The sequence below is a fragment of the Macrotis lagotis genome, chromosome 1, assembly GCF_037893015.1.
Source record: "Macrotis lagotis isolate mMagLag1 chromosome 1, bilby.v1.9.chrom.fasta, whole genome shotgun sequence".
Taxonomy (NCBI): Eukaryota; Metazoa; Chordata; class Mammalia; order Peramelemorphia; family Peramelidae; genus Macrotis; species Macrotis lagotis.
The window spans coordinates 651,119,805-651,191,893 of NC_133658.1; positions in this window are offsets into that span (position 1 = coordinate 651,119,805).

A 72,089-nucleotide genomic window follows, 5' to 3' on the forward strand; every position below is an offset into this window, starting at 1 on the left:
ACAATCTCTGCTGGGAAAATCTTTGCTCTAATTATTCTTGTCAGCTGGCAGTACAGGCTGGAGGTGAGATGTAGGGTTGCAAGAAAATGATAGCCCTTAATTCTCAATTTTTCCATTCTTGTGCAAATCAAAGCTTACTTTAAGGGTGAACTTAACACTGTATTTCTGAATCTAGACACCCCCCAAAACTGCTAGGAATAAATATTAGGATATCCTTGAACCAGTCAGATGTTGAGGACTAACACCAGAACATCTGCTAAAATACATTGACCCATTACTTGTTCATCTATAAGAGGGAAAGTTATCAAATACTTGGGGGGGGGGGGGGGGGAATGATGGATTTTATTATCAAAGAAAGTTATCTGACAGATATACTTGCTTTTTTTCCAATCAATTTAATTACTTTTCTTTGCCTACAAGGGAGGTTTGTGTGCTATACACATCAATCATTTATAAAAAAAAAATTTTTACAGAAAAAAAGATGAATTAACTGCTGAAATAATTGTCCTAAAATATAGGTTTTGATCACATTATTTCCTTGTTTAAGTATATTCTGTGGTTCCCTTTTGCCCCTAGAATACATTACAAAACTCCTTGGTCCTTAAAATCTTTCACTACTTTTCCAGATTGATTTCCTGGTTACTCCCCTCCTCACCCTTTCCATTCCACTCATTTCTCTGGACTTGGTATCCTCTACCCCACCCATGTGCCTTTGCAGAGGCTATTGCCCACGCCTAGAATGAACTCCCTTTTCTGGAATTCAGAATTTTTACTTAGGGTTTGGTGGGTGGTGCCATGAATCAATCAATAAATATTTATTAATCCAGGCATTATGCTAGGAGTACTGGACCTGGAGTCAGTAGGAACTGAATTCAAATAAGGTCTTGAACACTTCTTAGATATGTGGCCCAAATGTCATTTAACCTTTGTCTAACTTTCCTTATCAGTAAAAGAGGCCATAGAAAGGGCAGCTACCTCCCAGTATTATTGAGAGGGTCAAAAGAATTGTAAAGAGCTTACTTAGCACAGTGCCTTACCTATAATAAGCTCTATTTAAATGTTAATTGTAATTATTATTATTATTATTAATTATTTTATTATTATTATCTTCCTTCAAGGTTCAGTCTCAGTATCTTCTCCTAGGAGAAGCCTTTTCTGATTCTCATCCTTGTTAGTACTCTCTACCCCCTTAAATGATCCTGTTTTTACTCATCAATTGAATGTTTCATTCCTCCAGGGTGGTGGAAATTTTATTTTTTTAGGTTTTGTTTTTTGCCAGGCAAATGGGGTTAAGTGGCTTGTCCAAGGCCACACAGCTAGGTAATTATTAAGTGTCTGAGGCTGGATTTGAACTCAGGTATTCCTGACTCCAGGCCGGTGCTCTATCCACTGTGCCACCTAACCACCGCTTGTGGAAGCTTCTTGAGGGCAGAACAACTTGGTAAATTTCTTTGTTGTTTTTATTATTATTTTTATTTATTATTATTATTATTTCTAGATCTTCTAATTCTGTCTTATGCTGAATGAACAAATTATTTTGAATGAATAAATGAATTACTCTCATGCCTCCTTTCCCAGCTCTACAAAATCAGTTTGAGAACAATCTACTCTACAGTATATGAAAAAGCATCCTTAATCAAGGGGTATAGTAGGATTCTAACCAATGGGAGCCCTGTCCTGATGAGTAAACCTCCAGGAGTGTGTGGTGATATACAGGGAAGGAAGTCTGGCTCTCTATCTACAGGTGTCCTCAAAATCTTAGTGAAGCTTTAAGTTAGTAAAGCTGTTCCAGCTTAAAGCTGCACTGAAGCTTTTCAGATGCCCTATATTTCACAGCATGTGCATGTATTCTTTACCTTGTTTCCTGTCTATTTATCATGTTTTGAAGAAAAAAGGCCTTTGGGTTGATTGATGAACTGGAACTGGGAAAGCACACAAAAGACCCCAATGGAGAAACTCAGTCTCTCTCTCTCTCTCTCTCTCTCTCTCTCTCTCCTTCCTCCTTGCTGGTCAGAAGTTGTAAGGACATATCTGAACTTCAGAAAGCTGACGCCGGGGATTCAATAAATCTGTCCAGAAATGCAGGCTGGAGGCAGATAATGAAGAGCTTTAAAAGTCAAATAGAAGAGCTTCTATTTTATCTTAGACTAAGGCAATAGAAAGCCACTGGAACTTCTTGAGTTAGGGAATGAAGTAGTCAGACCTGGAACTCAGGAATATCAGTTTGGAGGATGAATTTGAAAGGTCAGAAACTTTTGTGAAGGAAACCAATTAAGGGGTCTTTGTAACAGTAGAGGTGAAAGGTGATGATACTTTTAATTAGAATCATGGTCAATCCTAGGGTTTTGGGGGGAAAGAAGGGAATGTATATTAGATATTTTATGGAGATAGATCAATGATAATTGGAGACATTAAATATGGGGGCAATAGAGAAGATGCAAGTCTGTGTCTGAAGTCCAAAATCTTGATGTCTGGAAGGATATGGTTCTGGTGAGAGGAAAAGAAAGAAAGGCTGATCATATAATGTGAAGCATCACTGAGGGTCAGCTCAGTTGATCCATTGATACTCATGTGAGATCAGAAAATTCACAGGAAAGGGGAGGCTAGGTGGTGTAGTGCATAAAGCACCGGCTCTGTAGTTAGGAGTACTTGGGTTCAAATCCAGTCTCAAACACTTAATATTTACCTAGCTGTGTGGCCTTGGGCAAGCCACTTAACCCCATTTGCCTTGCAAAAAAAACCTAAAAAAAAAAAAAAGAAAATTCACAGGATGTCTCCTAGCTTATTGGTGAGTCCCTAGTGGAAAATTTCTAGGGAGACATGAAGATGGGGATATGTTATAATTTGCACCAATAGCAGGAGCTCTTTCATGGAAGGGATCATAGAAGTATGGAAGTAAATATTCTCTAGATATATTCCAACAATTGCATTATTTATTCAAAAAGTTAACCAACAGTCAAAGTTTAAGATTCAGTACTTTCTATGTGCCAGACATTGGGCTTAAAAATTCTGTTTACTTTAAAAAATTTTGCAGTCCAGATAGCTCTCTAAAAATACCCCCCCATCCACAATTTGCAGTTCTACCAGCAGGGTATGAGTATGCCTATCCCCCCCCCCCCCCACACACACACACTCTGTCTTAGTGTGGTACTTTAAAGAGATGGTATTTTTCATTTCTTTGATTTAGGTGATCTTTTTTTTTTGGTAAACTATTTGCTCATATCCTTTCATCATTTAATCATTAGGGTTAAATATTGCCCTTGAAAAAAATTTATATTGTGAATACCTGGTCCAGGATCAGTGCCATCAAAAGAACTAAACTAGACAGGGTAGCACAAGAAGAAATGTGGTCTAGGAACAGAGGCTGGTCAGTATATAGCATGGGCTACCAGGGATGTAGTTATTAGCATATGAGAAATCAGGCAGCGGGTATCAGAGATCCGGGCGGAGAACCAAGTAAAGATAGAGAGATAGGAATCTAGACATAGAGGGTCCACAGGTATACCTGTGGTTGGAGACAACTCATTTAGAAAGAGCCACAGAATAAATGGGCAGTGGTAGGATAGATCTCAGCTGGCCAAACTTCATAGGAAATATAGTGAAGGGGTGTGTGTGTGTGTGTGTGTGTTTGTGTGTGTGTGTGTGTGTGTGTGTGTGTATGAGTGTATGCATGTGTGTGTGTGTGTGTGTGTGTGTGTGAGTACCATGAACAACTCTGATATGAGTCAAATTATTTTGAAGCAGGGACTCAAGACTCAGGTTTAGTGTGTTGGTGGGATCATTCCCAAAGGTAAGTGGTAGCAAGCAGGTAATCTTGGAAGAGAAGGGTAAAGCTACAAGGAATGAGGGGAAGCATTGTGTAGTGGTTAGAGCACTGGATCTGGAATCTGTAAGAATTGATTTTAAACCCTGCTTCATACTCATATGAGGTTGGACTTTGAGTATATCATTTAACCTTTCTTTTCCTTTGTCTTCTTATCTGTAAAATGCAACAACTGAATTTGATAGCCTCTAAGGTCCTGCTCTACTCTAAATCTTTGAACCAAGAAGTTCTGTAATTTTACTCTGGTCAAATGTCTACTTTTAACTGAAAATGTTTAATTTCATGCTGAAGCATGAAATTAAAATACCCTTTACTTGTTTGTGGTCATGCAACTATATCTAAATGCTTTCATATTAATAGCCAACATTTATCTAGGCTTTAAGGTTGACAAAGCACTTTGTATGATTTATCTCATCTGATTCTCACAACAACCCAGGAATGAATTTCTGAGTGTTTTAGAATAGGGTCCATCAGTTGAGGAAACTCTTTATCCTATCTGCACCTTGTCAGAGAAACTCTCTGGGATATTCTGACATTAAGTACCTTGCTCATGGTCACAGAGCCAATCTATATTCATCAGGACTGGAATTCAGGTCTTCCTGGCCTGGAAGCTGGCTCTCAATACATTATACCTGGTAATTTTTTTTCTATCCTATGTTACAATTTCCATTTTACAGATAAGAAAACTGAAACTTAGAGGGATTAAATAATTTGTTCATAGTCTCATAGCTAGTGTCAGAAGTGAGATTCAAAACCTGATCTCTCACACAGGTCAAAGATCTAGATTCAGAAGGAACCTTAGAGATCATAAAATTCAATTCCATCACCTCCCTGATGTCATGATCTTCTTTGAAATTTTTTCTTTCATTTCTTCCTTCTTTTCTTCCTTCTTTCCTTTTTTCCTTTTCTCTTTCCTTCCTTCTTTTCTTCTTTCTTTTCTTCCTTTTCCCTTTCTTCTTTCTTTTTTTCTTTTTCTTCCTTCCTTCCTCCCTCCTTTCTCCCTTCCTCCTTCCCTTCTTCCCTCCCTCCCTCCTTCCCTCCCTCCCTTCCTTCCTTTCTTCCTCCTTTCCTTCTTTCCTACCTCCTTTTCTTTCTTTCCTTCTTTCCTTCTTTTTTCCTTCCTTCCTTTGGTCCTTCTTTCTCTCCTTCCTTCCTACCTTCCTTTCTTCTTCCCCCCCCTCTCTCTCTTCCTTCCTTCCTTCCTTCCTTCCTTCCTTCTTTCAAAAAGAGGCTCTTTGCATTTTTTCCTTTTCACTTGCCTTAATGACTGGGATGCCCTCCAAGTACTCTCTCTCTCTCTCTCTCTCTCTCTCTCTCTCTCTCTCTCTCTCTCTCTCTCCTTGAAATTGTCATTCTTGGCTTCTTTGCCTCATCTCTCTTTTACTTAATCTTAATGACTAATTAGACATTTAGACATTTCCTCAGTCAAACTGTGACCTGGGAAAGACCTCAGGCCATCCCCAATTCTCCTGATCCATATCTAGCTGTGGGACCCATATGACTCTGGAGGAAAAAGTGAAGCTGGTGACTTTGCATAGTATCCTCCCACTTAAATCTATCTCACTTGCATGTCCTGGTATCACCTCCTGGATGTCATAATCTTCTTCAGGAACAAAGGACAAACAACAACATCTGAAGAAACTGTGACACAGGTTAAGTGTGATAAGTCCACATGGAGTAATGAGACTCTTAAGGATCTTAAATAAGGTGACCTTTTCAATATTCCACTTTCTTTTTTATCATTATTTTTTCATTTATTACCTAAATATTCAAGTTAAGTGGTTGTTTAATATATGGTCTGCTTTAGTCAAGTGAAAAGTATTTGACTGGTAGAAAGAAATACCAGAAACCTATTAAACAATGAATGTATGGGACAATATATTAACATAATTATCAGGTAAATAGGAATGAAAAAAGTAATATTCCTTTGTCAATGTAACTGATAAAAAGAGAAACTGATAAAAGAAAACAACTTTCATATGGATGGATTAAAAAGGGTAAATACTGTTTTTTTTCTGTTTACAGTTCTTCATCGTTTGTAGTAAGGTAATGTGATGTATTAGTTGAAATGCTGGATTTGAGTCATGAAATCCCAAATTCATGTCTCCCTCTCTGCTTCCTTGCCCCTGTGCTACCATTCAAACCCTCTGAGCCTCAGTTTCTTAAACTGTCAAATGGAAATCATACTACCTTCTTATAGGGGCTATAAGGATGAATTAAGACAATGCTTGTAAAGTACTACAAGGATGATAGTCTTTAGTAAACAAAGATGATATCTGCATTAGCAAGGGTGGGGATTTTTTCTCTAGTCTTCTGGATGGTTGGCATCATGGAGATGCAGTCAAAGCCAAAGACTAAAACATCAGCAATTTCTTATTGAGCATACATTACATATTTAACTCCTTCAAAAAGGAAGGAGGAAATGATTGGTAATAGTCATCAAAGGAAATAAGTTTAGTAATTCACACAAAAGAAAAAAAAAGTAAACAGCCAAAAAAGAAATAGAAAGTCGGCCAAGTCAGGAAGGGAAGGGAAACAGCTGTTCTTCTAAATATAATTACAGCAGTTAAAGATATCACTTTATTGTTATTGCATTGATTCGAACCATACTTACATGTATTCTGAGTCATGTGGTCATTCCCACTCACTTATTCTCTCCATTTCTCTTTATTACTCCTTCCTTGCCAGGGTCTATTGAAGCACAAGGGCTGTAGCTATTCAAAAGGATTTTATTCTATAATTCCTCCAAATTGAGGTGGGGAGGGAGAAGAATGTTGTTCCCCTCATATCTTTTCCCCAAATCACATTGATTCAGAGTCTCTGTGGGGCCAAGGAAGAAGTTATATAGAGAGTTATTATCCATCCTTGTTACATTTTTCTTCTCCTGCCTTCTAAACATAGAAAAGCACATAGGTTCATAAAGTTAGGGGAGCAAAGATCATCTACTTCATTCCTTTTCATTTTATAAATAATAGACTAGGGCCCAGAGAAAAGGAAGAACAAGGCAGTAAATATTAAGGAGGGTAATTTGAACGTAGGTCTTCTGACTCTACACCCTGCATTCTCTTCTTTATATCATGTGGTGCCTCCTGCTTTCTCCCTTTCCCCATCAAGGAAAGGAGTAGGAATTAATGGAAGGCATTGAATTGGTTCTTGGTGTGAATTATAGGAGGCCAAGTGAGTGATTCAGTCTTTCAAGAAAGGGAGTACAACTTGTAAGCCACATCCCAATTATCTCTAAGATTTTTTACCTTGTCCAAAAACTCTGCAACTCAGGGTTTATTCAATAGCATCTTTGTGGTTGAGTGACATTTTGAATATTCAGAATACCAAACCTCAGTTCTGATCCTCATTGACTCTCACCTTGTTGCAATAGCTGCTTAACTGGTCTCCTCTTCCCAGTTTCTGTATTTCCAGATTGGCCTTCCTAAGGCACAGCTTTAATCATATCATACTATGCTCTTGTTCAACAATCTATAGTTTTCCAATTGCCCTTGAATAGTGTCCAAATGTCTAAATGTCCAAATGTCCACAATTGCATCCTAACCTGTCTCTAGGTTCATCTGCTATTACTTCCTATTCACGTCCCCCCAAATTTACTTTTTCTACTTCTTTGTCTCAGCTTATACTTTTCATTATTTCTTGAACATTTTCTCTCATCTAACTTTAGGTATGGATCAAGGGAAAGAAATTGGACCAATAGTTAGCTAGGATATGGAATGTAAGGTTTGAACCTTGTCTTGGCAGCTTCCTATCTAGAGGAAGTAGATAAGTTACTTCTCTCTGAACCTGAATACCCTCATCTATAAATTCAAGATAAATTTATTTACCCACCTTGGAAGGTTGTTGAGTAAACTTAACTGTAGTTTTATTTTAAGTAAGATTTTTATGTCCTATATACATGTGAATAATTATTTTTCCCTCTCTAAACACTGAGCTCCACTTAAAGATCTGATTATGAAGCCTTTCTTGATATCTCAACCTTCAGAGTACCATATTTCTCCATGCATAAGATGCATGGGTCTAAAAACTGGGAGCATCTTATACAATGGTTACAGATTTTTTACTTGCATTTTCCACTTTTTTGCTCTTGTTGTTTTTATGCTTATTGTTTCGCATTTGTTACTGGTATATTAGGTTACATTTTGTCACATTCTGCCCAGAAATGGCTCAAAATTCATACAGTTTGCAAAAGTGAATGGAAATCATGCTCTTAACATTGGTTTGGTCCTCTTCCAACTGAGAAAATAATTGGAAACTGTCTACAGGAAGAAACCCTACTAAAAACACCTTGGAAGAAGAAGTCCATGAGAGACAAGTCAGTCAAATAGGCTGATTTAGAGAGGGAATTGAAGAGATGGATTGAAGAGCAAAGTGCAAGTGGAATTCCTATGTCCACCTAGATGGTTCAGCATGAGGCTAGAATTGCTGATGAAAAAGGAGTGACTGATTTCAAAAGAGGACACAATTGATGCTTCAGGTTCATGAAACAGAATGGACTAAGCATGCTTCTGTGCACCAGACTTGCCAAAAGATACCTGAAAGCCATGAGCAGAAGGTTCTTGAATTTCATCATTTTGTCATTTAATGTCAGAAGACACCTCAGTTTGAGGTGGGACAGATTACAAATATGGACAAAAGCCCCCTTTCAATTTGATGTCCCAAGCAACAGAACTGTTGATAAGAAGGGGATGAAAATGGTAATTGTGAAGACAAGTGGACAGGGAAAAGAGCCATTATATGGTTATTCTCGCTTGTTGTGCCAAGAGAACCAAGCTGTCTCCTATGCTGATTTTCAAACACAAAATAATGCCAAAAGAAGACATTCCTCAAGGAGTGATTGTCCATGTTCATGACAAGGGTTGGATGGATCAGGATGGTCTGAAGATCTGATCTGAGAAAGTTTGGAGCAGGAGACCAGGTGGGCTCTTATGCAAACCTGACCTATTGGTGCTTGATCAGTTCAGGGCACACATAACAACAAACACAAAGAAGATTGCTGCAGAGATAAATACAAAACTTGCCACCATACCTGGAGGCTTGACATCCCACCTTCAACCACTTGATGTCAGCATTAACAAACCCTTCAAAGATGCCATGAGAGATGAATGGAACCAATGGATGAGATCTTCTGGGGACAATTTGACACCAGCAGGAAGAGTGAACAAACCAGCTATGGGAGAAGTTTGCATCTAGGTGAAAAGATCCTGGGATCATATCAAGATTAAGATTGTTGTCAAGTCATTTAATAAGTGTGGGATTTCAAATACCATGGATGGAACTGAGGATGAGGCAATATATGAAGACAGTGATTAGTCATCAAACACAGATGAGGATAAGCTAATGGATAGGAGTTTTGACAGTGATGAGGTGTTGTATGAATTTTATGATGAATAAAATTTGAGTTCAATAACTTTATGAATACAATTTTTTTTGAAATTTTGGGCCCCCAAAATAAGGTATGTCTTATTCATGGGGAAATACAGTAGATCTACTTATCCTATCATACTCTTACTTCATAGTATAGTTATAGCATCTACTTTGTCCCCAAACTTCCACTTGGGTGATTGGAGACCAGAACTCACATATTTTGGTCTCCCTGTGACCCATTATTTCCAGATGTAATATGATTAATCTCTGAAAAGGCAAGGAGAACTGGAAGGGACAGTCTTAGGAGTGACTACCTAGAAAGTGAAGGAGTCATTTGCAGGGTGGAGTCCAGATGATGTGGCACTAAAATGCTCCTAGAGCTTTTCCCTACCAAAGATAAATGAAGCCTCTACTCTGACATTCAACCTAAAGATCCCACCAGGAAAAAGAGAAGATTCAAAGAAGTGTTCAACAGAGGACATCATGGAAATCTTCACTGAAGTTTTGTCTCTTTGGGGGAAAAGGGAAAGTAAAGCCCAGGAGGAGGGATAGTGGGAAAGACAGTAGGAGGCTGTTAGCCACAGTGCAATACAGATCCTGACAACCTGACAATAGCAAAGGTCTTGGAAGCTAGATAGCAAGCCATCAGGGAGGCTGAACAAAGTGTGAACCCAAGGAACATCAGGGTAAAAGACAGGATTGGGTCAAGAAGAAACTACTGCTAAGTCAGAACCTAGACATAAAGGAGGAAACAAATTTCTGCAAAGTTAAGGCCTGGACTGCATAGGCAACATTTTGACTAACAAAAGGTCAGGGATCTGACCTCAATCCCAGCAAAAAAGGGGTAGATCTATACTCTCTATACCTCAAGAGCAGAGCTATAACAACAAAGATGAGCAAAAAAGCTAAAAGGGCATTCATTATAGAAAACTACTTTACAGACAAAGATGAAAACAATGTTATGTCTGAAGAAGAAATCAGTGAAAAATCACTCACAGGGGAAGTCTCAAAACAGTCTATGAACTAGATTCAAATCCAAAATTTCATCAAAGAGCTTAAAAAGAATTCAAAACCAAAAAAGAAAGGAAGAAGAAAAATAGGGAAAAAAAGAAATGAGAGTCATGAAGGAAAATTACGAAAAACTGACCAAAGAATTTAACATCTTTAAAAAGGAAACTCAAAAAGTAATTGAAGAAAATGGAACCCTAAAAATTAGAATTGAACAAATAGAAACTAATGAATCTATGAGAATACAAGATTTTATCAAACAGAATTAAAAGGTTGAAAAAACTGAAGAAAATGTAAAGTACATTTAGGGAAAATAAATGACATAGAAAATAGATCCAGAAGAGACAATCTATGAATCATCGTACTACTAGAAAGCTTAGATCAAAAAAAGAACCTGGAAAACATCACACAGGAAATTATTGGGGAAAACTGACCAAATATGCTAGAACAAGATAACATATAACCATTGAAAGAGTACAAAGAACATCTCCAGAAAGAAGGCTGTTATAGTCAAATTTCAGAACTCTCAAATAAAGGAGAGAATGCAAGCAGCAAAAAGAAAACAATTCAAATATAAAGGAAACACAATCAGACTCACTCAGGACCCATCATCCTCAACAATGAAGGATCAAAGACCTGGAATACCATATATATTGGAGGACAAAGGACCTGGGATTACAACCCAGAATGTACTACCCTGAAAAATTCAGCATAGGCTGTCAGGGGCAAAGATGGATGCTCAATGTAATAGAGGAATTCCAGAATTTCCTGCCACAAAGACCAGAACTGAACAGAGAATCCAATCACCTAATGCACAACTCAAGAGTTGCATAAAAAGGTAAATGAATAAAAGATAAAAAAGGTAAAAAAAGGAGGGAAAAAACAAAACAAAAACAAATGTTAATCAAGATCATCAAATTGTATACAACCCTAAAAGGGAAGATATAACACTTCTAATTCTTTAGAACTTTATTTTCCTTAGGATTATTAAAGGGTTGAATACAATTGAAGAGATTGAACTTAAAGGATATGGGTATAGTTGAGTCTTGTCTCTCAATTGAAGAGGTCCAAGATGATTTCACTATGTTTGAGACAAATAGCCCTAATGAAAAGCAGGGGGTGTTAACTCTAAAGAAGCATCCCATTAATCCACTTTAGTTCTGCTGTACTGACGAAGATTAGCAGTTTTTCTGATGAGGGCATCATAACCTGGGGGGTTCTGAGTCAGTGTCTCTGTAACTTACAATAATTTTTTTTAGGTTTCTGCAAGGCAATGGGATTAAGTGGCTTGCCCAAGGCCTCACAGCTAGGTAATTATTAAGTGTCTAAGGCCAGATTTGAACTCATGTACTCCTGACTCCAGGGCCAGTGCTCTATCCACTGTACCACCTAGCTGCCCCCCATTTACAATCATTTGCAAAGTTCTGAGGTGAGACCTTCAGAGCTTCCCAGTAGTTAGAGCCCTTTAAGATTGCTGTAGCTAATTAAACCAGGGTTTGACTGAATCCTTGCTTCACTTAACAAGAGGTTAAGTAACCCGGTGGGGGGTGTGTGTGGAGTAAAATATGAGAGAAAATAGGCCTAATTGGGGTACAAATAGTTCAAGAAATGATTTGACTTTGGAGGATACTTTGGATCTTTAGGAGGATTGAGTGTCCTTGGAGGGTACTTAAAAAGGGAGTAAGGTTGAAAAAACGATTATAATTATAATTTGATGTAATGTGAGACAATGTTGTTTATCAAGCAATCAAGCAAGCAATCTGTGGTGATACCTTGGTAATAATATGATCTTATCAAGCCAAATAATCAAATTGTGACTGGTGACACCTGATTAATAGTAATTGAGGGATAGATAACACCTGGTGAAGAGGCACAAAGATTTATAATTTTAGAGGGAAAGAAGGGAGAGTGTGAACGCTGAGTAAATTCTATTCAATAGATTTAGCTCAGAGAGGGAATAAGATACATTCTCACTTGGGTTTAAAGTTCTATCCTAATCTACAGGGAAGGGAGAGATAGGAAAAGGGAAAGATAAGGGAAGAAGGGACTGATAAAAGGGAAAGTGAAGTTAAAGGGGAAAGGGAGTAAAATTTTGCTGAGGAGGAATAAGAGAAAAGGAAAGACAAAAATATAAATGGAGAAAGATAGCACAGAGGGAAATACAGAATTAGTAATCTTAACTGTAAATATGAACGAAATGAACTGTCCCATAAAATGGGAATGTATAGCAGAATAAATTAAAAACCAGAATCTACAATATATCGTTTACAAGAAATACATTTGAAGCAGAGAGATACACACAGGGTAAAGGTGAAAGGATGGAGCAAAATATATTATGTCTAAGTTGAAGCAAAAAAAATCAGGGGTAGCTATTCTGATCTAACATGAAATAAAAGCAAAAATCGATCTCATTAAAAGGGATAAGGAAGGAAACTACATCTTTTTAAAAGACACTATTGGTAATGAAGCTATATCAATACCAAACATGTATGCACCTAGTGCTTTAATATCCAAATTCCTAGAGGAAAAGCTGAGTGAATTACAAGGAAACATATATAGCAAAACTTTAATAATGGGAGACTTCAATCTCCCTCTCTCAGAACTAGAGGGAATAGACAAGAAAGAAGTTAAAGAAGGTAAATGAAATCTTAGAAAACTCAGATATTATAGACCTCTGAAGAAAACATAATGGGGATAGAAAAGAATATATCTTTTTCTCAACAGTACATGGCACCTATAGCAAAATTGACCAAGGACTAGGGCAAAAAAAAATTATAATCAAATGTAGAAAGGCAGAAATAATACATACACACTTCTAAGACCATGATGCAATATAAATTATATGTAATAAAGAATCAGGGAAATATAAACCAAAAACTAACTGGAAACTAAATAACTTCCTTCATCTTAAATAATAGGTGGATCATACAGCAAATAATAGGAATCATCAATAATTATATTCAAGAAAATCATAATAATGTGACATCATACCAATATTTATGGGATGCAGCCAAGGCAGTTTTGAGGGGAAACTTTATATCTTTTAATGCTTATATGAATAAAATGAGAAAGGGGAGACAAATGAATTGGTGATACAACTAAAAAAGCTAGAAAAAAAGATCAAATTAAAGATTTCCAATTAAATGCCAAATTAGAAATTCTGAAAATCAAGGGAGGGAGACTGATAAAATGAAAAGCAAGTAAACCATTGATCTCATAGATGAAACTTAAAGTTGGTTTTATGAAAAAGCCAACAAAATAGACAAACCTTTGGTTGATCCTATTTATAAAAAGAGAGAAGAAAACCAAATTAACAGTATATAAAAAAGGGTGAGCAAAACACCAGTGAGAAGGAAATTAAAGAGATAATTTGAAACTATTTGCCAAACTCTATGCCAATAAATTTGATAACCTGAGGGAAATCATATATATTTGCAAAAATACAAGCTATCCAGATTAACAGAAGAGGAATAAAATTACTTAAATAATTCCATTTTAGAAAATGAAATTGAAGAAACCATCAACAAACTCCCTAATAAGTTTCCTTGTCCAGATAGATTTACAACTGAATTCTACCAAACATTTAAGGAACAATTAATTCCTATTCTACATAGACTATTTAGAAAAAACAAGAGAGACTTTGGGGGGAGTCAAGATGGCTACAGAAGAGCCTCTCTTAGGTGCTCTCTCTCTATGATATTTCAAAACTTATAAAATAACTAAATTGTTGAGAGACAGAATCCACAGAGGGATCCAATGAGGCAATTCTCCAGCCCTGGTAATCTGGAAAACAGTGGAAAGGCTCCATTCAATGGGGTTAGAGGGGTGGCCACTAGAGTGAAGGAACTTCAGCCTCCTGGATGCAGCCTCAGGGCACCTGGGAGCTGGGGCTCATGGCAGCGGGGGCAGTTTCCTGACCTACACTATGCAGAGCATCTGGCACAACTTGATAGATCAATGGGGGGAGGGGGACCACTTCCAGAGCTAGTGTGTGAAACCCAGCCCTTAGGGGACTCAGCAAGCAGCTTGGCTACCTAGATACAGGAAATGGAAGCAGGCAGAGCCAGTAAGCAGGAGCCCCTAGGCAACTTGAGTGCTCAGCATAACTAAGTTAGGGCAGTGGAGAGAGATTTCTGAGGTCTGTCCTGGAACAGGACTCTGGGGCTCTAACCACATTCAGATCCTAATCACAGTCAAGGCCCCCCATAGAACAGCAGGGCTCCCCCACCTAATCCCCATGGCAGAGAGGTACACTTGTAGTCATTCACAGACCAGAAGGTAAGACAGAGTCTCACACAGAGATCCTTGTTGGTGGTGGGGGGGTCCGCAATAATACTCAAAAACTCAGGAAGCATGCAAAAACCAGGCGCAGGCTGGGGAAATGAGTAAACAGAGAAAAAAGAGGAACACCATTGAGAAATACATTGTCTATGATCCCAAGAAGGATCAAAATACTCAGTCTGAAGATGAGGAAATACAAGTTCCTGCATCTAAAGACTGAAAGAAAAACAGAAATTGGTTTCAGGCTATGACAGAGCTCAAAAAAGATTTTGAAAATCAAGTGAGGGAGATAGAAGAAAAATAGGGAAAAGAAATGAGAGAGATGCAGGAAAAACATGAAAAAGAAGTCAGCACCTTAGTCAAGGAGATCCAAAAGAATGCTGAAGAAAATAACATGTTAAAAACTAGCATAGATCAAATAGATAAAACAGTTCAAAAAGTTATTGAGGAGAAGAATGCTTTAAAAAGCAGAATTGGCCAGATGGAAAAAGAGATAAGAAAGTCCTCTGAGGAAAACAATTCCTTCAGAAGTATAATGGAACTAAAGGAAGCTGCTGATTTTACGAGAAGTCAAGACACAATACTTCAAAACCAAAAGAATGAAAAATTAGAAGAAAATGTGTAACATCTCATTGAAAAAACAACTGATCTGGAAAACAGATTCAGGAAAGATAATTTAAAAATTGTTGGAATATCTGAAAGTCATGATCAAGAAAAGAGCCTTGAAAATATGAAATTGTCCTGATATCCTAGAAGCAGAGGGCAAAATAAAAATTGAGTGAATCCACCAATCTCCCACAGAAAGAGATCCAAAAAAACCAACTCCCAGGAATATTATAGCCAAGTTCCAGAACTCCCAAGTTAAAGAGAAAATATTACAAGCAGCCAGAAGGAAACAATTAAAATATCATGGAGCTGCAGTCAGGATCACACAGGACTTAGCAGCAACTACATTAAAGGCTCGTAGGGCTTGTAATATAATATTCTAGAAGGCAAAAGAACTAAGAATCAACCAAGAATCAACTACCCAGCAAAACTGAACATCCTTTTCCAGGGAAAAAGATGGACTTTGAATGAACCAAGGGAATTTCAAATATTCCGGTTAAAATGGTTAGAGCTGAACAGAAAGTTTGATCTTCAAATACAGGACTCAAGTGAAGCATAGAGAGTGGAGGAGAAGGATAAAATATGAGGGGCTTAATGATGATGAACTACATGTATTCCTGCATAGAAAAATGATACTGATAATACTCATATGAAACAGGTAGAAGGAACTTTTATAGATGAAGCACAGGAGAGAACTGAATTTGAAGATATAATATATTGTAAAAATGGAGTCAATAGCTAAAAGGGAAATGTAATTGGGAGTAAGAGAAAGGAGGGGTGGAATAGGCTAAGTTATTGCATATAATAAGATTTTTTTATTACAATGAGCTATTGCAGTGATATGGAAGGGGGAAAGGTGAGGGGGAATGAGGGAACCTTTGCTCTTATTACAGGTGGCTTGGAGAGGAAACAGCATATATACTCAATGGGGTATAGACATCTAGAGTGAAAAGGAGGGTAGGGGGCCAAGGGGAAGTAGGGGATCTAGGGTGGACCATGGGGTAGAGTGGTCAGATATAACACATTTATTTTCTATTTTACTTCTTGCAAGGGGCTGGGATTGGATGGCCTGTCCAAGACTACAGTGCTGGGTGGTTGCTGGGCCTTAGGGGTGGTGTGTGGGTTCAGTACCTCTTGGCCCCAGGGCCAGTGATAAGTCTGCTGTGCCACTCCTCTACCCTATGGCACATTTAAGAAGAGGGACAGAGTGAAAGGAGAGAGACAATATAGTGTGTGGTAGTAGGGAAGTACGAATGGTGGGAGTTGCGATCCACAATGGCAATGGTGAAAAGATATGGAAGTAGCTTTTGTGATGGGCTTATCCTAAAGAATGTGATCCACCTATGACAGAGCTGGTGGTGTTGGAACACAGACTGAAGCAGATTTATTATTATCATTATTATTATTATTTTGGGGGGGGGGTTGCAGGGGAGATGGGTTTGGGTAGCTTGCCCAGAGCTGCACAGCTGGTGGTTGTTGGGTGTCTGAGGTTGGATTCGAACCTGAGTGCTCCTGACCCCAGGGCTGGTGCACTGTCTGCTGCACCACCTGGCCACCCATATTATTATTATTATTGTTGTTGTTGTTGTTGTTATTGTTATTGTTATTGTTATCATTTTATTTTGTTTTGTTTTTTTGGGGGGTTGCAGGGCAATGGGGTTGGGGTGGCTTGCCCAGGGTTGCACATCTGGGTGATTTTGGGGTGTCTGGGGCTGGATTTGAGCTCAGGTGCTCCTGACTCCAGGGCCAATGTTCTGTCTACTGTGCTGTCCTTATTATTATTATTATTATTATTGTTATTATTATTATTATTATTATTTTAATTTTTCCACTTTACTTTATTGCTCATGAGGGTCTATATTTTTGTGAGGGAAGGGGTATTATATTTACTCTTGAATAAGAATATTTTAGTAATGTATAAAAATCATCATTTGTATAAAAATATAATAAATATGATAAAAGTAAAAAAAAATAAGAAGGAATTCTGCCAAATTCCTTTTATGATACCAACATGGTGCTGCTAACCTAAACCCAGAAGAACCAAAACAGACAGACAAAAATATTATAGACCAATCTCTCTAATGTATATTGTTGCAAAAATCTTAAATAAAATTTTGCAATGAGACTACAGCATATTATTACTAGGATAATACAAGTAAAAAAATCAAGTAAGATTTATACCAGGTAGGCAGGAATGTTTCAATATTAGGAAAACACTCAAGATAATTGAACATATTAATAGCAAAACTAACAGAAATCATGGTTATCTCAATAGATGCTGAAAAAGCCTTTGATAAAATACAGCATCCATTCCTATTAAAAATTCTAGAAAGTTTAGGAATAAATGGAGTTTTTCTTAAAATAATATATAGTATCTATCTATAACCATCAACAAATATTGTATGTAATGGGAATAAACTGGGAGCATTTCCTTTTTTTCTTCTTTTTTATTTCTTTTCATTCATATGCCCATGTGTATTTTTAAGTTACAAAATTTTCTTCCACCCTCCCTTCCCCCCACCTTCCCTCAGTGGTGAATAATCAGGTTAACATTTTTTGATAAACATTTTTACAGATATTTTTGGTATGAGGAATGAGGATTAAGGGAAAGAGATACATAAGAGATAATCTTTATAAAGTATTCATCAGATTCTGAATGGTTTTTTTGGTGTGTGTGTGTGTTTTGTTTTGTTTTGATTTTCTTCCTCTGGATGGGGATGACATAGTCCGTAGCTGGTCTTATCTAATACAGTTGGCTTAGCTCTCTGAACTGTGGAAAGAAGCTGCTTCCATCAAGGTTGTTGTTGATGTGTACATTGTTTTCTTGGTTCTTCACTCATCATCAGATCCTGTAAGTCATTCCAAGCTTCTCTAGAGTCTGATCATTTATGGTTTCTTATAGAACAATAGTATTCAATGGTATTCATATACCATAACTTGTTCAGCCATTCCCCAATTGATGGGCATCCCCTTAATTTCCAATTTTTTGCCACAAAAAGAGTTGCTATGAATATTTTGGAACATGTAGGACTTTTCTCTTTATTTTATTTTATTTTTTGTTTTTGTTTTAGGTTTTTGCAAGGCAATGGGGTTAAGTGGTTTGCTCAAGGCCACACAGCTAGGTAATTATTAAGTGTCTGAGGCCGGATTTGAACTCAGGTACTCCTGACTCCAGGGCTGGTGCACTATCCAACTGTGCCACCTAGCCGCCCCTTTTCTCTTTATTTAAATAATTTTTTCTTTACATAGACCTAGAACTGGAATTGCTGTGTCAAAGGGTATGAACAGTTTTATTGCACTTTGGGCATAGTTCCATATTGCTCTCCAGAAAGTGTGGATCCATTTACAACTCCACCAGCAATTCATCAATGTCCCAATCCTCCCACAACCTCTCCAACATTGATCATTTCCCCCTTTTCTCATCTTGGTCAATCTGATAGGTATGAGATGATATCTCATTGTTAATTTGCATTTCTCTAATCACTAATAATTTGGAACATCTTTTCATATGATTTTATATATATAGCTTTAATTTCTTCATTTGAAAATTGTTCATATCCTTTGGCCATTTTCAGCTAGGGAATGACTTGTGACCTTATACTGGGATCATTTCCAATAAAATCAGGTGTGAAACAAGGATACCCATTATCACCATTACTATTCAGTATAGTATTAGAAATGCTGGCTTAAGCAATAAGAGAAGAAAAAGAAATTGAAAGAATCAGAATTGGCAATGAGAAGAAAAGCTTTCACTCTTTGCAGATGATATGATGGTATATTTAGAAAAACAAGAAAATCATCTAAAAAACTCCTTGAAACAATGAGAAAATTCAGCAAAGTAGCAGGATATAAAATAAACATACATAAATCATCAGCATTTCTATAAACAAACAACAAAACTCAAGAGCAAAAGGTAGGAGAAATTCCACTTAAAATGACTATATACAACATTAAATCCTACCTCCTAAGACAAACCCCAAAACTCTATGAACAGAATTATAAAGCATTTCTCTCACAAATAAAATAGAATCTAAACAACTGGAAAAATGTCAATTGTTTATGGTTAGGTCGAGCTAATATAATAAAAATGACAATTCTACCCAAATTAAATTACTTATTCAGTGCCATACCAATCAAACTACCAAATAACAATTTTACCAAGCTAGAAAAAAAATAGTGACAAAATTCTTCTGGAGCCACAAAAAATCAAGAATAACAAAGGAACTGATGAAAAAAAATGTAGGAGGCAGCTAGGTGTTGAGTGAATAGAACACTGGTCCTGGAGTCAGGAAACCCTGAGTTCAAATCCGATCTCAGATACTTAAAAATTGTCTAGCTGTGTGACCTTGGGCAAGTTCCTTAACCCTCCAATGCTCTGCAAAAAAAAAAAAAAAAAAAAAAAAACTAAAAAAAAAAAGAAAAAAGAAAAGGAAAAACAGTATAAAGGAAGGTGGCCTGTCTCTACCAGATCTAAAACTATATTATAAAGCAGCAGTCATCAAAACTGCCTGGTAGTGGGCAGCTAGGTTGCACAGTGAGTAGAGCACTGGCCCCAGAGTCAGGAGGATCCAAGTTCAAATTCAGTCTCAGACACTTAATAAATGCCTAGCTGTGTGACCTTGAGCAAGTCACTTAACCCCATTACCTTAAATCAATAAAAATTAAAATAATAATTATGTATAAAACTGCCTGGTACTGGTTAAGAAATAAAGGATCAGTGGATTAGGATAGGTTCAAAAGAAATCTCAGTAAATGGCTACAGCAATCTACTGTTTGACAAACCCAAAGACAACAATTTCTGGGATAAGAACTCATTATTTGACAAAGAGTGTTGGGAAAACTGGAAAACAATATGGCAAAAACTAGGCATAGACCCACATCTCAGACCCTATACCAAAATAAGGTCAAAATGGATACAGGATTTAGACATAAAAAGTGACACCATAGATAAAGTAATAAAGCAAGAAATTATCTATCAGAGCTATGGAAAGGGTACAACTTTATGAACAAACAAGAATTAGAGTACATTATAAACTGCAAAATGAATGATTTTGACAATATTAAATTAAAATTTTTGCTCTAAAAAAACAATGCTGCCACAATTAGAAGGAAATCAGAAAGCTGGGAAACAATCTTCACAACTAGGAGTTCTGATAAAGTTCTCATTTCTAAAATATGTAGAGAATTGTATCAAATTCATAAGGTTACAAGCCATTCCCCAATTGATAAATGATCAAAGGATATTAATAGGCAGTTTTCAAATGAATAAATTAAAACTATATATAATCATATGAAAAATGCTTCAAATATTGATTAGAGAGATGCAAATTAAAACCACTATGAGGTATCATCTCACACCTGTCAGATTGGCTAAAATGAGAAAAAGGAAAAATGATCGATGTCAGAGGGATTGTGGGAGGACTGGGACATTGATGCTTTGCTGGTGGAGTTGTGAATAGTTCCAACTGTTCTGGAGAGCTATATGGAACTGTGCTCAAAGAGCAAGGAAAAATGTTCATTCCTTTTGGCCCAGTAATTCCAATTCTAGGCCTATATCCAGAAGAAATAATAAAAAATGAGAAAAATCTCACATGTTCCAAAATTTTCATAGTAGCCTTTTTGGAAGTGGCAAAAAAATGGAAATTGAGGGGATGCCCATGAATTGGAGATTGGCTAAACAAGTTATGGTACATGAATACCATGGAATATTATTGTTCTATAAGAAACCATAAATGGTCGGACTCTAGAATAGCATGAAATGAATTACAGGATCTGATGCTGAGCTAAGGGAGCAGAACCAAGAGAACATTAACAACAACAGTGTGAGATGATCAACCTTGATGGAAGCACCTCCTCTTGGCAGTTCAGACTACTAGGACAACCATATTAGACTGGCTATGGACAATGTTATCCCTATCCAGAGGAAACAGAACAAAGCAAAACAAAACCAAAAAAACCCTTAAAAATCTGAAGAACACTTTATAAAAATTAACTTTTATTAGGATTTCCCTTAATCCTAATTCCTCATACCAAAATTAACTAACCTGGAAACATGTTTATCCAAAATATGTATGTACAATGTTAACCTGACTGTTTGGCACTGATGGGAGGGGGATGAGAAGGGAGGGTGAAAGGAAATTTTGTAATTCAAAAATATACATATGCATAATAAATGAGGTTAAAAAATAAATCTCATTTGCTCCTGGGGTGGGGGAAGAAAGTGAAGGAGTCAATTTAAAGACATCAGCAGACTGACTGGATAATCACTTATCAAACATGTTAAAATGTTGATTCTTTTGATGTGTGACCACTTAGTGGTCACTGGGGTTCTTTCCATTTCTGAGATTGTGAAATTCTGAGATTTTGATATTCCAGTCAGTCAACATTTGCTTACTTTATCCTTACTCTGATCATTTGCTGATGACCTAGGCTTTTGAGGTTTAGTTTGGGAACCTTTCTATGTGTGAAATACATTGTTTCTATGATAAAATATTTTGCTTTCTAAAGAAACCCACTTACAGGGGCAGCTAGTTGGTGCAGTAGATAGAGTGCTGACCCTTTGTCAGGAGGACCTGAGTTCAAATCAGACCTCAGACACTTAATAATTACCTGTGTGATCTCAGGCAAGAATTTAACCCTATTATTGCTTTGCAAAAAGAAAAAACAAGCAAACAACCAAAAAAAAACACAGAAACCTGTCACTGGGTCAATACTATCAAAGTATGATTGGTAAAATATGATGGTAAAATGATTGATTTTTTTTTTCCTAGAGTACTCAGCCTTCATATAGGTCACCTTGCCAAACTAGTAAGAAATTAAGATTCCTAGGTATCTCCTCCTATGTTAATTACAAACTCAGGAAGACAATTAGCAGGATGCTAGGAGATGGGCCTTGCCATGAAGAGACAAGATAGTATCATACAAGGAGGATAGTTTTTGAGGAGCAGTTTTAGGCAGAAATATTGAGCAACTTTCATGGTTAGGCCATAAAAGAAGTTGTTTTTGTTTAAAACTCAAATTCTTTCCCAGTTCAAAGGAGATTGTTTCTGAAATGGCTTCTACCTTAGGGTTAAGAGGTAAGATCTTAGAGAATAAAACTTTAAAAATGTCCAACCTATATTTTCTGTCATTTTATTTTAGCTTTTTTAACAATATAAGCAAGTCTTTAGTCTATGCTAGGTACTGGCCAATGGTAATCAATGGAGATACAAAGAAAGGCAAAAACACTGTCCTTCACTATTACACTGTTGGTGGAGCTGTGAACTCATCCAACCCTTCTGGAGAGCTATTTGGAACTACGCCCAAAGGTCAACAAAATGTGCATACCCTTTGACCCAGCAATACCACTACTGGTTCTATACCCTGAAGAGATGATGAAAAAGGGTGAAAACATTACTTGTACAAAAATATTTATAGCAGCCCTGTTTGTGGTGGAAAAGAATTGGAAATCAAGTAAATGTCATTCAATTGGGGAATGGCTTAGCAAACTGTGGTATATGTATGTCATGGAACACTATTGTTCTATTAGAAACCAGGAGGGACAGGATTTCAGGGAAGCCTGGAGGAATTTGCATGAACTGATGCTGAGAGAGATGAGCAGAACCAGAAAAACACTGTACACCCTAACAGCAACATGGGGGTGATGTTCAACCTTGAAGGACTCGCTCATTCCATCAGTGCAACAATCGGGAGCAATTTTGGGCTGTCTGCAAAGGAGAGTGCCATCTGTATCCAGATAAGGAGCTGTGGAGTTTGAACAAATTTCAAGGACTATTCCCTTTAATTTAGGAAAAAAACCCCAGATATCTTATTGTCTGATCTTGTTACCTCTTAGACTTCTCCTCTCTTCTTTAAGGATATAATTTCTCTCTCATCACACCCAATTTGGATCAAGGTACAACATGGAAACAAAGTAAAGACTGACAGATGGATTTCCATGGGGGTGGGGTGGGGGTCGGGAAGTAAGATGAGGGGAAAATTGTAAAACTCAAATATCTTTAATAAAAATAAATAAAAAAACACTGTCCTTGCTAGAAGCCTAATTTTAATGAAGGAGACAACATGCAAATGACTTTGACCAGACAAGATATAATAAAGAGCTAATTGGAGGTGATCTCAAAGGGTAAAATACTAGGAGTGGAAGTCCAGAAAAGATCTCTTGTAGGTCAGATTTGAGTTGATACTTGAGAGAAACCAGGAGCTGAAAGTATGGAAGGGGAGCAATTCAGGTCATTGAAAATGACATCCATGGGGGATCCCTCCCCTCCAAAAACTAGAAATTTGTAAATTGAGTGAAAGTCTGTAATCCTTTCCCAATTGCTAATGGTAATGAGGAATACCAACTACATAGATTTCAGAAAACTATAGATTACTCCAAACTTCCAAAATCAACATAATAATTTTTTACAGTTTCTCCACCTAAGCAATTGTCCTTTGAGTCCATTCTTCTAGTACATTTTGGTGCAAAATGGAGGTTGCTGATACAAATTCCTATGGATATTGTTCATAAAACTACAGAGCTACACCTTGTTTTACATAATAAATATTTCCTGAAAAGCTAGGTGTAAACTGAATCACATCTTAAAGACACTAGGGGGAAATGGGTAATTTAAAAACCTGAGGGGAATTTTTTTTGATAAAGCTGAACATCCTTTCCTAATGAGAAGAATGGCTAAATGGCTTTAAGTTTCCTCTTTTTAAAACTGTTTTCTTAAAGCAAGGCACACCTGTTTATGGCTGGTTACCTGAGGATTGGGGGTTAGGGGTAGGGGTGGGAGGAAGGAACTGATCCATTGAGAACAAAGGATTTCATCTACGATGAGTATGTGTTTTGGAGCCTGGCACTCAAATACTAAGTATAGGTGTTACACTAGAGCCTCAAAGGAAAAAAAAACAAGCTCAAATATTTAGCCCAATTATGGAATAGTGACTGTGCAACTGTTGAGGAGAGAACAATGAGCCATGATGCATACCCAGCGTGGAAGCAGAGATGCTCCTGCTTTGTCCTGCCTTTCTTTGAGGCACAGCAGATGTCAGCCCCCCCCCCCCCCCAAAGCCTTCCCTCTGGGAGGCCGCAGCTGAGGAGAGAGAGAGAGAGAGAGAGAGAGAGAGAGAGAGAGAGAGAGAGAGAGAGAGAGAGGATGGAGAGGGAGAGAGAGAGAGGGAGAGGGAGAGGGAGAGAGAGAGAGAGAGAGAGAGAGAGAGAGAGAGAGAGAGAGAGAGAGAGAGAGAGAGGATGGAGAGGGAGAGAGAGAGAGGGAGAGGGAGAGGGAGAGGGAGAGAGAGAGAGAGAGAGAGAGAGAGAGAGAGAGAGAGAGAGAGAGAGAGAGAATGAGCCCCATTCTAGCCTGCCTGCTCCAATATAGTGGCTGCCTCTTGAGCACACATTTATTTTTAGTGGTAAATTATCAGGGCTTGTTAGACTGAAACCTCAGCGACTTTTTGCATGTGTTTAACACAGTTATATTTCAGAGTTTCAGAGAAGGGGAGCAGATGTGCGACAAGAGGAGAAATCACAATATTCTTGCTCTAACCTCTCATCAAAAAAAAAAATAAACCCACACCAAACAAAACATAATGTCAGGTTACTGAAGTTGATTAATGACTTAGCATTTGAGCAATTTCTCTGTAGTAAGGAGGAAATCATAAAATTCATATTTGGAGGATTGTACTCTTTTGAGATCTAGTCTTTTCTTACAGAATGGGAAACTATGAAATAAACTTGCTGTCAGTAACATGATGAAATCTAATATTAGTGATTTCCTTAATAGCATCTACCATCTATGGTCTTACAGTCAGAAAGAATGAAGCCCTGGAAAAAATAAATTTTTAAGGAGAGAATTTACTTCATTGCATTTCAGAATGCATTTGTTAAGAGCCTCTGGTGTCTCTAGGTATGCTGCAAAGTCTATGAATCCAAAGGGGGAAAGAAAATTAAATAATCTCTTCCCTCAGGAATCTTACATTCCACTAGGAGTGATGGCTAGAACTGCTTAGGTGAGACTTTCCCTTAATGCTTGTAGCAGAGAGGTATTCTCCTCACCATCCTATTGTAGCCAGACATTACTGACATGTCTGTAGGATAGGTTGTGCGGTGAAATGCTTGCCTAGATCAACCTGTCTAGGCAAGAACAGCATAGTCAATTATGTGTTTGCAGCTAAGTCAGTTTGGGAACTCAGAGACTCTAGACTTTCCTCATCTCTCTTTAGAACTGTACAAACTTTGAGAAGGATCATGATGCATTGAATAAAGCACTGGACTTGGAGTGAGAAATAACTGGGCTCAAATCCTGCCTTAGACATTGACTAGCCTTGTGAGTCTAATCTCTTGGTATAGTTTCCTCAACTATAAAGTCAGAAGGTTAAACTCAAGGTTTTCCAAGTTCCCCTCTTAACTCCCAATTTTTAATCGTGTGGTCCTATTGCAACCTAACTTTACTCAAGACTGGATTAGTTTTCCTGAGCCATGACCTTGGGTCTTGTATATTTAGAAGGGGGCATGACTGCTTTGATCACACACTAGCTCCATCATATTTTTAACTCAGAGATCTCTTTTCCTTCTTTCCACAGTCTTTGTCTTTTTACCACTTCCCAGGATGTCATTTGCTCACATGTTTCTTCAAAGAGTGTCTGGAATCTACTGAAGTAAGTCATACATGCAAAGTTGCACTCAAAATCCTCCCCCCCCCCCAAATCACATTGTCCTCCAAGTAAGCAGTACACAACACAGGGTTGTCCTTTCACAAAATCACCCCACACATGGGTAGAAGCCAGGTTATACTTTGGACAAATAGTTTTACCATCTGCTGATAAAGAAGACCTGAGGCAATGCCTGTACTGGAAGAAGTCAGCAACCAGGAAGCTTTCATTCAGGATGTTGAAAATAAGGTTACTATGTCTAAGAATAAGGCCACTACCACTGGGTAGGGAGAAAGCTTTGATCCTCACAATCTGACTCCAGCCTACCATCTCAGATTTATTAGCCCTTTATGTCTTAACCCTGGGCAAGTTACCTTTTAGGGCTTCAGATTTATCAGCTGCAAAAATGGGGATCATAATTTAAATTTAAATAAATATTAAATATTAAATTTGACATTTGTTACCTTTATAACAGAAAAAAGATGAGCCACTTGTGGTGCCATGGCTAGAGTGCTAAGCTTAGAATAAGAAAGACCTACGATCATATATGACCTCTGATAAAAAGAATTTAAAACAATCTAAAAATGCCTTTTCCTATCACCTGAGCATCAACTTTTTAATCCAGAAAATGAAGATAGTAACCTAGGTTCAAATTGCTACTCTTATCTTTACTAATAATTTACTTATAACCATGAATAGGTCACTTAAACTATCTGAGCCTCAATTTCCTCCTCAGTGAAATGGGAATGATGGTTGTATTTGCTAAGAGACTTAGAAGAATAGAAAAGTTTTACAAATGTTAAAATGCTATGCAATGCCATTTAATATAAAATGATGATATAAAGTCCCTTCTTTTGTCACCACAAAGTAGAGAGCTATCCTCATTACCACACACTAGATGTGAATCTTTCTCTCCTTACGCCTCCCCAACATGCAGGTTGACCCTGACGTTCCTTTTAATTAGCTCTCATGGGTGTCGGTGGATTGGTGGATGTCCTTTGATCTCTAAGAAGATCAAAATGACATCACTATGTTAAAGTCAGGGGTTACAGGTATCTGACTGTGACTGATCAGACCAATATGAGCTAGGTATATTCTACTATAGGTTAGGAGGAAATATTTCTTTGAACATTTGAGGGAGATTCTTTAAATTTGTGCATCTTGCATTTCTTTGGAGCTGCCTCAATTCTGCTTTGTTCATAGAGCACAGTTACCTTCTCTGATGACAGTTTGCAATGCTGGGTGGACCTGTTGTTGCACAACTACTTCCAAAGTTCTTAAGAACATCTTTGAGATACCTTGTATTACTTTTTCTGATCACCATGTGAGAGTTTACCCTGGGTGAATTCTCCCTAAAATAGTCTTTTTGGCAAACGTATACTTAGAATGTTTAGAACTATGTTGGAAAAGGTAGGAGGAAGCACAATCTATGATTTGCTCCTCTTAATTCATTAAAGGCCCTGGAAACAGCATAAGCAAAAAGCATAGTCTGACCCTCTGAACCACAGATATTATAATTCCAAGCCATAAAGTGTTTGCTGTGCAGAAATACTCGATGGAAATATACAGAACATCAGTACTTCTGCAATATCCAAGTGGATCCATATAGAATTGTGGATGCCATTTTGAAAGCCTAGACCTGGTTGGTAAAAAGAATAACTCTGGTCCTACAAAGTTTTTGAAAATCCTGAGGTTTTTCTAGAATGGAATTCTCAGTCACAGCAAATCTGAAGGAATCTGGTCTAATCTATGTCTCTTTACTCATAAAATATCAGAATAGGAAAAACCCCCTCAGCAATCACCATATAATAAAACTCTCTATTTAATAGGGTTAATTTTAATCAACTTCTTTTATTATTATTATTCTTTCATTCATTTAACAATGGTTAGAGTTATAACTAGTGATTTAAGGAAAGGTGGAATTAGGATAGGGAGACTCACTTGAAGTATGGCAGTAGAGAGAGCCTGAAATAGGACCCTAGAAGTTTTAACTCACTGAAAGGCCTTGCTGGATAGTAAATGATAGAAGTGTATCTGCCAAGGACAGGAAGGAAACTGAGACATTTTGGGGTTTCTAGGCTTCTGAGGTGGAAGGAATCCATTGGGTTATGAGATTGCTCTCCCCTCTTCCATTGGGTAACAAGGTGGTGGGGATTAGAAGAGGATGAGGAGAGGGATGGGAAGAAGGTAGCATTTACAGTCATCCATAATCTGGCCCTGGCTACCTCAGTAGATTTATCATATATTATTTCCTTTCAAACATTTTTACATTCCGGCCAGTTCTTCTACTTGCTGTTCCAAACACGGGACCTCCCATGTCCCAATGTCCTGCTTTTCATAGACTGTCCTTCATGCCTAAAATGGACTCCTTCTAGTCTTCTAATTCCCAGAACCCCTCAAAGTTCAGTAGGTGGCATTTCATAAACAGGACTTCATTCCTCCTTACACTCCCCCAAATTATCTTCTTTATACTTTATTTTTATTTCTATGTGTAGGATTTGTTTCCCAAATAGCATGTAACTTCCTTGAAGTCAAGGACTGTTCCATGTTTATCTTTGTATTCCTAGTTCTGAGCATAAAACTTGGCACATCATTAAGTGCTTAATAAATGATTGTTGATTAATTCATTGGCTTTACTTCTCTGAGCCTTAGCTTCCTTATCTATAAAATAAGGGAATTAGTCTAGATGACTTCAGAGGTCTCTTCCAGAGCTAAAGCATTCCAGTAATCTGAACATAACCTTAATCAAAAAAAGACCAGGCATTAAGTAGAGACATTTATAAATGTAAATTAATGTAGAGAGTCCAATCTTCACATAATTCAAGAATTTTACTGACCAGGAGATCAGATTGTTTGCACTTAAACTTGTACCTTTTCACCTGTAATTTAGAAATATTATTAACTAAGGATCAAGTGGATTGTGCTTAAACTTACAACTTTTCATCTAAAATAAACTCCTTAAAATTTCATTAGAGAGGGGCAGCTAGGTGGCGCAGTGGATAAAGCACCGGCCTTGGAGTCAGGAGTACCTGGTTTCAAATCTGGTCTCAGACACTTAATAATTACCTAGCTGTGTGGCCTTGGGCAAGCCACTTAACCCCATTTGCCTTGCAAAAACCTAAAAAAAATAAAAAAAAATAAAAATTTCTTTAGAGGGACCAGTGTCAGAGAATATAAGGCTTAAAACAAGATACTGTAACAATATATGTCTGACTTCAGGCCAAGGAATCCTTCACATTGTCAGTGGGTTTGATGAGTCCTTCTACCCACACCAACAATTGCAATGAAAATAAATTAGCCTCCTTCAAGTTTTAATTTCTAGCATTGCCTTTAAAAATACAAACTATAGGTTAGCTATAATTCAAATCCTTATTAATTGATAGGTTTTTATATGCAGATTAAGTCAAAATTCTTTGGAAAACTGAAATTAGGGATGGGTGAGAATTCTAAGTAGACCTGTCTTTTATATCTCTATCAACAAGAGGAGGAGAGAGATAAGAGATGAAGACTATGAAGGTCTGCTGATGACTTTGTGAACCAAACCCACTGGGTTTGAGTTTAAGATTGGAGGAGTTGAAATTAATTTAGGGAAATGATTTGGGATTAGGGTAATGCAAACTTTAAAGAATAGGAGAAGATTAGAGACAAAATGACTCTCAGCTTAGAGGCAGTCTGTTTTTAATCCTGAAGCTGGTTTCTTTTGGAAAAATTTTTGATGAGCAAGCCTTCTAGGTACTATAGGAGGCAGGGGGGCCCTTAAATCCTCCTGGATTGGAGTCTGGCCAGCCCACTGCACATTTTCTTTGTCCTCTTGCCTAGGTCAAAGTGCCCCACCTGTTCTATGGCCCTTTAGCATGGTGTATGGTCCCACAGGCTGGCAGACCTGGGAGCAACTGTGGAGGGGGTCATGATGGTTCTTTGTCATGACATTGTAAGAAAAGACAATCTAGACTCTGGTCTTCTGGTCTCTGGCCACCCATCATATTCAAGTCTCCATAATGGTAGGTATCCTGTCATCTTCAAGCATCCCAAGCCCTTGAAACTTTTGCAGTCCAAAATACTGAGATTCAGTGAAACCCAAAGAGTTGTGGAAATTGCTTCTTCATGCCAGAAGACTCTTCTCTAGTTTTCTTCCCACAGAACTAGACTGAACAATGGATCCAGAAAAAAATTTCTGGAACTTAATCCATTTCACATTCTTTCACTCTCTGGCAAACAACTAAGGTTACTTGGTTACTAATTTTAGTAGTAATGCCCTAAAAAAATATCCCCTTGCTCTCAGGGGAAGGGGAGGTGAAGAAGAAGGTCAAGGACTCATGGTTTCTACTGGATCTAGAAGTTTTCTTAACTCTCTCTGGTTGTAATACATCTGTACTTTTCGTTGAAAGAGATCAAAAGAGGACACTCATACTGTCCAGGCACAAAAGTCCCTGCCTCTATAATGAAAGGATTTAAAAGAGACTATATTCAAGCTACTAATGAAAAAAATTTAAGGAATATAGTTGTGGGGAAAAAACAATGGGTCTCAACTGGCCATATAAACATAACCCTAACACCCCCCCCAACAAAAAATAATAAAATATAATCCAATGGAGGTACAATGTTTTCAGTCAAATAAAAAAAGAAGGGAAGAACAGACTTGGGTGGTGAATTTTTGTCTCCTAGGTAGAAGCAAATTCAGAAGTTAATGCTGCTTTCAATGAGAGGTTGAAATTATTAGTAGAGCTTATTAACTGGCAGCAGGATAAATTGCCATAATCTGGGGGAAGAGTTAGTCTCTAACTCAGGTGAATCAATCAATTAATAAACATTTATTAAGCATCCACTATATTACTGGCATTGTGCTGGACATTGTGGGGGACAAAGAAAGACCTGAACTGTTCATAAGGATATTTGAATCTAAGCACCTAAACTATGTTTCTTTAGGCTTAACTGAAAGACAAAAGGGAAGCTTGAATCTGAACACCTGAATTAGTTATTTTATTCCAGTGTAACGTTTGTTACTTACCTGATCAGCTATACAGAACTGGAGGTGTCAAGTCTATCCTAAATGTATTTTTTATTTTTATTTTTATATTTTATTTTAATTTTAATATAGGATTATTTATTTTTGATAGTTTTGAGTATATAACTTGTGTGATTACATTTTCCCTCAAGTGCAGCAGGGATATAGGAAGAAGGTGGAATTTTTCCAATGTGAAATACTAAGCCATGACTCATCTTTGGACTAAGGATAGGACTAAAAATCAGCTCTCTCAGGGCTTAGATGGAGTGCCCAACTGCTAGAATAAGTTTCTGATTATTAGTATTTGATGCTTCCTACTGAACAGTCATAAAGAATTGAACAGGAACAGGTAAAAGGTAAGCGGTCCCCTCAGTGGTGGGATTCAGCCAGTTCGCATCAGTTCGTTAGGACTGATACCTAATTTTATGTTGAGTTCTAGGAATGAGTTTTAACAATGAGTTGTTAAAATGGCACTTGTAATCAGGCTTCTCTCTACAATGGGTTTCTAGGCAGCCGCCCAATATGGAAGTCACAAATTCTTTCCCTTGCTCTTTTTTAATGTTTATCTGGGCAACGTCATTTTCTAAGTGTCCATAGTAATGTTCATTCTGTCCATAGGTGAAAAAAAAAGTGATGGAACTATGCTTGCAATATTTAGTATTCATTTCTTAAAATTCACTATACCTTTGATAAAATACTATATTTTAATTCCCTTGTTTTTGTTTCTTCAGTAAACAAACATATAAAGTAATGAGAAAAAGTGCTAAACAACCAGGGGGTGACAAGCTGTCATTTGTTTCTGCTTTGTGTGACACTCAAATTTCCGCTGAAATATTGTGAGTTCACTGATATTCCCTGAATGGTGAAATAAATAGGAAGCTGGGACACAATGAACCAATAGAAATATAGATTTCAAGGCTTATCTTATAGTCCATTTCGGAAGCCATGGAAGTAGAAGAAAACAAAAGAGTTAGATTAGGGAAGAATGACTTTTGGTTCTACATATATTTCAGCATTGGATACTGTGGTCAGGTGACTGCTTTTGCACCAAAAGGATATGTTTGCTTACTATGAGTAATATAACATAATCTAGTTTTGTGTTCCTCTTTTATTGTTCTTATTTGAGTATTAAATGCATGAAATATTAAGCTACCTTTCAGTATATCTTTTTGTATATGCAAAACAGTCATTACGGCAGAGAACCAGTTACTAATTTGTTTGAATCCCCTCCACTGAGTCCCCTCTGAAGGTTAAATAAAAGAATCAAATAGATTCTTAGCTGATTGTAGAAGAATCTTGATAATGAAAAAGAAAGAAAATCAATTACCTTAAAGTAAAAATAACCAGATTTGAGTTCCAGCTCCAGCATTTTCCCAGCTGTGTAGCTCTCAATATTTCTTAAGACTTCAGTTGTCTCATCTTTTGATTAGGGGAAAATGTTTGCATTATTTAAATCGCAGGTTTATTGTGTTTAAGACAAAAACATTTCTGAATTTAGTGCCAACTAAGTGTAAACCATTATTATTACTGAAACATAACATAGAGGAAAATGGTAAGTTAGTTGATAGCTTCTCAATGAAGAAAGACCAAAAGTTGATAGAGAAGTAGGTAAGATAGACTGTTAAAAAGAGGAGTCTATAGTTATTTCTTCTTTGGAGGTTTGTGGTTGATGGAGAGTATTTGTGTTAAAACTTGAACAGCTAAAAAAGGCATGATACTTTTATTTTTAGTTTTTACTTTGAAGATAATTTTTTATCTTGAAATGTCTTTTGTTACTAAATAGATATCTTCTAATTTTATTAGTGTGAAATAAAATAGAAGATTAGTATGAATTTCCAATCCAAAAGCTTTGGTTTAAAAAAGCAAAATCAAGGTTTTGACTTGGAAATTCATATTAATCTTCTATTCTACCAGATAACTCCTGCAGAGACCTTGTGCAGCCATGATGACTTCAATATTACATTGTATCATTGAACTAAAATTAGATGAGCATTTTTAAAAGATAAAAATATAAAAGATAGACTCATTGACTGTGAGAGGTGGAAAGGATCATAGATATTTTCTAGACTGACCTTGACATTTTAAATAAAGAAGAAAGCTCAAGTCTAGGTAGCTGATTTGTTTGATGTCACAGCGAAACAGTCTAGAACTTGGGTTCCTGAGTCCCAGTTCAATATTATTGATTCACCAATGCAAAAATGACAGGGTTTTTTTTTTCTATCAACACAGTTGAATTGAAAAGTCCATATAGATCTTACTAGTATGGGGAGCTCAAATAGGATACAGTTTCACTTTCTAGCAGGTACCAATGATAAAGACATCAAAAAAAATTCTAGTGCTTTTAGTTATGGAATTGGTCAGAAGATATGGAAGAAGACTGAGCAAATTCTTTTTATGACACCAATATGGTGCTGATCCTAAAAAAGAAGAACCAAAATAGACAAAGACAATTATAGATCAATCTCTCTAATGAATATAATGCAAACAATTTAAATAAAATTTTAGCAAAGAGATTACAAGTTATCACTAGGATAATAGACCATGATTAAGTAGGATTTATATCAGTGTAGGGATGGTTCAATATTAGGAAAGCAATCAACATAACTGAGAATATCAATAAAAATTATCAGAAATCATGATTTATCTCAGCATCAATAGATGCTGAAAAAAAACCTGTGACAAATTCAGTGCCCATTCCTATTAAAAACACTAGAGAACAGGAATAAATGGAACTTTCCTTAAAGTGGTAAGTACTATCTCACTAAAACCATCAGCAAGCATTATATTTATTGAGGATAAACTAGCAGTATTTCCAGTAAGATCAGGGGTGAAACAAGGATGCCCATTATCATTACTATTATCCAATATTATATTAGAAAGTTAACTTTAGCAATAAGAGAAGAAAAAGAAATTGAAAGAATTAGAATAGATAATGAAGAAACAAAATTTCAGACAAAATATGGTATACTTAGAGAACCCTAGAGAATCAACTAAAATAATTACCTGAAACAATTAAAACTTTGGCAAAGTAGCAGGATATAAAATAAATCTACATACATCATAAGCATTTTTATATATGACCAATAAAGATAAAACAAGAGATATAAAGAGAAATTATATTTAAAGTAACTGTAGGCAGCATAAAATACTTGAGAATCTACCTCCCAAACAAACCCAGAAACTTTATGAACTCAATTATAAAACATTTTTCACAAAATAAAGTCATATCTAAACAACTGCACAAATGTCAATTGTTTATAGTTAGACCAAACTAATTTATAAAAATGACAATTCTACCCAAATTAAATTGCTTATTCAGTGTCCTAGCAACCAAAAATACTGTTTAAAGAATTAGAAAACTAATAATAAAATAATAATAAAATTCATCTGGAGCAGAAAAAGGTCAAGAATATCAAATGAATTAATTTTTTAAAATGCAAAGGAAAGTGGCCTAGCTGCATCAAATCTGAAACTATATTATAAAGCAACAGTCTTCAAAACCGTCTGGTACTGGCTAAGGAATAGAGAAATGAATCAGTGGACTAAATTAAAAGCAATAAAAAATTATTAAATGACTATAGTAATTCCAAAGATGCTAGCTTCTGGGATAAGAACATACTATTTGACAAAACTGCTGGAAAAACTAGAAAATAGTTTGGCAAAAACTGGGCATAGACCCACATCTCATACCATATACCAAAACAATATCAAAAGGGGTATGGGAATTAGGCATAAAGGGTGATACCATGGAGCAATTAAGAGTACAAGACAACTCTACATATTGTTGGATCTTTGGAGAGGGTAGAAGTTTATAACTAAAGAAAAGATAGAGAACATTATAAATTGCAAAATGAGTGATTTCAACTATATTAAATTAAAAAAGATTTTGTATAAATAAAACCAATGTAGCCAAGATTAGAAGAAATGCAGAAAACTGGGAAACAATCTCCATAGCTAGTATTTCTAATAAAGTTCTCATTTCTAAAATATATAAGAAGTGAATCAAATTTATAAGATTATACAACATTTTTCAATTGATAAATGGTCAAAGGATATGAATAGGAAGTTTTCAGATGAAGAAATTAAGACTATTTATAGTAATATGAAAAAATGTTCTAAATCATTATTGATTAGAGAAATTCAAATTAAAACAACTCTGAGGTACCACCTCACCCTATCAGATTGACTAAGATGACAAAAAGGAAAATGTTGGAGAGGATATGGGAAAATTAGAATTATAGTGCATTGTTGGTGGAGCTGTAAACTTATCCAATCATTCTGGAGAACAATTTGGGATGATGCTCAAAGGACAATAAAACTTTGTATACCGTTTTGATCTAGTAATACCTCTACTTGTTCTGTATCCCAAAGAGATCATAGAAAACAGGAAAAGTGCCAAATGTACAAAAACATTCATAATAACTCTTTTTGTAATAGCAAAGAATTAGAAATTGTGGGGATGCCCCTTAATTGAAGAATAGCTGAACAAGTTATGAATGTTATGGAGAAAAACTGTTCTGTAAGAAATCATGAGTGGCTGAGCTTTAGAAAAGCATGGAACCACTTGCATGAACTGATGCTGAATGATGTGAGCCAGACCAAGAGAACATTTTACACAACATTGTGAAATGATCAACTATGATGGATTCAGCTCCTCTCAGCAGGTCAGTGATCAAAGACAGTCCTGAGAGACCTGTTATGGAAAATGCCATCCATAAAAAATAATAAAAATTATAGAGTTTGAATGCAGAGCAAAGCATATTTTGTTAACTCTTTAAACTTCCTTTATGCTTTTTCTTTCTATCTCATATTTTTTTCACCCTTAGTTCTAATTCCTCTTTCACAACATGGAAATATGTAAATTAAAAAAAAAAGACTGAGCAGGAAGAGGAGATGCAATGGTGGCTGCTTGTAAATGAGCCTATTTGGACATATGCATTACACTAACAAGTGAAAAGGACTACCTTTTTAAAAGGAGACATTTAATATTTATTTAGGTTTTTCCTAAAGATAGAATCAGAGTCTAAAATAAACATCCCAAAGAACCAGTATGGAAGTTGAATATTTGAGGAAATACAACATTTCTAGAAATATAGATTTATTTAAAGCTTAATCAAGCCCCACTGGAAAAGGCAACACAAAGTACACCTACTAGAAATTCTTTGCCAAAGCAATTCACTAGTGTTGAGTCTGAAAGAATATTTCTATGTATGCATTTGTATTTTTGCATGAGCCATCTGGGTTTTATAGGTTATTAGAATGACAACAGATAGTTGTCATTATAATAATAAAATGGGGTGATTAGGGCATTCTCTTCCTCCTTCCCACAATTTGCTCTGTCTATATTGCATGCTGTGAAACATGAATGAAACTGAGCTAAATACCCTTGTCACTTCTAGAGACACATTCAGTACTTAGGGACTTTGGGATGGCAAACAATCCTTTGATCTCTTTAATGGCAGCAAGGAAAGGGGTCAGCATCAAAAAGGGTTATACACCTGGACAATGACTCTACCCTCTCTGAACCTTACTTCTCTGTGAAAAAAAAAATGGTGTTTGAAGTAGGAAGTGAACTGCTTGTCTCTTTTGGTCTGCTTAGGAGTCTAGAAAGAAATCTCCCCAGCCAAGATTCTCTCCTCAAAAACGTAAAATGGGGGCAGCTAGATCACACAGTGAATAGAGAACCAGCCCTGGAGTCAGGAGGATGTGAATTCAAATCCTGCCTCAGACACTTACTAATTATGTAGCTGTGTGACCTTGGATAAGTCACTTAGCACATTGCCTTGCAAAAGTCAATAAAATAAAAAGGTAAAATGGTACTGACTGCACAGTACAGATCAGTTATAGGAAAGCTACTTAATATAAACACAAAGACTCATGAATGGAAGACTGATATTTAATGTCAACAGAACTCCAACCTTCCTACCTCCATGTCCAGCTCTCTATCCACTGTATCACCCAGAAGCCAGCACAACTAAGTTTAAGTTATCTCCACGTATGCTATGATAAGGACTTTGCATATGGTTGATTATCTCCATTATTGTTGATGTTCAGACTTTCAGTTGTGTCTTACTCTTTGTGAACCAATGGACCATACTTTCCATGGGGTTTTCTTGGCAAGAATACTGGATTGATTTGCCATTTCCTTTTCCAGTGAGCCCTGGGTCACACAACTACTAAGTTTTTGAGGCAAGATTTAGATTCAGGTCTTTCTGACTCCAAGCCCAACATTCTAACCACTGGGCCACCTCACTGTCCAATCCCTATCAAGATGGAAAAATAGAGGGAACAGTCAAGGTCTCTCAACATTTCCCTCCAAACAATTTTAAAATAATGTCTCAAATCAAATTCTGGAGTGGCAGAGCCAACATAAGGTCAGGGTGAGACAGTTTTTCAGCCCAAGATAATTTAGGAGATCAAAAGGAGTGGTCTGTGATACTTGAGAGGAGACTGACCCAGAGTCCACTTGACAGCAACAATGATGGTGGGCTGTGGATATGGTAATAATGTTTGTCTTTCTTTCTTGAAGAAGATAGCAACATCAGGGAGGTGATGCTATGACAAGTATGTGAATTAGATTGGGAGGGGGGCTGTACTGAGTCACCAACCTCACTTTCTTCTCCAGAGCCATCTGGGTCCAGTTGCCAGATAAGGATCAGAATGACTGGAGATTGCCCTGGATGAGAGGCAGTCAGGGTTAAGTGACTTGCCCAAGGTCACATGGCTAGTAAGTGACAAGTGTCTGAGTCTAGATTCAAACTCCCATCCTCTTGATTCCAAGGCCAATGCTCTTCAGAAGCTGCAGTTTCAAAATCTATATAGACACTTATATACAGTATACACACACACACACACACACACACACACACACACACACACACACACACACAGTAAGAAGATCAAACAAATAGTTGACTACAGAAGACCCCTGTGCTCCCTGGGTGCTGTCTGGCAACTCCATTACTTATACCCACTTTCAAGTCATTATTCCAAGTCAACTAGCAAGGGCAAAAAGAGCACTGAGGACAAGCATTATTTTCAGACTCAAAAGATCAGGTGCACTGACTAGAAATCCTTGGGTGATACAACCTGGGAAGCACCCAAACCTAACAAATCTCCAGAACTAGCTCTGAAAACCAGTAGTGTGAAAAATCCTGAAGCCTGGGACATTCCCCTTTCCTCTCCAGGAGCAGAACCCCAATTTAAAAACAAAACTTAAATTTAAGAATTAAGCTAGAAAATAGAGCAAAACAAAAACAAAAGACCCTGAACATAAAATTCTATTTTGGTGACAGGAAAGATCAGAACACAAACTTGAAAGAAGTAAACAATTTCAAAACAAGTAAAAATAATGTTTCACAGGGTAAATGAATCGAACACAAACTCAACAAAAATATCTGTAAGAATTAAACATTTTACAATTCAAATAAGCTGTAGAGAAAAATTGGGAAAAAATATGGGAGTGCTATAAGAAAATTATCAAAAAAACAATTAGCAACTTGCTAAAAGAGTCACAGAAAATGCTGAAAAATAGGAAAAGAAGTACAAAACTTCACTGAAAATCCTTAAAAAAATTATTCAAATGAAAATGAAGTACAATAACTCACTGGAGAAAATAATTCCTAAAAAATAAAAATTGACAACTAGATGCTAAGACTTCACTGAGATATCAAGAAACAATAAAAAAGATTAAAAAATGAAAAAAGAAGAAAGTATGAACTATCTTATCAGAAAAAAATGGTTTTAAAATAGATTGAGAATAGATAATTTAAGAATTGTCAGACAACCTGAAAGTCATGATTTTTTTTTAAAAAGAGCCTAGATCTTATATTTCAAATTATAAAGCAAAATTGCCACCATCCTAGAACTAGAGAGTGATACAAAAATGGAAGAAATCTATTGATCATCTCCTGAGATTCTCGATATGAAAGCTACTGGGATTACTATAGACAAATTTTTCAAAAAAAGTTTCAAAACTTAAAAAAATCATTTCAAGCCCTCAGAAAGAATTCATATATCCATATTTTGTATTATTATTTATTATTATTTGTATTGTTATATATTATTATTTATATTATTCATCTATTGTATTATTAGTCAGAATCAAACAAGATCCTAGTACAAAGGAGTTAGGATTATAACTAAGAATCCCCTATCCAGTAATATGACTGTAATACTTTAGGAGAAATAATGGTTATTTAATGAAATAGAAGATTTCAAGTATTTCTGATAAAAAAGTTCAGAAATCAATAGAAAATTTGACATTCAAGCACAAGACTCGAGAAGCATATGAAAAATAAGTGATAAGTATTAAGAAGGTTAAACTGTTCATGATCTTTTATTGAAAAATAATGTAAATCTTAAGTCCTAATCATCATTAAGCAGCTAGTAGTTACATAGCGGGCATAGAAGTGGGATAATTATGATGGGGCAGTATAAAAAAAATGGATGAGTGAGAGGATGTGATAGGGAAAGAAAAAGAGAATGAATGGGGAATGGGGAAAATAATATCACATAAATGAGGCATGCAAGGAGATTTTATAGAAAAATGGAGTGAGAAGGCAGACTTGAATCTCACTCTTATCTTAATGGTGCAAAGACAGAAGAAAATATATACACAACTTGGTGTAGAAATCTATCTTATCCAACAGGGAAATAGTGGGGAAGAGTGATAAGAGAAAAGGGAGTTGATAATAAAAAGGAGGACAATTAAAGAAGACAATGGTCAGAAGTAAAACATTTTTAGATGAGTTAAAGGAGATAGAGAGAGAGAGAGAGAGAGAGAGAGAGAGAGAGAGAGAGAGAGAGGATAAAAGAGAATAAAATAGGATATAGGCAAAACTCTCACTCTTTGCAGATGACATGATAGTATACCAGAGAATCTCAAAAAGTCATCTAAAAACTACTAGGAATAATGAGAAACTTTAGCAAAGTAGCAGGATATAAAATAAACCCTTAAGAATCCTCAACATTTCTATATATGACTAGCAAGATACAACAGAAAGAGCTAGAAAGAGAAATACCAAAGTAACCTCAGACAAAATAAAATACTTGGGAGACTACCTGCCAAGGTGGACTCAAAAACTTTTTGAAAACAATTACAAAACTCTTCTCACACAAATAAAATCAGATTTAAATACCTGGGCAAACATCAATTGCTCATGGATAGGTTGAGCTAATATAATAAAAATGACAATTCTACCAAAACTAAACTACCTGTTTATTGCCCTATCAACCAAAATTCCAAAAAAACTACCTTAATGAGTTAGAATAAGTTGTAAATAAATTTATATGGAGAAATAAAAAGTCAAGAATTTCCAGGGATTCAAAGAAAAAAAGTGCAAAAAAAGGTGGCTTAGCCCTACCAGATCTAAAATTATATTATAAAGCATCAGTCCTCAAAACTGTCTGGTATTGGCTAAGAAATAGTGTCATGGACCAGTGGAATAGATTAGGTTCAATAGCAGGAAATGATAATAGTAATCTTCTCTTTGTTAAACCCAAAGAGTCCAGCTATTGGGATAAAAACTCTCTTCGATAAAAACTGTTGGGAAAATTGGAAGTTAATATGGAAGAAACTTAGATTAGACCAACACCTGACACCTTATACCAAGATAAGATCCAAGTGGCTACAGGATTAAAAACAATATTATAAGCAAACTAAAAGATCAAGGAGTAGTTTACCTCTCAGATCTATGGAAAGGGAAATGGTTTATGACCAAGGAAGAGATAGAGAACATCATTCAAAACAAACTAGATAATTTTGATTACATTAAATTAAAAAGCTTTTGCACAGACAAAAACCACTGTAAACAAGATCAAAAGAAATGTAGTGAATTGGAAAACAATTTTTGTAACTAGTATTTCAGACAAAAGACTCATTTCCATAATATACAGAGAACTGAGCCAAATTTTCAAAATAAATAAACAAGCTATTCCCCAATTGACAAATGGTCAAAGGATATGAAAAGGCATTTTTTCAGCTGAGGAAATCCAAGCAATCCATAGTCATATGAAAAATTGCTCCAAATTATTACTTATTAGAGAAATGCAAATTAAAGCATCTCTGAGACATCTCCTCACACCTCTCAGACTGGCCAATATGTCCAGAAAGGACAATGATCAAGGTTGGAAGGGATGCAGGAAATCTGAGACACTGATACATTGTTGGTGGAGCTGTGAACTCATCCAACCTTTCTGGTGAGCAATTTGGGATTATGCCCAAAGGGCAACAAAAATGTGCATACCCTTTGATCCAGCAATCCCACTACTGGATCTATACCCTGAAGAGATTATAAAAAAGGGTAAAAATATCATTTGTTCAAAAATATTTATAGCAGCCCTATTTGTGGTGGCAAAAAATTGGAAATTAAGTGAATGTCCTTCAATTGGGAAATGGCTTAACAGACTATGGTATATGTATGTCATGGAACACTATTGTTCTATTAGAAACTGGGAGGGATGAGAATTCAGAGAAGCCTGGAAGAATTTGCATGAACTGATGCTGAGCAAGATGAGCAGAACCAGAAAAACATTGTACACCCTAACAGCAGCATGGGGGTGATGATCAACCTTGATGGACCTGATCATCCCTTCAGTGCAACAACCAGGGACAGTTTTGGGCTGTCTGCAATGGAGAATACCATCTGTAACCAGAGAAAGAATTATGGACTTTGACCAAAGACCAAAGACTATTACCATCAAATTAGAAAAAAAAGAACCCGTTATATTATTAAGTAATTTTACTATCTCATACCTTATTTTTCTTCCTTAAGGATATGATTTCTCTGTCATCACATTCAACTGAGATCAATGTATAACTTGGAACCAATGTAAAGACTAATAGAATGCTTTCTGTGGGGGATGGGGGAGGGAAGCAAGAATAGGAGGAAAATTGTAAAACTCAAAATAAATAAAATCTTTTTAAAAAAAAATTTACTGCTTTATTTTGTTTGTGCCTTTCTTTTGCAATTTGGCTAATATGAAAGTATGTGTTAGATGACATCACAAATATGATAAATATCAAATTGTTTGCCTTCCCAAGAAAGGGAAGAAGACAATTTGGAACTCAAAATTAAAAACAACAGTTGTTAAGATTTTTTTGCATGTAATTTGGAAATATTAATGAAATAAATAAAAATAACTTTAGAAACTTCACAAATTCAGAAGAGCAGAAATATTAAATGCACCCTCTTCAGAACATCATGCAATAACAATAAAAGTTATATTCAAATTCCTTGGGGCCATAGGGCATGAGAAGGTAGGTGGGGACTTATAAAAATGCGGATCTCAAAAGCTTACAAAAAGATGAATGTTGAAGACTATTTTTGCTTGAAAAAACAAAATTAAATAGCATTCAATTTCTTCCCTCCCTTCAATTATATTCAATATAGGATCAATAAAGAAAATAAAAACAATAGGACACATACCAAAATTTTTGGAGTGCAGTCTAAATAATAAATTAATTCCTTTAAGCACATATGTCAATAAAAATAGAAAAACTAGGTTAATGAATTGGGTTTGCAAATTTAAAAATCTATAAAAGAAGAAATGAAAACTTCCCAATTAAACAACAAAATGAAAATCCTCTGAAATTCAAAAAAGAAATAGATAAAACTAAAAGTTTTAAAAAATTGAATAAATAAAACTAGGAGATAGTTTTATGAAAAAAATATTATTTTTTACCAGAAAGAAGAAAATTAAATTATTGGTACTAAAAATGAAAAGGGTTAATACACCGCTAATGAAGATGAAATTAAAGCAATGGTTAGTAGTTATTTTGCTCAATTATATGCCAGTAAAATTGACAGTGTAATGAAATGAATGAATATTTGCAAAAATATAAATTGTTCATAGTAATAAAACAGGAAATAGATTACTTAAAAGACTTTATCTTAGAAAAAGAAATTAAGCAAACCAAAAATGAGCTTCTTAAGTAAAAATTTCTAAGACCTGATGGATTTAGTGAATTCTAACAAATGTGTAAGGAACAATTAATCTCAGTACTATATAAACTTCTTGAAAAAATTAAGGACTCATACCAAATTTCTTTTAGGAATCAAATATCATTGTGATACCTAACCAGGGATAGTAAAAACACAGAGAGAACACCATGAGCTAATTTCCCTAATGATTATCAATGCAAAATTTTAAAATACTATCGAGAGAGATTACAATATAATACAAAGATAATATACTATGGCCAAGTAGGATTAATGGCAGAATTATAGAACTGATTCAATATTAGGAAAACTGTTAGTATAATTGACCATATAAATGACAAAACCAGCAGAAATAATATACAGAAAATCACATGCTGAAAAGCTTTTGACAATATAATACCCCTTCCTATTATTTTTTAAATGAGAAAGTACAGGAATTAATACAGTCCTTTGGGCAAGCATTAACTCTAATGGGGGATAAACTAGAAGTCTTCTCAATAAGATAGAGGAGAAGTAAGGATGTTCATTAAAATCACTCTTTTTCAATATTGTCCCAGAAATGCAAGTTATAGCAATAAAAAGAGAAAAAGAAATTGAAAGAATAAAAATTTACAACTAGGAAAGAAAACTTTCATTTTGCAGACAATATGATGATATTCTTGAAATGCTTGAGAATAAACTAAAAAAAAAACTAGTGAAGCCATGAACAAGTTTAGAAAATTTGCAGGATATAAAATAAACCCATATCATCAGTCTTTCTATATATTATCAATAAAAATCAATAAGAAAAGATAGAGGAATTCTATTCAAATTGTAGACATTATAAAATATTTGGGAGTTTAACTACCAAGAGACCTATATAAACACAATATAAACACTTTCCACACAATTTAAGATAGGTCTAAACAACTGAAGAAATATTCATTGCTCATCAGTGGTCATCAGTAAATGATAAAAATAATAATTCTATTTGTTAATTTACTTATTAAGTGTTAAACCAATCAAGCTACCAAACAATTATTTTATGTTTTTATGTTTTTTTATGTTTTTGCAAGGTAAATGGAGTTAAGTGGCTTGCCCAAAGCCACACAGATAGGTAATTATTAAGTGTCTGAGACCAGATTTGAACCCAGGTACTCCTGACTTCAGGGCCGGTGCTTTATCCACTATGCCATCTAGCCGCCCCCAAGCAATTATTTTAAAGAACTAGAAAAAATAACAGAATTATCTGGGACCAATATTAAGATTTCAAAGGAATAAATGAATAAAAAAGGGATGAAAGTGACCTGGCAGTAGCAGATTTCAAACTGTATTACAAAATGGTAATCAATAAAACAATCTGAAATAGAGCAATAGATCAGTGGTATAGATTAGGTACATAATATTCAGTAGTAAATGATCATAGTGACCTAATGTTTGACAAAATAAAAGATCAAATCCTTGAAACAAGAACCCATCATTTGTGACAAATTGCTAGAGATACTGTATACTAAAGTATGATTAAAATGGGCACATGATTTAGACATAAAGGATTATATCATAATCAAATTAGAGGATTATAGAAATTTTTGAACTGTCATATCTATTGATAAGGATAGAATTTATGGTTAAATGAGAGATAGAAAGGATCGCTAGAAGTTAAATAAATGTATAATTTTGGATTATATGAATTAAAGTTTTTGCACAAACAGAACAAATATAATCAAAATTAGAAGGAAAGCAGGAAATAAACTTTTTAACAAGTTTCTTTGGTAAAGGCTTCATTCATTTCTTAAATATATAGGGATTTGAGTCAAATTTATAAAAATTAAAGACAATTCCCAATTGATTAATGGTCAAAGAATATGAACAGGTAATTTTCAGAAGAAAAAATAAATCAAAACTATCAATGTTGTTCAACTGTTTCTGTTGTCTGACATTTTGTGACTCCATATAGGATTTCCTTGGTGAAGATACAGAGTGGTTTGCCATTTCCTTTCTAATTCATTTTTATAGGAGAGGAATTGAGGCAAATGGGATTAAGTGATTTTCCCAGTTTCATACTACTAGTAAGTATTTGAGTTCAGATTTGTACTTAGAAAAGTCTTCCTGAGTCTAAGGTGGCACTTTATCCATTGGGCCACTTTGCTGCCTCCCAAAAGTTTTCAATAATCATATAAAATGCTCTGAAGCATTACTGATTAGAAAAAAATTAAGACAACTCTGAGCCTCATATCTATCAGATTGGCTAACATGACAGAAAAGAAAATTGATAAAAACTGAAGGGGTTGGGGAACGATAAGTATATTATTGTATACTTGATGAAGTTGTGAACTGGTCCAGCCATTCTGGAGAACAAATTTGGAATTATGTCCAAATGATCATCAAACTAATTTCCCCCTTAGATTCAGCAACCACTACTAGGTCTGTATCACAAAGAGATCAAAGTAAAAAAGAAAATAGAAATAGATATAAAAATTATTTCTAGCAATTATTTTCTGGTGGAAAATAATTAGAAACTGAAGGGACATTCATCAATTAAGGAATGACTGAACAAGGTATGGTATATGATTGTGTTAGCATACTATCATACCATATGATTGGCATACTATCACACCTTGTGATGACACAGTATCACACCATAGGATGGCATACCATCACACTATGACATGGCATACTATCACACCATGTGATGATGGCACACTATCACACCATGGGATGGTGGCATACTGTCAAACCATGGGATGGCATACTATCAGACCATGGGATGACATACTATCATATCATGGGATGACATACTGTAACACCATGTGATGATGGCATACCATCACACCATGTGATTATGGCCTACCATCACACCATGTGGGGATGCCAAACTATCACACATATGATGGCATACTATCACACCATGGGATGATGGCATACTATCACAGTGTGGGATAGCGCACTATCATACTATTGATTTAAGAAATGATGAGAATACCAATATGAATTGATATGAAGTGAAGTGAGAAGAACTTGGAGAACATTGCATACAGTAACAGAAATATTGCAAGAATGATTAACTGTGATTGAATTCTGATCATAACTATAGTCCAGGATAATTATAAAGGACTGAAGAAAATGCTATTTACCCCTAGAGAGAACAATTTTTTGTTTTTTCTTTTAATTATTTTATTTTAAAACATGGATAATATGAGAATATATTTTAAATTTGTTGACATACATTATATTGCTCTTGTCAGCGTATATGTGTGAGAAGGGAGAGAGAGAACCTGAAAATCAAAAATTTTAAGTTATGAATGTTAACAATAAATATTTTTTAATAAAAAAGAACAAGAAAAGAAAAAAGAGATATGGATTGTTCCTGACTTGTTGATGTTTGAATTTTTTGAAATGATCAATATTGTTTGAGAAAATAAGTAAAGCTTAAAATGATAAAGAGAAAAATTGAATTCCCCTTTGACTTTAGACATGTTATTTACTAAAGACAGCATGGTATATTGAATGAAGGCTTGAATTCAGAAGCCAGAAGAACTAAGTTCAAATCAAACTTCTGACAAATACTGGCTGTGTGACCATGAGCCAGACAAAGTATCCCAAGTAGAGATCTACCTAAGACTCCAAGGTAAAGAGTTGTCAATTTGCATCAGTAAAGGGAGTTTCCACTATAGGGATTGTCCACAATGATGAAATAACAGATCTAGTAACATCACCTTTATTATTGCCCTAAAATGTTAGTTATCAGAAAGTTCCTCTATTCAGAAAGCTTATGTAGAGAAAAAAATTTAAGGGTTCTGCAGTAATAAAGAATTACCCTGACTCTGGGCAACTTAGTCACTGTGAGCCTCAGTATCCTTGTACATTAAATGAGGATAATGATATCTGCCATTTTCATAGGGCTGTTGTAAAGGTTCAAATTCAATTTAATTTATCTCAACAAGCAAATTATTAAACTTCTTCTGCTATATGTGCCAGGCTCTATCATAGGTACTGGAGACACAAAACCAAAATTGAACTACATTGTGCCCTAAAGAAACTTTAATTTTACTGGAGACAATAGGGATCATTTTAGAATTGTAAGGCATCACTACCAGCATCACCTTTATTAGCATAACTTAGACATGATGAAGGCTTACTTCACATGAAAAAATTTCACAAGAGAATAATTAAACTACTAGTATGTTAAGGGAGAAATACATAATAAAAACAATGAATTCAACAAAACTTATAAATGAATTTGTGATTTATTGAACACAACAATATCTATATAAAGTAATATGAAATATGTTATAATTGAAAAACTAATAGTATGTTGTTATAAAACAATAATATTTTATACATTCATGAGACATTACTTGTTTAGACTACAAAAGGTATGTTTGCTTATTTGTCAATGCCTTTATGGTTTTCCAACCATCTGCAATAATACTGTGATTCTACAAGAGCTCATGGTCTTCTGGTTGGGTATCCCTGCCTTACAGTAAAGGAATTAGATTTTTAAAAGAAAGTTAAATAATTATCTTCAAACCTAACTCTGGATCACACAAAGGAACCATTCAAATTTTGAAGAAGCATTTTACTTTTAGGTTACTATAGAATCCAATATTTCTGTAGTAATTAAGACTGGGAAAATAGTATCAAATTCACAAGAACAGCTCCACCAATTTGACAGAGCTTTGGCCTGAGGAAGATTGTTTTTTGTTGATTCTTTTTCATTTTGTGATTATTACCTCAAATCTCAGGTAGGATGAAAACTTTTATCAAGACTAGATCAACTAGCAATTACAGTGTCTAATGATTGAGCAATTGGCATGACATAGTCAGCTTTCAGAAACTAGTCTAAGGAGAAAACAAGGGAACCTGGCTATTGTGTGTGTGTGAAATAAAGGGAAAAAAACCTTTCAGAGAGCCAGTAAAAAGAGGGCCAACATCAATAGGTAAAGAGCAAAAATGAGTCTTAAGATAACAAGAACATCTTGTTGTGTTAGGGAAAAAAGTACATGTTAATCTCTGCTCATCATTAGTATCAGCATGGGACCTCAGTGTTCTGTGTTATGCACATAAATTGGTTCTCATTATTATTTGGCTTTTATGACTTTCATGCCGATGACATTACTTAGTGTTCCTCTTTATATAAAGAGTTTAATTTGTATTATAACTTTCATTATGACTTTTGCCTTTTAAAAAAGTAAATCTTTTCCAGCCTTGATGAAAAGGAAAATCATCATTGCCATATTTTTTTTTTTAAAATAGCTTCAGTAATGCCTTTAGTTTTTATATCGGTCATTTCTCAGGATGTGCTTCTTATCATTGAATCCTCCCTTAAATACAGATATATGCATACACACACACACACACACATATATAATACATATATATGTATACACACATACACACATATATATGTACATACACACTATATATTTGTGTATATATATATATATATATATATATATATATATATATATATATATATATATCATGTAAAAAACACACTCTTAATTGTATTTTTGCTCCCAGTGTAATGCACTTGGAAACTTGGAATTAGGTAGCTATGTGAATATGGGCAAAGGTATTATGTTCTCTAAATCTTCATGTCCTTTTTTGTAAAATGGATGATAATAATGTTTATATTATATATCTTACATGGTTGTTGTAATTTAAGCACTATATGAATGTGACCAATTATGAAATAATATGTTTCTATCCAGAGAAAAAGTATATTATTGGTTAAGTTGCATTCATCATTCCAAATAAAACTATATCTAAAATATTTTAAAAAAACTAGAGTGATATTTACATGCACCATGTATTTTCTGCCAGTACTATATGGTTTAGCTCAAATGATTTTCCCTTCTAGTGTGATAGCCATAATATTAGATTGGGAATTAGGAGGATGAAGCCCTCTCTGCCATTGACCTTGGGCCTATAACTTTCCTGTTTAGCTGTTTTCTCATCCTTAAAATGAGGACTAGATGATCTTTAAGATCTCTTCAGCATTTAAAATTCCATGATCCAGGTTTTTTTCCTAAACATTAAATTAGAGATATATAAAATGAGGCAAGGTGTGAACCACTGATAGCATTTTTTAAATAAAATGCATTGTGTTCTTGTTTATTTCATGATAAATTAACGATGCTGTTGAGGAGTTTTTTGATTGGGTCAAAATTGAATTAGAAGACACAAAAACTCTTTTTTCGAATGGATCTCTTGTGGAAGATTTATAGAAGAATCATCTGATATGGAAAGATGTGCATGGACTGTGTCTGATGCCATTATGGGAAGTAGTCATATCGAGGGCATTACAGATGCATTGTATTTTGAATGAGAAGTATATGATGGTATAAGCACTGTGCCATTTTTTTATATTTTTTAATTTTGAATTTTTTACCATTTCCCCCCAGTCTTGCCCCCCCCCCCCCACAGAAGGCCAGTCCATTAGTCTTTACATGGTTTCCATGGTATACATTGATCTAAGTTGAATGTGATGAGTGAGAAATCATATCCTTAAGGAAGAAAAATAAAGTATTGTGCCTGATTGATGCACTAATGGAATGAGCAAGTCCATCAAGGTTAGTCATCACCCACATGTTGCTGCTAGGGTGCACAGTGTTTCTCTGTTTCTGCTCATCTCACTCAGCATCAGTCCATGCAAATCTTTCCAGGCTTCCCTGAATTCCCATCCCTCCTGGCTTCTAATAGAACACTACTGCTACATTACATACATATACCACATTTTGTTAAGCCATTGCCCAATTGGAGGACATTTACTTAATTTCCATTTTTTGCCACCATGAACAGAGCTTCCATGAATATTTTTGTACAAGTGATTATTTTGTACATTACTAAAATATTCTTGTTTAAGAGTAAACATAATACCCCCCCCCCAAATATAGAACCTCATGGGAAATAAAGTAAGGGGGGATAAAAGAAATAAAGTAAGGGAAAGAAAAAAATATGTGTTTCAGTCTGTGTTCTGATACCATCAACTCTGTCTCAGGGGATCACATTCTTTATGATAAGTCCATCATAAAAGTAACTTCCATATTTTTCCACGGTTGCTGTTGCTGATTGTAATTCCCTCCATCCATTCCTCCCCAATGCCACATATTATATTTTCTCTTTCCTTTCACTCTGTCCCTCTTCTAAAATGTGCTGTAGGGTAGCTGAGTGGTGGTGCAGCAGACTGATCACTGTCCCTGAGGCCAAGAGGCCCCCCAGTCCACATACCACCCCTGAGACCCAGCAACTACATGGCTTGGACAGGCCACCCAATTCCAGCCCCTTGAAAGAAGTAAAAAACAAAATATGTTATATCTGACTATTCTCTCCTATGATCTACCTTCTCCTCTATCACCCATATCGCCCCCTTTTTATTCTAGATGTCTATTACCCTATTGAGTGTATATGCTGGTTCATCTCTGAGTAATTTCTGTTGAGAGTGAAGGTTCCCTTGTTCCCTCTCACATTCCCCCCTTCCATATCATTGCAAAAGCTCATTGTAAAAAAAAATATATATATACATATATATATATATATGTATGTATGTATTATACAAAATATCTTAGCCTACTTCACCTCTCCTTTCTCCCAGTACATTTCCCTTTTAGTCATTGACTCCATTTTTACAATATATTATATCTTCAACTTCATATCTCTTCTATGCTTCATCTATAAAAGTTCCTCCTACCTGCTCTAATAAATGAGAAGTTTCATATGAATATTATCAGTATCATTTTTCTATGCAGGAATACATGTAGCTCATTGTCATTAAGTCCTTCACATTTTACCCTTCTCCTCCATTCTCTATGCCTCACCTGAGTCCTGTATTTGAAGGTCAAACTTTCTGTTCAACTCTGGTCATTTCAACAGGAACATTTGAAATTCCTCTGGTTCATTGAAAGTCCATCTTTTCTCCTGGAAGAGGATGTTCAGTTTTTCTGGGTAGTTGATTCTCAATTGCATTCCAAGCTCTTTTGCCTTCCAGAATATTATATTCCAAGCCCAACAAGCCCTTAATATAGTTGCTGCTAAGTCCTGTGTGATACTGACTGCATGATAATTGAATTGAGTTCTTCTGTCTGCTTGTAATATTTTCTCTTTGACTTCGGAGTTCTGGAACTTGGTTATAATATTCCTGGGGATTGGTTTTTTGGATCTCTCTGTCTCTCTCTGGGGGAGATAGGTTTTATCTCAATTTCTATTTTGCCCTCTGCTTCTAGGATATCAGGAAAATTTTCCTGTAGTAATTCTTTAAAAATGAGGTTAAGGTTCTTTTCTTGATCATGACTTTCAGGTATCCTAATAATTTTTAAATTATCTTTCCTGAATCTGTTTTCCAGATCAGTTGCTTTTTCTTTTTTTTTTAATTTATTTTTTTTATTCTCATTCTGTACAATTTACATTAATAAAATATGCTTGTTTACAAGTAAACAAAATACCCATCCCCCATGAATATAGATAGACTTGCTTGGACAAAAAAGTAAAGGGGAGAGAAAAAAAATTAAAATTAAAAAATAATAGTAATAATTGTAGGTATGGCCAGGTGGCACAATGGACGAAGCACCAGCCCAGGAGCCATGAGCGCCCGAGTCCATATACAGCCTTGTAAACCCAATAATCACCCAGCCATGTGACATGCAAGCCACCCGATCCCCATTGCCCTGCAAAAACCAAAAAGAAGAAAAAAAAGACCCAAAATAAAATAAAAGAGTAATGATAGTAGGGGTGGCTGGGTGGCAGACAGAGCACTGGCCCCTGAGCCAGGAGCACCTGGGTCCAAATCCGGCCCCAGACACCCAAAGATCACCCTGCTATGTGGCCCCAGGCAGGCCATCCAGCCCCACTTGCCCTGCACCCTCCCCCAAATAATAATAACAAAAAATGTGCTTCAGTCTTTGTTCCAACACCATCAACTCTGTCATGGGTGGATCACATTCTTTATGATAAGTCCATCACAAAAGTTACTTCCATATTTTTCCAACGTTGCCATTGCTGATTGCAACTCCCTCCTTTCTTATTTCTCCACTACCATGTACTCTATTTTCTTTCTCCTTTTACTCTGACTCTGCTGTAGGGTTTCTGAGTGGTGCAGCAGACAGATCCCTGGTCCTGGGGCCAAGAAGCCCTGAGCCCCCATACCACCCCTTAGGCCCAGAATCCACCTGGCCCTATGGTCCTGGGCAGGCCATCCAATCCCAGCCCCTTGCAAGAAGTAAAAAAGAAAATGTCTTACATCTGACCATTGTCCCCCCATGGTCCATCCTCTCCTCCTTTATTCACATCCCCACCCCTTCCCCCTGCTCCCCCCTCCTTCTTACTCGAGTTGTCTATACACCATTGAGTATATTTGCTGTTTCCTCTCCTAGCCATCTCTGATGAGAGCAAAGGTTCCTTCATTCCCCCTTGCCTCCCCCCCTTCCATATCATTGCAATAGCTCATTGTAATAAAAAAGAAATCTTATTATGTGAAATATCTTGGACTATTCCCCCTCTCCTTTTTCTTTCTCCCATTCCATTTCCCTTTTTGTCCTATTGACTCCATTTTTATACCATATTTTATCTTCGAATTCAGCTTTCTCCTGTGCTTCAACTATAAAAGCTCCCTCTACCTGCTCTATTAACTGAGATGGTTCATATGAATATTATCAGTATCATTTTTCTATACATGCAGTTCATCCTCATTAAGTCCCTCATATTCCTCCCCACCTCCTCCAATCTCCATGCTTCACCTGAGTCCTGCATCTGAAGATCAAACCTTCTGTTCAGCTCTGGCCATTCCAAAAGGAACCTTTGAAATTACCCTGGTACATTGAAAGTCCATCTTTTTCCCTGGAAGAGGACATTCAGCCTTGCTGGGTAGTTCATTCTTGGCTGCCTTCTAAGCTCTTTTGCCTTCTGGTATATTGTATTCCAAGCCCTAGGAGCTTCCAATGTAGTAGCTGCTAAGTCCTGTGTGATCCTGACTGCAGCTCCATGATATTTGAACTGTGTCCTTCTGGCTGCTTGTAATATTTTCTCTTTGACTTGGGAGTTCTGGAACTTAGCTATAATATTCCTGGGTGTTGTTTTTTTTGGGATCTCTTTCTCGGGGATGATCGGTGGATTCTCTCCATTTCTATTTTGCCCTCTGCTTCTAGAATATCAGGGCAATTTTCCTGTAGTAATTCTTTGAAAATGATGTCAAGGCTCTTTCCCTGATCATGACTTTCAGGTATTCCAATAATTTTTCAAATTATCTTTCCTAAGTCTGTTTTCCATATCAGTTGTTTTTTCAATGAGATATTTCACATTTTCTTCTAATTTTTCATTTTTTGGTTTTGAAGTATTGATTCCTGATTTCTGGTAAATCCATCAATCCCCCCTGAATTCTATTCTTTGAAGGATTTGTTCTCCTCAGAGAGTTTTCTTATCTCTTTTTCCATCTGGCCAATTTTGCTTTTTAAAGCATTCTTCTCCATAACTTTTTGAAGTGTTTTATCCATTTGACCTAAGCTGGTTTTTAGCATGCTATTTTCTTCAGCATTTTTTTGGATTTCCTTGACTAAGCTGCTGACTTCATTTTCATGTTTTTCCTGCATCTCTCTCATTTCTTTTCCCAATTTTTCTTCCAACTCCCTCATTTGATTTTCAAAGTCTTTTTTGAGCTCTATCATAGCCTGAGCCCAATTTCTGTTTTTCATGGAGTCTTTAGATGCAGGAGCTTGTGCTTCCTCATCTTCAGACTGAGTATTTTCATCCTTCTTGGGCTCATTTGCAAAATATTTCTCAGTGGTCTTCCTCTTGTTTCTTTGCTTGTTCATTTTCCCAGCCTAAGCCTGTTTTTTGGGGTGCTTCCTGAGCTTTTGGGACACTCCCACAAGGGTCTCAGTGTGTGAGGCTCTGTCCTCCCTCCTGGTCTGTGAATGACAATAAGCACCCCCCTCTTCCATGGGGCCGAGGTGGGGGGGGCCCTGTTGTTCTATGGGGGGGTCTAGACTGGGATCAGGATCTGAATGTGGTCAGAGCCCCAGAGTCCTGTTCCAGGGGCAGAGGACAGAGCTCTGCAGTCTCTCTCTCTTCACTCCCCTCCCTCAGCTCAATGGGCTCATGCCCTGGGGGGCTCCTGCTTACCAGCTCCGCCTGCTTCTGGTTCTGGGTCTGGGCTGCAGAAAGACCAAGCTGCTGGTGCTGTGCCCTGAGGGCTGGGCTCCACGTGCTTGCTCTAGCATAGGTCCCCTGTTGTTCCCCCATTTTGTGCCCGATGCTCCCCGGGGTGCAGCTCAGGAGACTCCCCAGCTGCTGTGAGCTGGCTCCCAGTGCCTTGGGGCTGCCTCCGGGAGGCTGAAGTTCTTTCGCTCTGGCCTGCCACCCCTCCTGCGGGCTGCCCCTCCGACCCTGACCCCAGGGAGCAGAGCCTTTCTGCTCTTTTCCAGGTTATCTTGAGTAGGAGAACTGCCTCTCTGGGTCCCTTTGTGGGTTCTGTCTCTTGATAGTTTAGTTAGAGTCCTTAGTTTATGAGTTTTTATCAGAGAGTTCCTAAGACTCGATTCCTTCATGTTGCCATCTTGGCTCCGCCCCCAAGTTGATTTTTCAATGAGATGTTTCACATTTTCTTCTATTTTTTCATTCTTTTGGTGTTGACGTATTGTGGCTTGACTTCTTGTAAAGTCATCAGCTTCCTTTAGTTCCATTCTACATCTGAAGGATTTGTTTTCTTCAGAGAGCTTTCTTTTTTCCTTTTCTATCTGGTCAATTCTGCTTTTTAAAGCATTCTTCTCCTCAATAACTTTTTGAACTGTTTTATCCATTTTATCTATGCTGGTTTTTAACATGTTATTTTCTTCAGCATTTTTTTGGATCTCCTTGACTAAGCTGCTGGCTTCTTTTTTCATGTTTTTCCCAGCATCTCTCTCTCTCATTTCTTTTCCCAATTTTTCTGCTATCTCCATTACTTAATTTTGAAAATCTTTTTTGAGCTGTGTTATAGCCTGATCCCAACTTCTGTTTTTCTTGAAGTCTTTAGATGCAGGAGCTTGTGCTTCCTCATTTTCAGATTGAGTATTTTGATCATTCTTGGTATCATAAATCAAATATTTCTGAATGATATTCCTCTTTTTTTCTTTGTTTCCTCATTTCTCCAGCTTGTTCCTGGTTTGGGGCTACTTCCCAAGTTTTTGAGTATTATTAGAACACTCAATTTGGGTTTTTTTTTGGGGGGGACACCCCACTGGGACTTTTATTCCTCTAAGGTCTTTGATATGTAGATGACCACAGACACTCCCCTCTGCCCTGGAGCTGTGAGGAGGATCCCTACTATCTTAATATGGAAGACCAAACTGCAACCTGGATCTGAGTGTGGGCAAACATCAGAGTTCTGCCTCAGGAAGAGCAGAGAGATTTCTGCAGTTTCCCCAGCTCCTTACTGTCTGTGGGATGTGCTCTTCAGGTACAAGCTGGTATCCCCAGATTCCTGCTACAGGTTCTTGCTGCAGGAATGTTCTGAGGCCAGTGCTCCTCACTTCACACTCATTCTGGTTCATCAGAGTTATCTCACTACCCCTTCAGGCTATTCTGGTGATCCCTGGGCTGGGCTGGCCTACTCTGAGCTGTGTCCAGGGCTTTTTTCTAACCGCTGGTCCTGGTGAAACATAACTTTCCAATGGAGCTTCTAAGTTATCTTGGATTGGGAAAAATGTATCACAGTTTTTCTGTGGGTTCTGCCCCTGTAAAATTTGGCTAGAGTCATAATGTGATGGCTTTTGGAGTTTATTGGGGAATGAGTTGCTGAGAAATGCTGCCTTCATGCTGCCATCTTGGCTCCACCCCTCACTGTGCCTTTTTAAAAATAATTAAAACCTTTTTGTCCCTATTGCTTTAGAACTTGTTTTTTATATATACAAAGTGTTAAATAGAGTTAAATCTGGTGACTTCAGATTACATGAAAAAATTTTCCTTGGACAGAATCAGAATGAAGGAGAATGTGATAATTTAATTGATAGTAATTAATGAAATGGGGAATATTCAATTCTTCTAGAAATCAGGCATCCACTCAATTTTCATGCTCTTCTATCCAATATTATCATTGGATTAGATCACCGGAAAGTCAAAATATTTAGTGGAAGAGGTTTGATAGGCAGGGACATCTCTATTGGGCAATCTCTTAGCAGTGAGAGCAGAGAGGAAAGGTCTGGATTTGTTAGCATACCTGTGACTATACCAAAGCCAGAATGAGGAATTTCTGTACCCAAGACAAGGTCTGGAAATTGCATCCCGCCCAAGGTCCTGAATTTTCAAATTGTAGTCCTTCTAGATTACTGTCCATTATACATGAAAGTTTTTATTCTGTTTGTGTGATTTAACTTACAATGACATGAATTACTATGTGATAAGGAAAGGGTCATTTACAACTATTAAAATATACATTTGTTTAAAAAATCTAGTTCTATGACATCTTCATATGCTTCATTTTTTATTTTAGGAAGTTAATTTTATTTTTTAAAATTATTTTTATTAAATATATTATTTGAGTTTTACAATCCCCCCCCCCAATCTTACTTCTCTCGCCCCACTCCCCCATGGAAAGCAATCTGTCTGTCTTTACCTTGTTTCCATGTTGTACATTGATCCAAATTGAGTGTGGTGAGAGAGAAATCATATCCTTAAAGAAGAGACAAGAAGTCTAAGAGGTAACAAGATCAGACAATAAGATATCTGTTTTTTCCTAAATTAAAGGGAATAGTCCTTGAACTTTGTTAAAACTCCACATCTCCTTATCTGGATACAGATGGCACTCTCCTTTGCAGACAGCCCCAAATTGTTCATGATTGTTGCACTGATGGAATGAGCGAGTCCTTCAAGGTTGATCATCACTCCCATGTTGCTATTACGGTATGCAGTGTTTTTCTGGTTCTGTTCATCTCACTCAGCATCAGTTCATGGAAATCCCTCCCAGCTTCCCTGAAATCCTGTCCCTCCTGGTTTCTAATAGAACAATAGTGTTCCATGACATACATATGCCACAGTTTGCTAAGCCATTCCCCAATTGAAGGACAGTTACTTGATTTCCAATTCTTTTCCACCACAAACAGGGCTGCTATAAATATTTTTGTACAAGTAATGTTTTTACCCTTTTTCCTCATCTCTTCAGGGTATAGACCCAGTAGTGTTATTGCTGGGTCAAAGGGTATGCACATTTTTGTTGCCCTTTGGGCGTAGTTCCAAATAGCTCTTTGAAAGGTTGGATGAGTTCACAGCTCCACCAACAGTGTAATAGTGTCCCAGATTTCCCAACAACGATCATTATCCTTTCTGGTCATATTGACCAATTTGAGAGGTGTGAGGTGATACTTCAAGAAGCTTTAATTTGCATTTCTCTAATAAGTAATGATTTAGAGCATTTTTTCATATGGCTATGGATTGCTTTGATCTCATCTGTAAATTGCTTTTGCATATCCTTTAACCATTTGTCAATTGGGGAATGGCTTTTTGTTTTAAAAACATGACTCAGTTCTCTGTAGATTTTAGAAATGAGTCTTTTGTCAGAATCATTAGTTGTAAAGATTGTTTCTCAATTTACTACATTTCTTTTGATCTTGGTTACAGTGGTTTTATCTGTGCAAAAGCTTTTTAATTTAATGTAATTGAAATCATCTAATTGGTTTTTGGTGATGTTCTCCAACTCTTCCTTAGTCATAAACTGCTCCCCTTTCCATAGATCTGACAGGTAAACTAGTCCTTGCTCTTCTAATTTGTTTATAGTATTGTTTTTTATATCTAAGTCCTGTAGCCATTTGGATCTTATCTTGGTAAAAGGGTGTTGGGTGTTGGTCTAATCTAAGTTTCTTCCATAGTAACTTCCAATTATACCATCATTTTTATCAAAGAGGGAGTTTTTATCCCAATGGCTGGACTCTTTGCTTATCAAACAGCAGATTACTATAATCATCTCCTGATTTTACACCTAGTCTATTCCACTGGTCCACCACTCTATTTCTTAGCCAATACGAAACAGTTTTGATGACTGATGCTTTATAATATAATTTTAGATCAGGTAGGGCTAAGCCACCTTCTTTTGCATTTTTTTCGTTAGGTTCCTGGCAATTCTTGACTTTTTATTTCTCCATATGAATTTATTTACAATTTTTTCTAACTCATTAAAGTAATTTTTTGGAATTTTGATCGGTAGGGCACTAAACAGATAGTTTAGTTGTGGTAGAATTGTCATTTTTTATTATATTAGCTCTACCTATCTAGCAGTTGATATTTGCCCAGTTATTTAAATCTGATTTAATTTTTGTGAGAAGTGTTTTATAATTGTTTTAAAAAAGATTCTGAGTCTGTCTTGGCAAATAGACTCCCAAGTATTTTATATTGTCTGAGGTTACTTTGAATGGGATTTCTCTTTCTAGCTCTTCCTGTTGTATCTTGATAGACATATATAGAAAAGTTGAGGATTTATGAGGATTTATTTTATAACCTGCAACTTTGCTAAAATTGCTAATTGTTTCCAGTAGTTTTTTGGATGATTTCTTGGGATTCTCTAGGTATAACCATGCCATCTACAAGGAGAGAGAGTTTCGTCTCTTCCTTCCCAATTCTAATTTCTTCAATTTATTTTTCTTCTCATTGCTAAAGCTAACATTTCTAATACAATATTGAATAGTAGTGGTGATAATGGGCACCCTTGTTTCACCCCTTATCTTATTGGGAATGCCTCTAGCCTCTCCCCATTGAATATAATGCTTGTTGATGGTTTCAGATAGATACTACTAATTATTTTAAGGAACAATTCATTTATTCCTACACTCTGAGTCAAATTAAAAAAAAAGCCATTCCCCAATTGACAAAAGGTCAAAGGATATGCAAATGAAATTTGAAGATGTATTGTCCTGCTAGAGATGAAATTTTAGACCAGCACAAGATGGACCAGAGCAGAGCCTTTATTCAAGAATGTGTTAATTAACTTAGGATGAAAGTTGGAGGTTCAAAAAAATGATCAGAGGCAGTTGTAGTTTCTACCATAAAAGATACTGACTATTGATCTGGGATCCAGGGGCAAGAAGATTGCAGAGCTGAAGAGAATAAACTATCTTGAGACAGGTTAGGTAGTTTTTACCCTACTGACAAAGATTTGTTCCCTAGTATGAGTGGAACTGTGGTTTCACACTTTGGATGTTTCTGTTTGTCTGAGGAACCAAAGGGGTGTAGCTACCCTATGTGGAATTTTGACCAGCTGTCACAAATCAAAGCCCTCAAACCTGCTGATACTGAAGTGCTGAGGTGCCTCAGTAATCTGGGAAAGACCTCCATCTAAGACCAAGGTCTCCCATTGTATCTAGACCATTACGAATTGTCCTGTCCCAGGCCACTGGGTTCAAATGGTTCTGAAAGAGAGAGTGAGAATGGTGTCTTTGCATAACACCCCCTCATTTAAATCCAAATTACATGCATGATGTCACATCACATCACCATGACGCCATGGTCTTCTTCAAGATTGAAAGACAACTTATTTATTGATAAAGATCTTTGCTTAAAAAGGCCAAGGTCTCCCATTGCATCCAGGTCCATCTCCAGTTGTCCTGATCCATATCTGGCCATTGGCCCCACATGGCTCCAGAGGAGAAAAGTGAGGCTGGTGATTTTGCACAGGCTCTCCCCACTTAAATGCAATTAACTTGCATGTCATGGTATCACCTCTCAGAGATATCATGGTCCTCTTCAAGAATTAAGGATGGGGTGGCTAGGTAGCATAGTGGATAAAGCACCGGCCTTGAAGTCAGGAGTACCTGAGCTCAAATCTGATCTCAGATACTTAATAATTACCTAGCCGTGTGGCCTTGGGCAAGCCACTTAACCCCGTTTGCCTTACCAAAAAAACCTAAAAAAAAAAAGAATTAAGGACAAACAGCAACAATAACAAACAATAAGTCCTGGGGAGTCAATTAACCTGAGTTCCAGTCTACTCTCTTTTGTAATGAAAAGAACTAGGGTAGATATGATGGCCTCTAAGGTCCTTTTCATCTCTAAAACTGTGATCCTGTCTTTCTTGTCATAGTCCCAGAAGCCTTTGAGGACTATCAATCTTTATTAAAAACCTCCCAAGTAAGTAAGTAGTACTTTCTGTACTGTTTGTATTTAATGATTCTGGTGAGCACATTATTATTCCGATGCATGCATATCCCAATGATAGCAATTATACCTAAATCCTGCATTGTTTTTGTGAAAGAAAACATTGAGGTCTCTTTCAGCATCTGATCAGACATATACTATTTTTTTTAAAATATGTTGGCCAGTACTTCAAGCACAGTAGAGGGATTTGCTCACAGTAATTGAAATTATATTAATTCACATTAAACATCCTGGGAGTATTTTTAAGCACTTAAAAAAATCCATTTTCATAAAATGAGCATTCTTTTCTCCTCCCCCCTTCCAGAAATTACACAAAGCATTTTTAGAAGAAGAAAAAAAAGACTGAAGTTGAAAGTATACTTATCCTGTAATCACTTTTCTGTAATTACTTCCCATTTTCACACTAATAGAAACTGAAATTTTATTATCAGTTCAGCCATGGGGTACCTATGTCTATTAAGAAGGGTTGTATTCTTCCTTTCTTTTGTGGTCTTTTTGGTAGAAATTTTGGTGTACTCTTACTTTTTGGCTCTTGAAACTTCTGGAATAATTTGTACTTAGAGGTAAGAAGTAACATAAATACCATTGATAGCTGTTATTTCACCTTAAAAACAAGTCATTCTTCCATTGTCAGTCCTGTGAATCTTTTACACAGTAGCCTTCAACTATCTGGTTTAGTCTTTAACTGGTCTAGATCTCTAAGACACTCCTCCCTAACTCTGAAGGATTCTCTAAAGAATAAAGATTTTCTCTGGGAAACAAATAGGTTCCAATTATGGGAATCCTGAAAGAAACATTGAAGTGAATGGACCTCAACTGTCTGCAGATGCCCAATGATGAAAAATAAAGAGCCCAGATACAAACTTGACACAGTCAGAAAACAAGACATTTGCCATGAAAGATGTGCTAACAATTCCGATTTCTTCTGTCAGAGGAGGAGGGTTAAAGAGGCCAATAGGAGAGTAGAACACCAGAGAAAGCCATAATTGTGGCAGAGATTTAAAAAAAAAATTTCATTTTAACAATAATGTTTCTGATAGGTCAAGAATCAAAATACACAGGAAACTACTATGGTTAATACATGTAGGGTGGCTAAGTGGCGCAGTGGATAAAGCACTGGCTCTGGAGTCAGGAGTACCTGGGTTCAAGTCCGGTCTCAGACACTTAATAATTACCTAGCTGTGTGGCCTTGGGCAAGCCACTTAACCACGTTTACCTTGCAAAAATCTTAAAAAAAAAAGAAGAAGAAAGAATACATGTAATTGTATTTTTCCCCATGCTGTTGATGATTGACTTTTTTTTTTTTAGATTTTTCAAGGCAAGGGGTTAAGTGGCTTGCCCAAGGCCACATGGCTAGGTAATTATTAAGTGTTCGAGGTCGGATTTGAACCCAGGTACTCCTGACTCCAAGGCCGGTGCTCTATTCACTGTGCCACCTAGCCGCCCTGATGATTGACTTCTTAGGATCATAGGAATGAGAAGTGGAAAAGTCCTCAGAGGTACAAATCCTTCATTTTACAAGTGAGGAAACTGAGTCACAGGGAAGTGTAGTGATTTGTCTGAAGGATCTGGACTTCTTGGAATATCATATGTTTCATTGCTTTTTAGATGAAAAATAGAGAAGTACACAAGATCAGTGATCATCCTGTCAAAAAAAAAAAGAGATGGAATTCTGCCAGTTCAAGGAGTAACAAAGCTGGGAGTACATTGGAAAGAGGGCTGAGTCTAATGGCAGAGGATGCAAGAAAACTGAAGTTCTGGACCTGAAGTCCAGAAACCTGAGTTCACAGTCCAGTCTCAGATAATTCCCTAGTGGTATAACCTTGTGCAAGTTACTTAACCTGTTTGCCTCAGTTTCCTCAGCTGTAAAAAGGGGATAATAGTACCTACCTCCCAAGGATGTTGTAAGGATCAAAGAGACAATAACAGTAAAGTGTTGAGCAAAGTTCCACAGAGTAAGTGCCATATAAATGCTGACTATTAATATTACTAAACATCATTATTAATATCTGGATATCAATCCCAGTCCAAGTACTTACTGGGTCACCTTATATACTCCACCTTGTATACTTGAACTCAACATTCCATTTGCCAGCTCTACCTTTGCAGGTGGTTTGTCCCTAAGTCTGAGAGGTATTAATATATCCCAATTGTTCTATTAATATGATACAGTTATCTCAGCCATTTAGAAACCTTATTTTTTCAATGTTCAGTTAAAATATCAACTCTTAGGGGCAGCTAGGTGGCATAGTGGATAAAGCACTGGCTCTGGAGTCAGGAGTACCTGGGTTCAAATCTGGTCTCAGACACTTAATAATTACCTAGCTGTGTGGCCTTGGGCATGCCACTTAACCCCATTTGCCTTGCAAAAACCTAAAAATAAAATAAAATAAAATATCAACTCTTCCAAGAGGTCTTACTCCAATTATAATTTGTAGCTTTATATTTAGATATTATATCACATTATATATATATATATGCTATGTAATTTCATCAATATTTTATAGTTATTATATAGAACTATATATTCTATAGAACTGCTTATATGCATGGTGTCTCCCCCATTAGATTAAAAGCTCCTTGAGGAAAGAAAATTTTTGACCTCTTTTTTTTATCCTTAGCACTTAGCACAGGGTCTGATACATAGTTGGTACTTGATAAATGTTTGTTGAATTGAAGTTTATTGAATTGAATTATTGCTCTCTACCTCTTCAAGTTATGTTGAGTTCAGGGATTTGTTGGACCAAGATTGTACTGGACTTGAGAGAGCCAGCTATTATATTTTCAGTGTTAGTCTTTATGCCTTGGAAATTGGAAAACACTACAAATAGGGTCTTGGTTTATTTTTTTTTTGATTGTCTAAATTTAAGAAAGTGATATACAAAATATAATTAACAGGGCAACTAGGTAGGACAGTGGCTAGATAGACAGGCCTGGAGTCAGGAAGATTCATTTCCCTGACTCCAAATCGAGCCCCAGACACTTCTTAGCTATGTGACCCTGGGAAAATCACTTTTACCCTATTTCTCTCAGTTTCCTTCATCTGTAAAATAAGGTGGAGAAGGTGGCGAAGGAAATGGTAAACCATTCCAGTATCTTTGCCAAGAAAACTTCAAATGGGGGTCAAGAAAAATCAGGCACAACTAAAATGACTTAACAGCAAAAAACAATTAATAATAAAATAATAATTATTTATAGTAAATTTAACAGTATCCTCATACTTTTTCTGGAGAATTGTGACACCAAAAAGGTGTGGAAATTGATGTCAGAGAACCTATCTTTGACTCCAAACCTGCTTCTAGCAATTTGTGTGACTACAACCCAATCACAACTGCTCTAGACCTCAGTTTCCTCATCTGGAAAAGAGAGTTAGACTAAATGACTTTGACAGTTCCTTCTTGCTCCAAATCCACAATCCTATGTAACGAGATAAAGAAATAAGTTAAATCAGATTTGTTGTAATTCCTACCAGCTATCAATTCTTAGTTCTGACAGCTTTACCTTTATTTTACCAGTTGTAAGATTTTCCATTTGAAAGAGTATATTTTTAGATAAAGTTGCACAGGCTTCTATCAGTGGTACAAGAATTGCAAACAAGAAAAATTCTGTCAAACACATGAGTCTTGGGAGCAGAACATCATGATTAATTTCTTCCTTCGAGTATTTATTTCTCATCTCTTTCCTTTAAAAAACATTGATTTAGTGCTTACTGTGTGCATTGGGGCCTTCCTACATTCTACTTTCTAAGATTTCTTTGGGAAACACATTAAGCCAATATAAAACTAATTTATTTTATTAAGTTTAGTCCTTTGAATTCTGGAGCAGTGTAAGAAAATATAGTTTGAAGCTTCACAGAGTCTTTAGTTTTTCAAGAATCAAAGGTTTAAGGAAAGGAGGGCCAATTCTGTGCCTGAGGTTGTCAAACCTGAAATATGTTAGCAGATGTGGAATTGTAGCTCCATTTTCTTTGAATGTACTTTTTTCAATTAAACATAGCGAAATAAAAATGTTATTTAAACATAAACAAATTGAATTGTTTCAAGATTAATAATTATTTTAATATTTATTTTATTTAAATTTTTTATTACTTTCATATACCATTTTATACTTCCTTTCCTGTTAGAGGAATTCTTTATAATAATAACAATAACAGAAACAGTTCAGCAAAACTAATCTGATCTTTGACAAGTCACACCACCTCTCTGGACTTCAGTTTCCTCATCAGTAAAATAAGGTTATTGGATTAGATGTCCTCTGAAGTTGCTTCCAGGTCTAGTTCTAAGACCCTATGAATAGTGTAGCTTGCAAGTCTATCATTTTCTGCAGTGTTCTGTACTATAAGTTTGCATATCACAAAGAAATGAGGGAGGTACCTTTTTGTATCTTTTGGATCGGGGGCTAGTTTGGTCATATTTTCACAATTATTCTTTTTTTTTACTATTCTTTTTTCTATGGTTATTATTTCAGTCATTGTATGCATTGTTATACTAGTTCTCTATACTTAATTTTGCCCCAATTTATATCTTCTTCATGTCTTAAACATTCATATTTGTAATTTTCTTATGAAATAATAATATGTTTATTGCATTTATATGTCACAATTTTTAAACTATTTTCCAGTTTCTGGCTATCCACTTTGCTTCCAGTTCTTCACTACAACAAAAAGTGCTACTTATCTCTATCTATCTGTTTCATTCTTGGTCAGTCATTTAGTCATGTCTGACTTTTTGTGACCCCATTTGGGGTTTTCTTGGTAAAGATACTGCAGTGGTTTGCAATATGCTTCTCCAATATTTAACTTCATCTATATCTGTATCATTTCTACCTATGTCTATGTCTATTTATGGGCATCTAGGTGACGTAATGGCTAGAGTGCTGGGCCTGGAGTCAGGAAGACTCATTCATCTTCCAGAGTTAAAATCCAGCCTCAGACATTTCCTAATTACATGACCCTGGGCAAGTCATTTAACCCTGTTTGTCTCAGTGTTAGTAAAATGAGGTGAAGAAGGAAATTGAAAGCCACTCCCATATTTTTGCCAAGAAAACCCTAAATGGGGTCATGAAGGGTCAGACACCACTGAACAACAACATCTATCTTTATATAATTTTATTTTATCATTTACCATCTTAGGGATGCATTATTTTATCAGGAAAAAAAAGATCATACCCAGACCACAGGATTTTGTTTAAATATCAGTGGCAGAAACCTAATGGTCAGTTCTCCTTTAAGGGTTGGTGCTACAGATGGCTATCATCTTGGAAGGGACAGATCTTTAAAAGGTGATGAAAGAACCTAGAGAAGTGTATTTACAGCAGTAAGAAGAATCAAAGAAAACTATATGAAGACAAATTCTTGGAACGATTAAGTGAATATGAAAGCAGAAAGAAGAGTTACCTTGTATTTTAGAAAATTGCCTCACTGTTCCATATTGTCTAGAAATCATGTGAAAGCAATAAATACTTGAAGAATAAGTTTCAACCAATATCAGATTTATTTATATTTTGAGGAATCTCATTTTGATTGGACAATTGAGATCATATAGCCAAGCAATGAAACAAAAATCCCTCTACAACATGTTCTCTAAGTAATCATCTAACTTGAAGACCTCCAGAAAGGGGGGGTTCACTATCTTCTGAGGCATCCTGTTCCTATGTTATTGAATCGTTAGTGACCCCATTTGGGGTTTCCTTGGCAAAGATTTTGGAGTGGTTCCTTCTCTGGTTCATTTGACAGATGAAGAAACTGAGGCAAACAGGTTCAAGTGACTTGTCCAGGGTCACATGGCTAGTAAGCTCTTTCAAATCACAAAGATGAATACCCCCTAAGTGCCCCTGTTCTTTTGTTGGATGGCTCTAATTTTTAGTAATTTCTTTAGATGCCCAAATTTGTCTTTTTTTCAGCTTTCACTGACTGTTCTCATGCATCCTAGACTCTTAAAGTTCAAGGAAGAACTTCTTTAAAAGTATAAAATAATTAACTTTGGAATTCTGAATTCATGGAAAGTCTATGAGACCAAAATCAACAATAAACAGATAGGTAGTACAATAGAAAGAATTCTGGACTTGAAGTCAGGAAGACTTCAAATCCAGCCTTAGAGACTTACCAGCTGTGTAACCTTGGGCAAGTCAGTTAGCCTCTTTCAGCCTCAGTCTCATTAATGATAAAATGGGAATGATGAGAGTTATTTTCTCATAGAGATCTAGTAAGGTTCAAATGAGTTAACCTTGCAAAACTTAAAAGGCTATCACCACCGCCACTACCACCATCATAGTCTTCTGCTTCATCAATATCACAATCAATAAACGCATCCCAAAGCAGAGTAGCTTGCCAGGATATCTAAATAGGTTGATAATCACTGAATAATAGTAAAAAGAAAATTATTTTAAACAAACAAAATGCCTCTTAGACTTACCCATCAACAGATATTGTATTTGCCAGATATTGTGATGGACACTGAGAATATAAACCCCCAAAGGAAAACAGTTTCTGGCCTCCCTCTGTGGATGTGAGACATACCGTGGAACAAAGAAATATAAAACATGCACAAATTGTCATCTTTTTTAGCTTTCATACACCCAAATCTTTATAATTTCCATTTGCTCACAGGTCCGTGTCAAGAGTCTTTCTCTCAGGTTTCCAAGGGGACAAATGTGATCAAAAAGAAACTCTTTCAAGTGCCTAAGAAATCCTGTCGTTAATGCTAGCCCTTCATTAACACAAAGGGCTCCTACCCATACATGGCCTTTTAACATACTCAGGTGTACAATGTAGTTTTTTCTTTTGGGGTCTGAAGCAATGTTGAATTGATGTTATACTCTTTACCCTGGCTCTCTGAATGAAAAGCAGTCTTGTGATTCTAGTTCTCCTGTTTCTAAATCATAGATTTACTTAATTCTAGGTTTGCTGTGTGAAGCCAGAAAAGTCATAGTGTCTCTCTATTTATGTTCCTTCATCCATACCACTACCAATCAGTCACAGAGTGATAAAAAAGAACAAAATCTAAAAGCTATTGATAAAATTTGCCCAGATTTCAGAGAATTTCAAGTTTGCAAAGGACCTCAGTGACTCTCTAGCCCTATTGTGAAAAATAAGGATCCTAATATATATAAATGGTTGTCCAACCTTTGATTGAAAACTTTCCATGGTGTTGTACACTTCTGCACAAGGCATTCCATGCCACTCTGGAAGAGCTCTAATTATTAAGGAAAGTGTTCATTATATCAAGTTGAAATCTGCATCCTTATCTTCACCCAGTGCTTCCAGTTCTGCACCATCCCAGAGGACAAAACAGAACAAACCTAAACCCTCTTAGAAATGTCTGCCCTTCAAACAATTGAAGGCAAATATTTGTTAAATTCATACAAATTTAGATAATAACAAAGGTTTCTCATATGAATTAAAACAGTCTAGGAGAAAAATGAAACTCCAGAAGAAGAAAATCGTAATGGTTATTAAAAGAGGAATTGGGTATACCTGAGGCTTAACAATTAGCCAAAAATACAATCCAGGAACTGTTTGCTCAGTCTAGTTAAAGATCTTTTCTACTGGTACCAAGAAGAAAGTTGACCTGTTACCAGTGCACTTATGCTGTCAAAAGGAAGCATCCTCATTGCTAACTCATGTGCCCCATGAAGCACTCAATTTTCTTAATTTTTCTTGCAGGATGATCTGATAGAATGCAAGTACTTGCAGAAGTCAGATTCTATGTTCACAAGTCAGTCTCTTCTGACTTTTGAGGGAATGCCAGGAATACATGAAAATCTATCCTTGTGCTTCCAAGATCTCTTCCCATTCTTCCAAAATAATGCCTTTATTGTACCTTTCAAGTGAACTCCTTAGCTCAGGAACAAAACCTTCACCTAGCCAGTTGGAAATTTGGACTTAGTGCTTGCACTTGCAAATAAACTCAAGCTGTTTGAATTGCCACATGAATCCATATTCTTTTAGGAAAAGTATGATGTGTGTTCAAATATTTTGTTCAATGTCTTGATATTTATTAAATATATATAATAAACATAATGTATTTTATTATTAAAAACTTATTATTATTATTAAATAACTTGTGAAGAAGTCCTAGTGACCAAAAAAGATATAAGGAAGAAAAAAGTAGGACCTTCAAGAGGGGCAAAAGATGAAATGTATGATTTAGTTTCTTAGTGGTTGAAATTAAAATAATTACCACCAAAGAATTAGATGAATGCTTCTAAATATCTAAAGCTTAACTATATTATTAGAACAGAGGATTTTCTTCAGTGACTATACAATTTTTGAGACAATTTGGTAAGAGGAGGAAGAAATACAAAATAGAAGAACTGTGCTATTATTACTGTGATGATGGTCTGTATATACAGGAGTGCAGATGAAAAGGAAAATTTACTGTTCTCATTGCAATGAGGTAAAGAGTTTTAAAGGTTCAGCTGCTGCCAAGATCAAACCAAATTTATCTTAATGATGACAAAGTACTAAGGAATGACTGTATAGAATGAATACTCCAATACTTTCAGATAGGTAATCTCATTAAAGGGAATGTGACCTCAAGTGACTTGGGTGACAAATTCTTCACATCTTACTAAATGATCATAAATTACTGAAAAATTTTATCAGGTTGCAATTCCTTCACAGTTAGATGGAACCCCTTCACAGTTAGAGTCATATAGTCCATTACAGAGTCTTTACTCAAGTCTTGGACTGGGATTCAATTCTTGCATCTGATCCTTATTACAAGTCATCCCTGGGCAAGTCATTTAACAAACATTCCTATATCTCACCTTCCCTATCTGTTAAAAGGGGATTGGATTAAATGGTCTCAACAGTTTCTTTGAGCTCTTGCTCTGTAATCATGTTTGACCCTGTGAACCTTTCTAGATTGGTAGAACCTACCAGAGCTCTTCAGGCGTGGCCTTGGGGAACCCAAGGTAAAATTCTGCCATCATAAACTGCTGGAGTAGGATCTTAGAAAAAGCATAATATGGAAAACTTATTTTACTCATTTTAAAGAAATTGTGGTCTACCTCTAGGTTTAACCTTAGGAAATAATTATCTATTCAATGTTTCAGAGATGGTTTTTTTTGTGATTTTCCAGATATTGAACACTTAACTAACAGGCACAGTGCTAGTCTCTGAGCCTGTGTAAGTAGCTTTCTCATCCCCACCAAAGGAAGAAGGCATTGTGAAGGATTCAGTATTTTATCAAAGCCCCTTCACCCATAGGAAATCTGCTTATCCAATAGATATCAATTCCCTCCCCTCACTCCCATCCTCCAGTCAGAACCAATACCAGTCTCAGATCTAGAGTCTTTGTTAGGAGTTTCAGTGTTTAATTGTTGGTTGATGGGAGGCTGATGGAAAGAAAGTGAATTAGTATAACATCCAGACTTTCACTTCTTGCCTTTGTGACCTTGGAGAAGTCATTAATCTTCTTAGACTTCAGTTTTCTCATTTGTAAAATGAAGTTGTTGGACTAGATGGTCTCTGAGGTCCCTTCCAGCTCAGAACTATGATCTGATGATCCATATCAGAAGTCAATTTAAGAAGATGAGATAGGATAAAAGATATTTTTAAAAGTCATCTATCTCATCTTTCAAGGAAGTCAATGCTAGTTCAGAGCTATTTATTATACATCTTTAACTGAACTATGTCTCTTGTTAGTTAATGGAGAAAAATATGTAGCCCCAATATCCTATATAAAGTCACCCCTAAGCAGTGTCACTTCACAATAAGCTCTACTACTATCCTGATGGCTATTGAATTAACTATCTCTGCAACATCCTTCCCAATAAAGTTTGGATTCACCATAACCATTTAGTGGCATTGGTGTTGGGGGCAAAGGAGATTGTCCTTTCTTTCCTCCATGTGGTTATGGTAGGACCAGTACTATATACATGGGTGACTTCCCTTCCCCCTAAAGGGGAGCTGATGATGAAGAGAGACATAAATAAAGGGATAGAGAGGAAGTGAGAGCACCTGAAAAACTGGAAGAAAAGAAAGAAAGGAAGCTTTTGGATTTTTGTTATTATTGTTTCATTTTAGTTTTTATCTTGTACTGAGGTGATGGCATAGAAATACTTAAAGATTTGAAAAAAAATGACTTACTAACCAAGTTGAAAGCTTGTTGAGCTATGTGCTACAGAATGAGAGCCATAGAGTGGGAGGGCAAGAAAGACAAACAGAAAGAAACAAAGAGACAAGAGACACAGTCACAGAGGGAGATATTACCACTAGATCCTTCTTCAAATCAACTGAGATTTTTTTAAAGTGCTTAGCCCTGTGTCTGGCTTAATTAAATGTTTACTTCATCCATCCCCCACCCCCACCTTTGAATAGCAGGGAACCATGAGGGATGTGGAAGGGTGGGGGTTGGCTCTTAGAAGCCCACATACTTAAGGCTCTAACTGGAGATTTTGGTCCCAGTTTCTTTATCTGTAAAATGAGGATGTTGGACTATATGCCTGCTAAAGTCCCTTCTAGCTCTAAATCTATAATCCTATCCTTCTGCAGATGTCTTTGGGATTAATGGTTGCTCCCTCAAGAATTTCTATCTTGTTTCTTTCCTTAATAGAATCGTATTTGGTAAAATTCTGAAGTGTGTGCTTATAAAGTGGGGAATTATCCTTAGCATCTTGTGCTGGACTGTGTGTGTGTGTGTGTGTGTGTGTGTGTGTGTGTGTGTGTGTTTTTATGTATACAGTTAATATCCCTGTGCTATCTTCTTACTATATTGTTTCCTGGGTTTTAGACACATGGATTATATCTTTATTCAGCATATTGGAATTATAAAGATGATAATAAATACAAAAAAATAACCTGAATTTTTTTATCCTAGAATTTTAGTCACTAAATTTGGGAAAGATTTTAAAAGTTATTCTACTTTTGTGTGTGTTTTCAAAGTTTCACCCAAACACACCTGAGAGGAAAAAAATCTCTTGTCACCCTATGATTAAAATGAATGTAAATGTTTTAGTATGTGTGGCCAATGAGAGTATGAATTTGGGTATCTATTTTCTTTCCCCAAGAAATCAATCAATCAATCAATCAATCAACAAGCATTTAAAACTATACTATATATGACGAACTATATTGGGGATAGCAAGACAAAAAATGAATCAGTCAGTTCCTGCTTACAAGTCATTTAGGAACCTGTCATTAATTAAAATAAGTTGTCACCACAATGAAGAGGTTAGAAAATACCTTTGCAGTCAAAAATTAAACAGATGGGAAATACAACCCTGGGTTGGTGTTCAATATCAGAAAGTAGCAATAAAGGATATAAACACCTTACCCCCATCACATCAATAATAGTATTCATCTTGTGGTGCATTATTTAATGAAAAGTGCCGCTTTTGAGAAATGACCACATTAGGAAAGGTTCACATCAGAGAGCAGTTTTGTCGGAGCATATTACATGTTCTTCACATTGTCTCAAGAGAAATGGGTTTTTATAGTCATTGAGTTCTGGGTTGCTTTTTTTTTAATCCCAAAGTAGCATTCATTGATTCTTCTACTTCAGTACTAAGATTTCTTTTCTCATTCAGGGAAGAAACTGTATATTAATTCTATGTCTAGGCAAAGTACGCCTCTTTTGCTTCCCCAAGGATAGTGGGTGTAATTGAACTAACCAAGGTACCCATGGTATACTGGGTGAGAGACACAATTAAAAAATTCTTTGCTGAATACCATGGAGAATAGGAATGTTTTTCTTTCCTCCAGGGAAAAGTATTCTTCACTTATATATTGAAGCTAGTGAACTTTCAGCTGATGAAGAATGGCATTGGTTATTTTCAGACCAATTTCATCTTTGCTTTGGTGAAGATAAGGATCAGAGTTTGCAAAAATGTTAGAAAGGAGTATACATATGGAAGACCTTGCATAGAAGTTTAAAAAAAAGGAAAAGGGAAAAAATAGAAGGATCAAGTATAGCGGCCCAGCCTCCCACCCCCAGCAGAGAAAAAAAAAGGAAGACATGACAAAAGATGAAAAATGATCCAATCTAATTGTGTCAGAAATGTTATGCCTGCAAGGAAATGGAAAAGCAGGTTTCTTGGATTGTGTTTTAAAGCAGTTTCTTTCCATTTTTCCACTGGTAACTCTTACTTTCCTTTTACTACCATTGTTGTGGCAGGTTTAATTTCTAAAATGTCCCTACATGTCTCACTGGTTCACACCCATAAAAAAAAAATCCCAAACTAACCTAACACAAAGAAGAAAATCCAACTGCTTCTTGAGGAATCTAATTAGAGACATATGCTAGTTTTGAAGAGTCGGCATTAAAATGCTCTTTGATCTTACACAGAAAATAGAATATCTATGCACCTCAGTTTCTTCACT